Source organism: Oncorhynchus gorbuscha, unplaced genomic scaffold, assembly GCF_021184085.1.
Source record: "Oncorhynchus gorbuscha isolate QuinsamMale2020 ecotype Even-year unplaced genomic scaffold, OgorEven_v1.0 Un_scaffold_428, whole genome shotgun sequence".
Taxonomy (NCBI): Eukaryota; Metazoa; Chordata; class Actinopteri; order Salmoniformes; family Salmonidae; genus Oncorhynchus; species Oncorhynchus gorbuscha.
Window position 1 is genome coordinate 450,753 of NW_025745273.1, and position 72,089 is coordinate 522,841.

The 72,089-nt window shown below is 43.5% G+C and overlaps 2 protein-coding genes across 2 annotated transcripts; one reads left to right on the forward strand and one right to left on the reverse strand.

Moving 5' to 3' along the window:
- Nucleotides 1-15,460: 15,460 nt before the first annotated feature.
- LOC124018189 (zinc finger protein 664-like) lies at nt 15,461-19,604 on the reverse strand (the record flags this gene model as incomplete). Its single annotated transcript, XM_046333455.1, has 2 exons — nt 19,037-19,604; nt 15,461-16,461 (listed from the first exon to the last, which is right to left on the reverse strand). Coding segments are annotated over exons 1-2 (1,338 nt in total), but the record flags the coding sequence as incomplete, so codon positions are not given.
- A 21,665-nt stretch (nt 19,605-41,269) lies between these two features.
- Nucleotides 41,270-51,658, forward strand: LOC124018192 (zinc finger protein 2 homolog). The gene is made up of 2 exons (XM_046333462.1): nt 41,270-41,553; nt 47,980-51,658. The coding sequence occupies exons 1-2, from the start codon at nt 41,409-41,411 to the stop codon at nt 49,119-49,121; spliced, it is 1,287 nt and encodes a 428-aa protein (XP_046189418.1). The 5' UTR covers nt 41,270-41,408; the 3' UTR covers nt 49,122-51,658.
- The last annotated feature ends 20,431 nt before the right edge of the window (nt 51,659-72,089 follow it).

Sequence of the window (72,089 nt, forward strand, 5' to 3'; positions counted from 1 at the left end):
TGTTACTGTATGGCAGTACTGTATTGGCTAGTGCTTTCTCCAATATGTTCTTCTATTTTACATTGAATTGTATGTCGATGCCATTTATCTTTCAATATTTAGGGTCAACCTGCCCGCTTGACCCTATCCCCTCCTCTCTTCTCCAGACCATTTCCGGAGACCTTCCTTACCTCACCTCGCTCATCAACTCATCCCTGACCGCTGGCTACGTCCCTTCCATCTTCAAGAGAGCGAGAGTTGCACCCCTTCTGAAAAAACCTACACTCGATCCCTCCGATGTCAACAATTACAGACCAGTATCCCTTCTTTCTTTTCTCTCCAAAACTCTTGAACGTGCCGTCCTTGGCCAGCTCTCCCGCTATCTCTCTCTGAATGACCTTCTTGATCCAAATCAGTCAGGTTTCAAGACTAGTCATTCAACTGAGACTGCTCTCCTCTGTATCACGGAGGCGCTCCGCACTGCTAAAACTCTCTCTCCTCTGCTCTCATCCTTCTAGATCTATCGGCTGCCTTCGATACTGTGAACCATCAGATCCTCCTCTCCACCCTCTCCGAGTTGGGCATCTCCGGCGCGGCCCACGCTTGGATTGCGTCCTACCTGACAGGTCGCTCCTACCAGGTGGCGTGGCGAGAATCTGTCTCCTCACCACGCGCTCTCACCACTGGTGTCCCCCAGGGCTCTGTTCTAGGCCCTCTCCTATTCTCGCTATACACCAAGTCACTTGGCTCTGTCATAACCTCACATGGTCTCTCCTATCATTGCTATGCAGACGACACACAATTAATCTTCTCCTTTCCCCCTTCTGATGACCAGGTGGCGAATCGCATCTCTGCATGTCTGGCAGACATATCAGTGTGGATGACGGATCACCACCTCAAGCTGAACCTCGGCAAGACGGAGCTGCTCTTCCTCCCGGAGAAGGACTGCCCGTTCCATGATCTCGCCATCACGGTTGACAACTCCATTGTGTCCTCCTCCCAGAGCGCTAAGAACCTTGGCGTGATCCTGGACAACACCCTGTCGTTCTCAACCAACATCAAGGCGGTGGCCCGTTCCTGTAGGTTCATGCTCTACAACATCCGCAGAGTACGACCCTGCCTCACACAGGAAGCGGCGCAGGTCCTAATCCAGGCACTTGTCATCTCCCGTCTGGATTACTGCAACTCGCTGTTGGCTGGGCTCACTGCCTGTGCCATTAAACCCCTTCAACTCATCCAGAACGCCGCAGCCCGTCTGGTGTTCAACCTTCCCAAGTTCTCTCACGTCACCCCGCTCCTCCGTTCTCTCCACTGGCTTCCAGTTGAAGCTCGCATCCGCTACAAGACCATGGTGCTTGCCTACGGAGCTGTGAGGGGAACGGCACCTCAGTACCTCCAGGCTCTGATCAGGCCCTACACCCAAACAAGGGCACTGCGTTCATCCACCTCTGGCCTGCTCGCCTCCCTACCACTGAGGAAGTACAGCTCCCGCTCAGCCCAGTCAAAACTGATCGCTGCTCTGGCCCCCCAATGGTGGAACAAACTCCCTCACGACGCCAGGACAGCGGAGTCAATCACCACCTTCCGGAGACACCTGAAACCCCACCTCTTTAAGGAATACCTAGGATAGGATAAGTAATCCCTCTCACCCCCCTTTAAGATTTAGATGCACTATTGTAAAGTGACTGTTCCACTCGATGTCATAAGGTGAATGCACCAATTTGTAAGTCGCTCTGGATAAGAGCGTCTGCTAAATGACTTAAATGTAAATGTGATATATATATACATATATATATATATATATACACATATACATATACATATACATACATACATACATACATACATACATACATACATACATACATACATACATACATACATACATACATACATACATACATACATACATACATACATACATACATACATACATACATACATACATACATACATACATACATACAGTGGGGCAAAAAAATATTTCACACACTGTTGCTGGTATTTTGGCCTATTCCTCCATGCAGATCCCTCTAGAGCAGTACTGTTTTGGGACTGTTGCTGGGCAACACGGACTTTCAACTCCCTCCAAAGCCTTTTAAATATATATATATATATATTTCACCTTTATTTAACCAAGTAGGCAAGTTGAGAACAAGTTCTCATTTACTATTGCGACCTGGCCAAGATAAAGCAAAGCAGTTCGACACATACAACGACACAGAGTTACACATGGTTTAAAACAAACATACAGTCAATAATACAGTATAAACAAGTCTATATACGATGTGAGCAAATGAGGTGAGATAAGGGAGGTAAAGGCAAAAAAGGCCATGCTGGCAAAGTAAATACAATATAGCTAGTAAAACACTGGAATGGTAGATTTGCAGTGGAAGAATGTGCAAAGTAGAAATAAAAGATAATGGGGTGCAAAGGAGCTAAATAAATAAATATATAAAATAAATACAGTAGGGAAAGAGGTAGTTGTTTGGGCTAAATTATAGGTGGGCTATGTACAGTTGGTGCTTAAAGCTAGTGAGGGAGATAAGTGTTTCCAGTTTCAGAGATTTTTGTAGTTCGTTCCAGTCACTGGCAGCAGAGAACTGGAAGGAGAGGCGGCCAAAGAAATAATTGTTTTTGGGGGTGACCAGAGAGATATACCTGTTGGAGCACGTGCTACAGGTGGGTGATGCTATGGTGACTAGCGAGCTTAGATAAGGGGGGACTTTACCTTGCAGGGTCTTGTAGATGACATGGAGCCAGTGGGTTTGGCGGAGAGTATGAATAGAGGGCCAGCCAACGAGAGCGTACAGGTCGCAATGGTGGGTAGTATATGGGGCTTTGGTGACAAAATATTGAAGCTTGCCCGGAGGGTTGTTAACAGTGTCCAAAGGACGGGCCAGAAGTATACAGAATGGTGTCGTCTGCGTAGAGGTGGATCAGAGACTTACCAGCAGCAAGAGCGACATCATTGATGTATACAGAGAAGAGAGTCGGTCCAAGAATTGAACCCTGTGGCACCCCCATAGAGACTGCCAGAGGTCCGGAGAGCAGACCCTCCGATTTGACACACTGAACTCTATCAGAGAAGTAGTTGGTGAACCAGGCGAGGCAATCATTTGAGAAACCAAGGCTGTCGAGTCTGCCGATGAGGATGTGGTGATTGACAGAGTCAAAAGCCTTGGCCAGATCAATAAATACGGCTGCACAGTAATGTTTCTTATCGATGGTGGTTAAGATATCGCTTAGGACCTTGAGCGTGGCTGAGGTGCACCCATGACCAGCTCTGAAACCAGATTGCATAGCAGAGAAAGTATGGTGTGATTCGAAATGGTCGGTAATCTGTTTTGTTGACTTGGATTTCGAAGACCTTAGAAAGGCAAGGTAGGATAGATATAGGTTTGTAGCAGTTTGGGTCAAGAGTGTCCCCCCCTTTGAAGAGGGGGATGACCGCAGCTGCTTTCCAATCTTTGGGAATCTCAGACGACACGAAAGAGAGGTTGAACAGGCTAGTAATAGGGGTGGCAACAATTTCGGCAGATAATTTTAGAAAGGGTCCAGATTGTCAAGCCCGGCTGATTTGTAGGGGTCCAGATTTTTCAGCTCTTTCAGAACATCAGCTGACTGGATTTGGGAGAAGGAGAAATGGGGAAGTCTTGGGAGAGTTGCTGTGGGGGGTGCAGTGCTGTTGACCGGGGTAGGAGTAGCCAGGTGGAAAGCATGGCCAGCCGTAGAAAAATGCTTATTGAAATTCTCAATTATAGTGGATTTATCAGTGGTGACAGTATTTCCTATCTTCAGTGCAGTGGGCAGCTGGGAGGAGGTGTTCTTATTCTCCATGGACTTTACAGTGTCCCAGAACTTTTTTGAGTTAGTGTTGCAGGAAGCAAATTTCTGCTTGAAAAAGCTAGCCTTGGCTTTTCTAACTGCCTGTGTATAATGGTTTCTAGCTTCCCTGAACAGCTGCATATCACGGGGGCTGTTCGATGCTAATGCAGAACATAGGATGTTTTTGTGTTGGTTAAGGGCAGTCAGGTCTGGGGAGAACCAGACTGTTCCTGGTTCTAAATTTCTTGAATGGGGCATGCTTATTTAAGATGGTTGGGAAGGCATTAAAAAATAAAATAACCAGGCATCCTCTACTGACGGGATGAGATCAATATCCTTCCAGGATACCCCGGCCAGGTCAATTAGAAAGGCCTGCTCGCTGAAGTGTTTCAGGGAGCGTTTTGCAGTGATGAGTGGAGGTCGTTTGACCGCTGACCCATTACGGATATAGGCAATGAGGCAGTGATTGCTGAGATCTTGTTGAAGACAGCAGAGGTGTATTTAGAGGGCAAGTTGGTTAGGATGATATCTATGAGGGAGCCCGTGTTTAAGGCTTTGGGGAGGTACCTGGTAGGTTCATTGATAATTTGTGTGAGATTGAGGGCATCAAGCTTAGATTGTAGGATGGCTGGGGTGTTAAGCATGTTCCAGTTTAGGTCTCCTATCAGCACGAGCTCTGAAGATAGATGGTGGGCAATCAGTTCACATATGGTGTCCAGAGCACAGCTGGGGGCAGAGGGTGGTCTATAGCAGGCGGCAACGGTGAGAGACTTGTTTTTAGAGAGGTGGATTTTTAAAAGTAGAAGTTCAAATTGTTTGGGTACAGACCTAGATAGTAGGACAGAACTCTGCAGGCTATCTTTGCAATAGCTTGCAACACCGCCCCCTTTGGCAGTTCTATCTTGTCTGAAAATGTTGTCGTTTGGGATGAAAATTTCAGAATTTTTGGTGGTCTTCCTAAGCCAGGATTCAGACACAGCTAGAACATCCGGGTTGGCAGAGTGTGCTAAAGCAATGAATAAAACAAACATAGGGAGGAGGCTTCTAATGTTAACATGCATGAAACCAAGGCTATTACGGTTACAGAAGTCATCAAAAGAGAGCGCCTGGGGAATAGGAGTGGAGCTAGGCACTGCAGGGCCTGGATTCACCTCTACATCGCCAGAGGAACAGAGGAGGAGTAAGGATAAGGGTACGGCTAAAAGCAATAAGAATTGGTCGTCTAGCACTTTCTATGGGGTTGATATCTGGAGACTGGCTAGGCCACTCCAGGACCTTGAAATGCTTCTTACGAAGCAACTCCTTTGTTGCCTGGGCGGTGTGTTTGGGATCATTGTCATGCTGAAAGACCCAGCCACGTTTCACCTTCAATGCCTTTGCTGATGGAAGGAGGTTTTCACTCAAAATCTCACGATACATGGCCCCATTCATTCTTTCATTTACACGGATCAGTCGTCCGGTCCCTTTGCAGAAAAACAGCCCCAAATCATGATGTTTCCACCCCCATGCTTCACAGTAGGTATGGTGTTCATTGGATGCAACTCAGCATTCTTTGTCCTCCAAACACGACGAGTGGAGTTTTTACCAAAAAGTTATATTTTGGTTTCATCTGACCATATGACATTCTCCCAATCTTCTTCTGGATCATCCAAATGCTCTCTAGCAAACTTCAGACGGGCCTGGACATGTACTGGCTTAAGCAGGGGGATACGTCTGGCACTGTAGGATTTGAGTCCCTGGCAGCGTAGTGTTTTACTGATGGTAGGCTTTGAAACTTTGGTCCCAGCTTTCTGCAGGTCATTCACTTGGTCCCCCTGTGTGGTTCTGGGATTTTTGCTCACCGTTCTTGTGATCATCTTGCATGGAGCCCCAGATTGAGGGAGATTATCAGTGGTCTTGTATGTCTTCCATTTCCTAATAATTGCTCCCACAGTTGATTTCTTCAAACCAAGCTGCTTACCTATTGCAGATTCAGTTTTCCCAGCCTGGTGCAGGTCTACAATTCTGTTTCTGGTGTCCTTTGACAGCTCTTTGGTCTGTCAAAGGACACTTCAACTGTGAGAGACTACACTTCAACTGTGAGAGACGGAATCTAAAACAAAAATCCAGAAAATCACATTGTATGATTTTTAAGTAATTAATTTGCATTTTATTGCATGACATAATTATTTGATACACCAGAAAAGCAGAACTTAATATTTGGTACAGAACCCTTTGTTTGCAATTACAGAGATCATACGTTTCCTGTAGTTCTTGACCAGTTTTGCACACACTGCAGCAGGGATTTTAGCCCACTCCTCTATACAGACCTTCTCCAGATCCTTCAGGTTTCGGGGCTGTCGCTGGGCAATACAGACTTTCAGCTCCCTCCAAAGATTTTCTATTGGGTTCAGGTGGCTAGGCCACCCCAGGACCTTGAGATACGTCTTACAGAGCCACTCCTCAGTTGCCCTGGCTGTGTGTTTCGGGTCATTGTCATGCTGGAAGACCCAGCCATAACCCATCTTCAATGCTCTTACTGAGGGAAGGAGGTTGTTGGCCAAGATCTCACGATACATCGCCCCATCCATCCTCCCCTCAATACGGTGCAGTCGTCCTGTCAGAAAAGCATACCCAAAAAATGATGTTTCCACCTCCATGCTTCACGGTTGGGATGGTGTTCTTGGGGTTGTACACATCCTTCTTCTTCCTTCAAACACGGCGAGTGGAGTTTAGACCAAAAAGCTCTATTTTTGTCTCATCAGACCAGATGACCTTCTCCCATTCCTCCTCTGGATCATCCAGATGGTCATTGGCAAACTTCAGACGGGCCTGGACATTCGCTGGCTTGAGCAGGGGGACCTTGCGTGCACTGTAGGATTTTAATCCTTGACGGCGTAGTGTGCTAATAATGGTTTTCTTTGAGACTGTGGTCCCAGCTCTCTTCAGGTCATTGACCAGGTCCTGCCGTGTAGATCTGGGCTGATCCCTCACCTCCCTCATGATAATTGATGCCCCATGAGGTGAGATCTTGCATGGAGCCCCAGACCGAGGGTGATTGACCGTCATCTTGAACTTCTTCCATTTTCTAATAATTGCGCCAACAGTTGTTGCCTATTCACCAAACGGCTTGCCTATTTTGCTGTAGCCCATCCCAGCCTTGTGCAGGTCTGATGTCCTTACACAGCTCTCTGGTCTTGGCCATTGTGGAGAGGTTGGAGTCTGTTTGATTGAGTGTGTGGACAGGTGTCTTTTATACAGGTAATGAGTTCAAAAGGTGCAGTTAATACAGGTAATGAGTGGAGAACAGGAGGGCTTCTTAAAGAAAAACGAACAAGTCTGTGAGAGCCGGAATTCTTACTGGTTGGTAGGTGATCTAATACTTATGTCATGCAATAAAATGCTAATTAATTACTTAAATATCGTACAAAGTGATTTTCTGGATTTTTTTTTAGATTCCATCTCTCACAGTTGAAGTGTACAGTGCCTTGCGAAAGTAGTCGGCCCCCTTCAACTTTGCGACCTTTTGCCACATTTCAGGCTTCAAACATAAAGATATAAAACTGTATTTTTTGTGAAGAATCAACAACAAGTGGGACACAATCATGAAGTGGAACGACATTTATTGGATATTCCAAACTTTTTTAACAAATCAAAAACTGAAAAACTGCAAACTCTCTCCAGAAGTTCAGTGAGGATCTCTGAATGATCCAATGTTGACCTAAATGACTAATGATGATAAATACAATCCACCTGTGTGTAATCAAGTCTCCGTATAAATGCACCTGCACTGTGATAGTCTCAGAGGTCCGTTAAAAGCGCAGAGAGCATCATGAAGAACAAGGAACACACCAGGCAGGTCCGAGATACTGTTGTGAACAAGTTTAAAGCCGGATTTGGATACAAAAAGATTTCCCAAGCTTTAAACATCCCAAGGAGCACTGTGCAAGCAATAATATTGAAATGGAAGGAGTATCAGACCACTGCAAATCTACCAAGACCTGGCCGTCCCTCTAAACTTTCAGCTCATACAAGGAGAAGACTGATCAGAGATGCAGCCAAGAGGCCCATGATCACGCTGGATGAACTGCAGAGATCTACAGCTGAGGTGGGAGACTCTGTCCATAGGACAACAATCAGTCATATATTGCACACATCTGGCCTTTATGGAAGAGTGGCAAGAAGAAAGCCATTTCTTAAAGATATCCATAAAAAGTGTTGTTTAAAGTTTGCCACAAGCCACCTGGGAGACACACCAAACATGTGGAAGAAGGTGCTCTGGTCAGATGAAACCAAAATTGAACTTTTTGGCAACAATGCAAAACGTTGTGTTTGGCGTAAAAGCAACACAGCTCATCACCCTGAACACACCATCCCCACTGTCAAACATGGTGGTGGCAGCATCATGGTTTGGGCCTGCTTATCTTCAGCAGGGACAGGGAAGATGGTTAAAATTGATGGGAAGATGGATAGAGCCAAATACAGGACCATTCTGGAAGAAAACCTGATGGAGTCTGCAAAAGACCTGAGACTGGGACGGAGATTTGTCTTCCAACAAGACAATGTATCCAAAACATAAAGCAAAATCTACAATGGAATGGTTCAAAAATAAACATATCCAGGTGTTAGAATGGCCAAGTCAAAGTCCAGACCTGAATCCAATCGAGAATCTGTAGAAAGAACTGAAAACTGCTGTTCACAAATGCTCTCCATCCAACCTCACTGAGCTCGAGCTGTTTTGCAAGGAGGAATGGGAATACATTTCAGTCTCTCGATGTGCAAAACTGATAGAGACATACCCCAAGCGACTTACAGCTGTAATCGCAGCAAAAGGTGGCGCTACAAAGTATTAACTTAAGATTAACTTAAGGGGGCTGAATAATTTTGCACGCCCAATTTTTCAGTTTTTGATTTGTTAAAAAAGTTTGAAATATCCAATAAATGTCGTTCCACTTCATGATTGTGTCCCACTTGTTGATTCTTCACAAAAAAATACAGTTTTATATCTTTGTTTGAAGCCTGAAATGTGGCAAAAGGTCGCAAAGTTCAAGGGGGCCGAATACTTTCGCAAGGCACTGTACCTATGATAAAAATTACAGACCTCTACATGCTTTGTAAGTAGGAAAACATGCAAAATCGGCAGTGTATCAAATACTCGTTCTCCCCACTGTATGTATATATATATATATATATATATATATATATATATATATATATATATATATTTATGCTTATAAGACTATTCTTTGACACATTTTCTCTTCCTTTGAAATTCGTATAGGACAGAACATGGACAAAATGTAATTGGGATCAAGACGAAGGTACAGATATGTTGTAGGACAGCTGCATTTGAAGTGTACATTTAACCTACATAGCAGTCAATACAAACTGAAATCTATTAGCATACAAATGTGTACAAATTATTTTTTCAGATCTTCTCAGAAATGAATCAAGTCCATTGAATGGATAAAGACAAAAAGAGAATTCAATGACTAGCAGAGGTAGAGGCGCAAGGCAGGGGTGAGGACATCATCCTGCTATTTTGACAGTCCCCGAAGGACAATACAGAAGAGGTATTTGCTCTTATTCCTTTGCTTTCTCTAATGTATTTTGTAATAAAATTAGCAAGTGTAGTAAGATCATTGCTTTACTTTACTAGGACTGGAGACCACAGCAGTGATTCTGCTCTTGCCCAACCTCTTCAATGAGGACCCGAGTGGCCTTTATGTCTGTGACAAGGTATGCCTCTGCCCCAATCTGTTTCTTCATAAACATAGTGGTGCATGCTTATATAAAACTACAGCTGAACATTTGTTCTGTTCTTTGTTAATTGTATGTGTATTAATCTTTTCTTACTTTTGTTGACACTGATTTCACAGCTCTTCAATCCTTTACTGCACATCGGTGGAAATCCAATTCACCATGACAGTGAAATCCCGCTGATGGGGAAAAACATCCACACCCTCGAGGACGTCCCCATGGGACTTGGGGCTCTGCTTGGGCTGAATTATTTCCCCTTAAATTTCCCAAAAATGTCAGAAAAACACTTATGTTGTTAAGTTACTGTGTTCTGGGGAGAGGAGAAGTTGGCGTGAAGTTACCAGGGCCGGTCATAAATATGGCTAACTTCCTAACATAACTAAGTGGATACGATATACACACTAAAGCTGAAAAATCTGTATTTAGCATCAAGTCTACAATATTGCTAGTTTACCTATGATTCATTTTTAATGTATGTTGTTTTATTGTACATCATTATATATATATATATATATTATTTATTTATTTAAATGTCATGAAAAAAAAGCACTATACAAAGTAAATGTATTATTTATAGTCTGACATGTCTGCAGAAGTGTTGCAATTTGGTAATGTGTTTTGTTTGGTAAAATGTTTTGTAAATATTCATTTACATTTGTGGTGCCACTAAATAAACAATGAATTATTTAAATCAATATTGTCAATATTGGTATTATTATTAAAATATGTTTTTATAATGGTGGGAGGGTGGACAGCGAGCTAAAAAAATGAAACCCAAAAAGGTTATTTGAGGAACCATGATAAGGGGTTCTTCAAAGAACTTATAGGGGTTCCCACAAAAGGTTCTTCAAATAACTTTTAGGGGCTCCCCCACAGATTCAATTTGAAGAACCCCTAAAGGATACTCCAGGAACCTTTCCTTTTTAGAGTGTATATTCATAAAAGTCACCTTGTCCGAGAGACATTTACACAGTTATACACAACCCAATTTGGGATTACTATTTTGGGGTGAAGTAGCGGCCACAACAGACAGACCTGATATCACCCATAATTCGACGTCATTGGACGTCACATGCTGACTGGGTATGACCAAAGTTATTCTATTTAGGTACACTTTGTAGTACATTTTTACACGATAATAAATGTTTCTGATGCCACATCGCCTGTTTTCAAAGGGAGTCGTTGGTTTTTAGGGGCAGTCGCTTTGTAGCTTTTTGTCTGAAAGTAATTTTTACAACTGCGATACCAACTCCAGTCAGCAGATGGCGATGTGCGTTTTTCAGGTGATTTTGCCACTGTGACGTATAATCTAGTGGACGGGACGCTTCTTCAACAGCAACAGCTACTCAGCCACCTTGGTTCACTAACTTTATGGTAAAAGGTTTATACAATAAATATAGTGTAACCGATGAGAAATGGCTAGCTAGTCAGTGGGGTGCGCGCTAATAGCATTTCAATCGGTGATGTCACTTGTTCTGAGACCTTGAAGTATTTGCTCTGCAAGGGCCGCGGCTTTTGTGGAGCAATGGGTAACTATGCTTCGAGGGTGGCTGTTGTCAATGTGTGCAGAGGGTCCCTGGTTCGAGGAGAGGGACGGAAGCTATACTGTTACAATAGCAACTCCTCTCATACTGGGAAGACACCCCCCTGAATTTTCAGGCCTTAAGGGCAGTTTTATTTCAAATGTAGTACCCAGACGGAGAAAATCCAGTATGTGTTTTATAGTTTCTTTCTTAGGGTAACTTACCCTAAAGTGGACATTCCCATCAGTTTCTGAGACAACTGCCCAGACTTTGTAGACTGTTTAATAATGCTTAACCCTCATCTTTATCAAATTATCCAATGAAGATACCATCTCAAAACCTACGTTTGTCTTCATATGGGTTGTTTAAATTGTATCTAATTATATTCCCAGTATTACTTTAGCAAATCTCTAGAAAATCCTTATACACACATACAATTCATCATATTTTCATATATTCACAGAATCCATATTAAACGTAAGAAATTCTCAGGTACTCACGACAACCATTCCATTTGCTTTTTCAAGGACTCTCCATTGCTACGAAGCAGCTCTCCAAACATACTCCCAGCAGAACCAAAAATAAACTTTTGTTTCCCAGACAATGACCATGGGATCCTCAACGGTTTTCTAACCTCCCAGAGACCACGGCAAAAATCAAGCCTCCCAGGAACTATAGACCTTGCGCTGCTTTCTAAAATATCATCCTGTTTATTATCCAAATTTCAATAATCTGATTAAGCATATTTCTATATGTTACTATCCAAACATTAGTATATGCCATTTAGCAGACGCTTTTATCCAAAGCGACTTACAGTCATGTGTGCATACATTCTACGTATGGGTGGTCCCGGGGATCGAACCCACTACCCTGGCGTTACAAGCGCCATGCTCTACCAACTGAGCTACAGAAGGACCACAAACATCAGATTAAGACTAATTTCCAGTCACGCAATGCTATTCCCAAACATACATGTCACGCAATGCTATTCCCAAACATACCTAATCAATTAGTTGTTTTTCAACAATATTTTAACCTGCAGGAATATTTTCACATTTCTATCTCATGGTTAGTTCCTAGGATAATGCAACTCATACATTTATATATTTTAATACTTCTAAAATGGGGTACAGCTTTAAAACAAGTAAATGTTAAAAAATAATTACAGATAGTTGACTCGGCCTCAGAACACTGGGCCTACACCTCCACACAGGAATACACACTCAGAGCCTATGAGGCTTTTCTAAAAACTACACTTTGCGTGTTTCACTCACCTCTTTCTTTAAAAAATAAATAGGTTCGAGCTGTGGTATCCACTCAGATCAAAGGTGGGTTCATCTGCTCCGTTCCCGAAGTGTGGTCTCCCTGGGATCCCAAGTTAGAGGGATCTCTCGTGCACCATTTAGCCAGGTCCTCAGTCACCAAGTCAAGATTCACGCCTCCATCGCCAAATGTGGTTGTTGATTTCATTAATATCAAATGAGGTGACAAACGTATCACACAAATCAGAGTTATACTTGAACTACGTCTTTATTCTCTTAATAATAAGGGAGCAGGTCAATACAACACACACATATAAAGTGAATCAATTGAGTGCTCTACGATAATGATGGCTGGTCGACGAATCACCCCCATATGATTCGTTGAGAGCCCCGAAACAAAAGTACAAAGGTCTTTAATAGCCAAGATGCACCCCTTTCAACCTACATGACAAACAACAGATGTATAGAATGGGTCACAAGGTTAAGATTTGTATGAAAGACACTGTCTGCTGGGAATTATAAGTATCTGATGTAAAAACAGTACTCTTTGTGTAGAGACCAGGGTCTGGCCCTGGGGTCATCGCTCCCTGGTACCATATAGAACAGAAACATTAACTCATGCTCTGGAATGCGGCCTCTTTAGGTTTTATCACCCAAAAGACATTGTAAATCTCCTGTCAGTGTTATCTCCCAGAGGCCCATCCTCAGTAGAACACACAGACACTATAGTTCTAAGAACCCTCTATTCTGTTGCATAAAACAACCATTTAATGCAATAAAAGTATTATAACATAATGTTGCAGTTTTGCTCTCAGTGTCCACTGAATGTTGACGAGTAACAACAACTGGGACATAAAGGACACCCACCATGAGACCCACTAAATCTGCCCAAGAAGAGGCAAACAAAAGAAAAACCCACAACAAACGTAAAAAAGGGACGCAAACTAAAAAGGTAGCGCAACTAAAGGTGTTGACTCTCCACATCTATCAAGACAACTGGAGCACTGGGCCAAACACTCTTAAATAGAACCTGGACCAGCTCAGGTGAAACACCGTCCCACTAAGGAGATGGACAAGCCAGCACAGGTATAACACATACTGACTAACGAGGTGACACCAATCAGTGCTAACGAGCTATACGTGCTAAGTCCAACCTCAAAACATGAATGGAAGCCTGCAACACCTTACCCCTTAAGACAACAAATATATCCTATAATTTTGTTGGACAAGTTTTCATACCACCAACAGAAAACAACTTGCTGTCAACAATTAAAAACAAGAAAAAACAAGTTTTTCTAAATATTAAAAATCACCACACACACACACACACTTACCCACACAATACATGAGAAAAAATTGTCCACTGCTCTCCACCTTTGCAACACTGAGTCTGACAGCTTAGCATTTGGTCCTTCTACGATTAGATTCCAGCCATCTCAGGTTCACTACCCAGCAGTGAAAGGAGATGCTGAGAGTGAGGTAGATGGCAGACAGCACCAGCAAGCCTTTAAACCTCTCCAGTAGCAGAGAGACCAGACCGACCTGGAACACGTAGGTGTTGAACATCATCAGCAGAATGATGATCACGTTGAACAGGATGATTATTTTCTCCTATAGAATCCTAAAACTCACTAGCTTCAAGAACTCTCGTCCCCTTGGAATGAACAAAACTCCAATCAAATTGTATTGTATTAGTCACATGCGCCAAATACAACAGGTAGACCGAACAGTGAAATGCTGACTTAGGAGCCCCTAACCAACAGTGCAGTTTAAAAAAGAAAAGAATAAGAGATAAAAACTCATCTCCAACACGGAAAACATGTCAAAATAAATTGTGATCCAAGATAACACACTGGTTAAAATGCAAAACACAAATCTTTTTGACTGTCAACTCTTGAGACAATCAGCAACCAAGTTGTCCTTGACACGGACATGTCTGATTTCAAGAGGAAACTCCTGCGATATCTGTTGTAACTTTCCACCTCACTGTGGAGCTTCTCTCTCTTTTCAGGGTGCACCCGATAGGCATGTTGTTGGATCGGGGCCCAGTTCCCAATATCATGCTCTAGTACATTTAGGTTGGCACATCTGAGAATGAACCCTGATATTATACAAGCAGGGCAACAATGTCAATATAATTGTACCCAAAAATTGTCAGTTGGTTGCATAAATATTACTAAATGTTACATAATTGTAAATATGAAATATCAAAACCAAATGTACACCCATTTGTTAATATTAATGAACTTAATGGTGAGGCATGGAATAATAAAACATGTATCTTTTGCCATTCTGGATGTTTGAAATATGAGGTGATTTGAGTCATGCTTCTTCAGTAGAGGAATAAAGACAATTAGCACTTGAATGTTGTCAAGAAATTCTGGGGTGATGTAAGATTGTTAATAATTGTTAATAAAATTGATTATAGGTGTATAAGCTACAAGTACATTGAAATTGGTCCTTCTGTAGCTCAGTTGGTAGAGCATGGCGCTTGTAACGCCAGGGTAGTGGGTTCGATTCCCGGGACCACCCATACGTAGAATGTATGCACACATGACTGTAAGTCGCTTTGGATAAAAGTGTCTGCTAAATGGCATATATTATTATTATTATAAATTAAGCTGTTTTCAAGTCATTGAAAAAACGACATCTTTTCAACTTTCATTTTCAACTACAACCGAACATATATTGAACATTGGGCACAGTCTTATTTTCAATGACATTTTGCTAAATGGGAATAGTGCAATGTCAAAACACAGGTTTAACGTGTCCAAATCAATAACCAATATGCAGAAACAGTTTGGGATATATTAAAAACCTAAACATTTTGAAGTGTTGCATTTTGATTCAAGTGGGTCATGAACATGGCAAGTGTAACACAACTCAATTTTTGTTAGTCACTTTTTGATAAATCTCATAAATAATACTATTTCAATTCATAGCCTGGATTTTTTCCCCTGAGGCTAAAATCAATTTAACTGAACAGGGGGACAAATGTTTAAGGTTCTACATTGTGACATCATTACAATACTCCTACAATGTTAAAACATTCTACAATGTGACATCATTTCATTGATATCATGAAACAATTTCATGTATTTTCTGATGTTTAATCTGAGATCTTTTATCAGAGTATCTCTTCCCACATTGATCACAGCTATAAGGTTTCTCTCCTGTGTGTGTTCTCTGGTGTGATATCAAGCCGTTTTGCTGAGTAAAACTCTTCCCACATTGATTACAGCTATAAGGTTTCTCTCCAGTGTGTATTCTCTGGTGTGATTTCAGGGTTTGTAGCCGAATAAAACTCTTCCCACAGTGATCACAGCCATAAGATGTATCTCCTGTGTGTATTCTCTGGTGTATAGTTAGATAGCTCGATGTAGTAAAACTCTTCCCACATTGATCACAGCTATATTTCTCTCCTGTGTGTGTTCTCTGGTGTGATATCAGGCTGCTTAGTTGAGTAAAACTCTTCCCACATTTATCACAGCAATAAGGTTTTTCTCCAGTGTGTGTTCTCTGGTGTATAGTTAGATAGCTAGATGAGGTAAAACTGTTCACACATTGATCACAGCTATAAGGTTTCTCTCCTGTGTGTCCCCTCCGGTGTACTATCAGGCTGCTTAGCTGAGTAAAACTCTTCCCACATTGATCGCAGCCATAAGGTTTCTCTCCGGTGTGTGTTCTCTGATGTATAGTTAGATAGCTAGATGTAGTAAAACTCTTCCCACATTGATCACAGCTATAAGGTTTCTCTCCTGTATGTCCCCGCTGGTGTCCTATCAGGTTGCCTAGCTGAGTAAAACTCTTCCCACATTGATAACAGACAAAAGGTTTCTCTCCCGTGTGTGTTCTATGGTGTGATTTCAGGGAGCTTGACTGAGTAAAACTCTTCCCACATTGATCACAGCTATAAGGTTTCTCTCCTGTATGTACTCGCTGGTGTATTTTAAGTTCTGATGAAGATTTGCAACGTTTCCCACAGTCAGAGCAGCAATGAGATTTCTTCCCTGTGGGTCTCTGCTGGTGTTTCTTGAGGAGTTCTGATGTGGAGAGACTCTTCTCTGCCTCATCAGCATCATGATATTGTTGAGGATCCCCAGAGGATCCACGATAGTCACATCTCTCTCCTGTGTGAATGACAACATCAGACAGACGGTTATAGGCCCACAACAGCAGAAATCAACTGTTTATTTGAGGTAAAAGGTGATACCCATGATGTTGTACAGCAATTGACGCTGTTAAATTATATGACAATTGTCTTGTTTTCACAGTAGTAACATAGATGATTGTAGGCTAGAAATAAGTTATTAAAGTTGTTGAAATCCTAAGCAGTGTGCCAGACGACTTTTTGTCTCCAATATAGGCCCCTTTCTGTGTTTAATAAGATTGCGGCGCAAGGGCGATGCGCACACAATTTGATTGCAGAACTACCTCCGCTAGTTATGGATGAAGAATATCTGGTAATGAGGAAACCACTAGTTATGGATGTAGTATATCTGGTAATGAGGAAACCACTAGTTATGGATGTAGTATATCTGCATGGAGCAAAAATGGTGAGCGAAGATTTTCATAATGTATTCTGAATATTACAGCGCAAGATCAGGAGTGCTACTCAAGGAAACTCACATTAAGCTCTGTGTCTATTCACTAATTTACCACCGTGGGGGGGAAACTCAGGGGAGTTCTCATAGGCTGTCAGCAAAAATAGCCTCCATTTCAGGTTAGAGTGCATTTCACACTACTGTAAGGCTCTTTTGAATGTCCTGATTAATATAATGTTTGTGTTATTGTTTGTGTTATTGTCAAACATGTACTACTATTTAAGAACCACTTCAACCAGTAAAATGCTCTTTGGCTAGTTTGCCATCAGCCTGACAATGAGGGTTTGTACACTAAGTGTTTAACAAATTGGCCCATAACTTCACCTAACAACAACCTAGCCCTGCTGTAGGACCCATAACTTCACCTAACAACAACATAGACTTACTGTAGCACCCATAACTTCACCTAACAACAACATAGACTTACTGTAGGACCCATAACTAACAACATAGGTCTACTGTAGGACCCGTAACTAACAACAAAGACCTACTGTAGTACCCATAACTTCACCTAACAACAACTTAGACCTACTGTAGGACCCATAACTTCACCTAACAACAACATAGACCTACTGTAGAACCCATAACTTCACCTAACAACAACATAGACCTACTGTAGGACCCATAACTTCACCTAACAACAACTTAGGCCTACTGTAGGACCCATAACTTCACCTAACAACAACATAGACCTAGAACTATAAATAATTTAATATTTCAGGTGAAACATGGAAAATAAAATGTCTGTCATTACTTTTCATAACCTGATCACCAGATAATTTTGTGAATAATCCCACCAGGTTACTCTATAATGTGTTGTCATTCTAAATGTCCTGAATAAAGGAAAATAGCTCTGTGTGTTGTACAATAGCCTATCCATCAAGGAACAGTTCTCTACACATTATGAACAAAGTATCTCCGTGTCCAAACAGACTAACGGGACCCTACTGTAAATCAAGCAGACCCTACTGTAAATCAAGTAGACAATAACACATTATAAACATCAATATGTTAGGGATGTTGGAACCAACGTGGAGCACGACATAACTGTCTTTACCGGTGTAATGAATGAAGAAGCACTTTGCTTGTTGTTGCATGTCGTGATGTTTGTAATTTGACTGTCAAAATTGTCCGACAGCAAGATCCAGTATTTAAGTTGCAGTTCATCATATGATTTGTGCTTAACGTTCTGACTATAACTACTGGTCCCGGAGTTTTTATACCTAGCTGACCCAAACAGATACTAAATGAAACTGGCAGACCACCCAGACCTTATCGCGCAAGATAGTTTTGTCAATTTATTAAATTATCTTTCATTTGAAACACTCCTGTCAATGTTGAGTAAGGGCACACAACTGATTGCGCATATAGAACTAGGAAGTAGGATTAGTCTTCCTGGCCTGCATGCAAATGTAGGCCTATAAATGTGCCCAACTAATGAGTTGTGGAGCTGCTTCTCAAAATAATGTTTTCTTCACCTCAAACAGCAAGTAAACAAAGTCTGATCAAAATCAATTGCGAATGACAATAGTTCCTCAAAGTATTTTCGTAAAATATTTCCAGCTCTCGCCCTTTCACCATTCGGCACTTGAGTTTTCTCCAGCCCTCATCCCTCAGCTGTTTACCAAACGAAGTCTCTGGGTAGCCATCTAGTGGCTTTTTAAAACCTAGGTTGTCCCTTTAAAAAAGGCCACAATCAATCAACCAATCTGCAGTTCAAACAATAACAAAGCTGTAATTCCACCACTGTTTTGGTAATAAGATGATGGGAAATGTAACTTCTCTCAAATTCATAGACAGACCTATGGATGCAAGGACTGACCATCCATGATATCAACATGATAGTTTTAACCATGTTGAGTGTTGGATTACATTGTTTCTAAACATCGGGGTAAAAAAAAGCTTACTTGGGGTTCTGATGGGGTACAACAGTTGAACTAAGCTCATGAGGCATGCGTTATATTCTTCAAGAATCAATGGCTATAAATAAGTAATTTAAAAGCCAAAATAGTGACGTATTAATGTCATATTTCCGCTTTAACACCAAACATCAGTTCAACAACTGCAGAGTTTGTGCCTTTGCTTTTAAGACAGTACTTACTAGTGTTAATCAGGACCCGTTCATCGTTAGAACCATTGGATGCCTTAAGATGCATTTGGGAAACCAGGCGCAGATATCCAGTTCCCTCCTCTTCTTCCTTCTCGTTTTTCAATGTGACAGTCATCTCCCCCTCCCCCTCTTTCACTCCAAAAACAGCATCATCCTCTTTCTCTTCCTTCACTGTAACGTCTTTCACTTCTTCCTTCACGGTAACAGCCTCACCCTCTACTTGTTTTTGTATTGAAACAGTCTCCTCTTCCTCCTCCTTTTTCACGATAACTTCTTCCTCCGTCCAGCAGACCTCTTCTTTAGCAGGAGAGAAGCTTAGTAACCTCATGGTTGGAGATGTTACCTAGCTAGGCTAATGCTAACTTAACCAGCCCGCTAGCTGAATAATAACAACAACACCATTAATATAATATTCAATCTGATAACTAACTAGACCACAGAAGTAGGTTTTAAAACACAGTGGCTAATATCAACGAAAGCGTCTAAAGAGCTTTATTGGTTCGGCTATTTTGTCTAGCAAGCTACCAAGGTGACTGACGAACTGTTGTTGCTGTTGAAAGAAGCGTTCCGTCCACGAGATTATACGTTACACTAACAGCATTGCCTTAAATTCACACATCGCCATCTGCTGACTGGAGTGGGTAACGCAGTTGAGTAAAATGTACAGTCCTGGCCAAAAGTTTTGAGAATGACACAAATATTATTAGCAGTAGCAGTATGGACCAAGTCTGTTCATTATATACATCTACATAATGTATTGTTACACCATGTAAGAGCAGTATAGACCTAGTCTGTTCATTATATACATCTACATGATCTATTGTTACACCATGTAGGAGCAGTATAGACCGAGTCTGTTCATTATATACATCTACATGATCTATTGTTACACCATGTAGTAGCAGTATAGACCTAGTCTGTTCATTATATACATCTACATGATGTATGTATTGTTACATTTTACATTTACATTTACATTTTTACATTTACATTTTAAGTCATTTAGCAGACGCTCTTATCCAGAGCGACTTACAAATTGGTGCATTCACCTTATGACATCCAGTGGGACAGTCACTTAACAATAGTGCATCTAGAACTTAGGGGGGTGGGGTGAGAGGGATTACTTAACCTATCCTAGGTATTCCTTAAAGAGGTGGGGTTTCAGGTGTCTCCGGAAGGTGGTGATTGACTCCGCTGTCCTGGCGTCGTGAGGGAGTTTGTTCCACCATTGGGGGGCCAGGGCAGCGAACAGTTTTGACTGGGCTGAGCGGGAGCTGTACTTCCTCAGTGGTAGGGAGGCGAGCAGGCCAGAGGTGGATGAACGCAGTGCCCTTGTTTGGGTGTAGGGCCTGATCAGAGCCTGGAGGTACTGAGGTGCCGTTCCCCTCACAGCTCCGTAGGCAAGCACCATGGTCTTGTAGCGGATGCGAGCTTCAACTGGAAGCCAGTGGAGAGAACGGAGGAGCGGGGTGACGTGAGAGAACTTGGGAAGGTTGAACACCAGACGGGCTGCGGCGTTCTGGATGAGTTGAAGGGGTTTAATGGCACAGGCAGGGAGCCCAGCCAACAGCGAGTTGCAGTAATCCAGACGGGAGATGACAAGTGCCTGGATTAGGACCTGCGCCGCTTCCTGTGTGAGGCAGGGTCGTACTCTGCGGATGTTGTAGAGCATGAACCTACAGGAACGGGCCACCGCCTTGATGTTAGTTGAGAACGACAGGGTGTTGTCCAGGATCACACCAAGGTTCTTGGCGCTCTGGGAGGAGGACACAGTGGAGTTGTCAACCGTGATGGCGAGATCATGGAACGGGCAGTCCTTCCCCGGGAGGAAGAGCAGCTCCGTCTTGCCGAGGTTCAGCTTGAGGTGGTGATCCGTCATCCACACTGATATGTCTGCCAGACATGCAGAGATGCGATTCGCCACCTGGTCATCAGAAGGGGGAAAGGAGAAGATTAATTGTGTGTCGTCTGCATAGCAATGATAAGAGAGACCATGTGAGGTTATGACAGAGCCAAGTGACTTGGTGTATAGCGAGAATAGGAGAGGGCCAAGAACAGAGCCCTGGGGGACACCAGTGGTGAGAGCGCGTGGTGAGGAGACAGATTCTCGCCACGCCACCTGGTAGGAGCGACCTGTCAGGTAGGACGCAATCCAAGCGTGGGCCGCGCCGGAGATGCCCAACTCGGAGAGGGTGGAGAGGAGGATCTGATGGTTCACAGTATCGAAGGCAGCCGATAGATCTAGAAGGATGAGAGCAGAGGAGAGAGAGTTAGCTTTAGCAGTGCGGAGCGCCTCCGTGATACAGAGGAGAGCAGTCTCAGTTGAATGACTAGTCTTGAAACCTGACTGATTTGGATCAAGAAGGTCATTCAGAGAGAGATAGCGGGAGAGCTGGCCAAGGACGGCACGTTCAAGAGTTTTGGAGAGAAAAGAAAGAAGGGATACTGGTCTGTAATTGTTGACATCGGAGGGATCGAGTGTAGGTTTTTTCAGAAGGGGTGCAACTCTCGCTCTCTTGAAGACGGAAGGGACGTAGCCAACGGTCAGGGATGAGTTGATGAGCGAGGTGAGGTAAGGGAGAAGGTCTCCGGAAATGGTCTGGAGAAGAGAGGAGGGGATAGGGTCAAGCGGGCAGGTTGTTGGGCGGCCGGCCGTCACAAGACGCGAGATTTCATCTGGAGAGAGAGGGAGAAAGAGGTCAGAGCATAGGGTAGGGCAGTGTGAGCAGAACCAGCGGTGTCGTTTGACTTAGCAAACGAGGATCGGATGTCGTCGACCTTCTTTTCAAAATGGTTGACGAAGTCATCTGCAGAGAGGGAGGAGGGGGGAGGGGGCGGAGGATTCAGGAGGGAGGAGAAGGTGGCAAAGAGCTTCCTAGGGTTAGAGGCAGAAGCTTGGAATTTAGCGTGGTAGAAAGTGGCTTTAGCAGCAGAGACAGAGGAGGAAAATGTAGAGAGGAGGGAGTGAAAGGATGCCAGGTCCGCAGGGAGGCGAGTTTTCCTCCATTTCCGCTCGGCTGCCCGGAGCCCTGTTCTGTGAGCTCGCAATGAGTCATCGAGCCACGGAGCGGGAGGGGAGGACCGAGCCGGCCTGGAGGATAGGGGACATAGAGAGTCAAGGGATGCAGAGAGGGAGGAGAGGAGGGTTGAGGAGGCAGAATCGGGAGATAGGTGGGAGAAGGTTTGAGCGGAGGGAAGAGATGATAGGATGGAAGAGGAGAGAGTAGCGGGGGAGAGAGAGCGAAGGTTGGGACGGCGCGATACCATCCGAGTAGGGGCAGTGTGGGAGGTGTTGGATGAGAGCGAGAGGGAAAAGGATACAAGGCAGTGGTCGGAGACTTGGAGGGAGTTGCAATGAGGTTAGTGGAAGAACAGCATCTAGTAAAGATGAGGTCGAGCGTATTGCCTGCCTTGTGAGTAGGGGGAAGGTGAGAGGGTGAGGTCAAAAGAGGAGAGGAGTGGAAAGAAGGAGGCAGAGAGGAAAGAGTCAAAGGTAGACGTGGGGAGGTTAAAGTCGCCCAGAACTGTGAGAGGTGAGCCGTCCTCAGGAAAGGAGCTTATCAAGGCATCAAGCTCATTGATGAACTCTCCGAGGGAACCTGGAGGGCGATAAATGATAAGGATGTTAAGCTTGAAAGGGCTAGTGACTGTGACAGCATGGAATTCAAAGGAGGCGATAGACAGATGGGTAAGGGGAGAAAGAGAGAATGACCACTTGGGAGAGATGAGGATCCCGGTGCCACCACCCCGCTGACCAGACGCTCTCGGTTACACCATGTAGGAGCAGTCTAGACCTAGTCTGTTCATTATATACATCTACATGATGTATTGTTACACCATGTAGGAGCAGTATAGACCTAGTCTGGGGTGGCAGGGTAGCCTAGTGGTTAGAGCATTGGACTAGTAACTGAAAGGTTGCAAGTTCAAATCCCCGAGCTTACAAGGTACAAATCTGTCGTTCTGCCCCTGAACAGGCAATTAACCTACTGTTCCTAGGCTGTCATTGAACATAATAATTTGTTCTTAACTGACTTGCCTAGTAAAATAAAAAATTATATACATCTACATGATCTATTGTTACACCATGTAGGAGCAGTATAGACCTAGTCTGTTCATTACATACATCTACATGATGTATGTATTGTTACACCATGTAGGAGCAGTATAGACCTAATCTGTTCATTATATACATCTACATGATGTATTGTTACACCATGTAGGAGCAGTATAGACCTAGTCTGTTCATTACATACATCTACATGATGTATTGTTACACCGTGTAGGTGCAGAGGGCCCTAGGATGATGATTGATATGTCTAGAATCAGACGACGTAGAGAAAAAGCTACCCCTTGTTTTCTCCGTTCCGTTTCCAAAAAGTGACTAAACATATACAGTGGGGCAAAAAAGTATTTAGTCAGCCACCAATTGTGCAAGTTCTCCCACTTAAAAAGATGAGAGAGGCCTAATTTGCAAATAAATTAATTAAGAATCCTACAATGTGATTCTCTGGATGTTTTTTCTCATTTTGCCTGTCATAGTTGAAGTGTGCCTATGATGAAAAGTACAGGCCTCTCTCATCTTTTTAAGTGGGAGAACTTGCACAATTAGTGGCTGACTAAATACTTTTTTGCCCCACTGTATATTTGAGAAGGGTCTATCTGCTGACCGCAGACTGGGGAGCACTACATGTAGTGATTTTCATGTAGTGATGTTTTACTACACACCGTGCCCCCTAATAGTGCAATGTGAGAGTTGGGTTGGCTACACCAAAGATTATGGATATACTGACAAGATGTCATTGTCCACAAAGTGGCACAGTGGGTTGTCTAGCTCCCGCCTATCCTTTCTTTGGATTGGTGGATACCTCTTATTATTGTAATCTATTGTTTATATTCTATGAGGGTTGTTGACATCAACCGCCTGTATTCAATGGAGAGAGATGCTAAGCTACTAGCATGAATATGCATAGCGATCCGGAAAACAAAACCTGTAGTGTTTTTATCAAAGTTGTCGGTATATCACGTGTCCACATAACAACTTAAGCATTACGAAACTTCCGTTGGATCAAGTAAACCTCACATAGCAAATAGGCCATTCATTCTGTTGTTGACCATATGTGACACTTTCCACATTGGGTTGATAATTGTTTCCACTTGGATACAACCTACTGTAACCTACTGGCATGACCTAGAGAGATAAAACCACTTGGATACAATATACTGTAGTCTACTGGCTTGACCTAGAGAGCTAAAGTTGTAAAATTCCTGGATTTTAAATGAATATTTTCTAGTAATAATGATCATTTGTATCTTCCTATGTGGGATCCCACTCCTTTGTCGTCCTCTCTACACCAATAACAGACAACCACTGTGGGATCCCTCTCCTTTGTCGTCCGCTCTACACCAATAACACACAACTACTGTGGGATCCCTCTCCTTTGTCGTCTCTTCTATACCAATAACAGAAAACTACTGTGGGATCCCTCTCCTTTGTAGTCCGCTCTACACCAATAACAGACAACTACTTTGGGATCCCTCTCCTTTGTAGTCCTCTCTACACCAATAACAGACAGCTACTGTGGGACTCCCAATCACGGCCGGATGTGATACAGCCTGTATTCGAACCAGGGACTGTAGTGACGCCTCTTGCACTGAGATGCAGTGACTTAGACCGCTGCGTCCGTGTGTGTTTAACCATTTAACTGTACTAGAACGCTTAAAAGGACGCTAAAATCTTAAATATCGGTTATCGGTATTGTTTTTTGGAGCAAGGAAAATATTGGCCAAAAATGTAATATCGGTGCATCCCTTTATTTTAAAATTGATTATTATTTTTTAAATCCTCATCAATCTACACACAATACCCCATAATGCCATCACAATACCCCATGATGCCAAAGCAAAAACAGGTTTAGATTTTTTGCAATGGTATTGAAACTATTCCCCAGGATAACTAGTCTGCGTAATGTAAGATCCCAGGATAACTAGTCTCAGAGTAATGAAGGGCTTCCCCTGTATTCGATGCTAATGCAGAACGCCATAGGATGTTTTTGTGTTGGTTAAGGGCAGTCAGGTCTGGGGAGAACCAAGGGCTATATCTGTTCCTGGTTCTACATTTCTTGAATGGGGCATGCTTATTTAAGATGGTTAGGAAGGCTTTTTTTAAATAACCAGGCATCCTCTACTGACGGGATGAGATCAATATCCTTCCAGGATACACCGGTCAGGTCGATTAGAAAGGCCTGCTCGCTGAAGTGTTTCAGGGAGAGTTTGACAGTGATGAGCTGACCCATTACGGATGCAGGCAATGAGGCAGTGATCGTGTGAGATTGAGGGCATCAAGCTTAGATTGTAGGATGGCTGGGGTGTTAAGCATGTTCCAGTTTAGGTCGCCTAACAGCACGAGATCTGATGATAGACGGGGGGCAATCAGTTCACATATGGTGTCCAGAGCACAGCTGGGGATGCAGAGGATGGTGTATAGCAGGCGGCAACGGTGAGAGACTTGTTTTTCGAGAGGTGGATTTTTAAAAGTAGAAGTTCAAATTGTTTGGGTACAGACCTGGATAGTTGGACAAAACTCTGCAGGCTATCTTTGCAGTAGAAAAGCCAAGGCTTTTCAAGCAGAAATTTGCTTCCTGCAACACTAACTCAAAAAAGTTCTGGGACACTGTAAAGTACATGGAGAATAAGAACTCCTCCTCCCAGCTGTCCACTGCACTGAAGATAGGAAACACTGTCACCACTGATAAATCCACCATAATTGAGAATTTCAATAAGCATTTTTCTACGGTTGGCCATGCTTTCCACCTGGCTACTCCTACCCCGGTCAACAGCACTGCACCCCCAACAGCAACTCGCCCAAGCCTTCCCCATTTCTCCTTCTCCCAAATCCATTCAGCTGATTTTCTGAAAGAGCTGAAAAATCTGGACCCCTACAAATCAGCCGGGCTAGACAATCTGGACCCTTTCTTTCTAAAATGATCTGCCGAAATTGTTGCCACCCCTATTACTAGCCTGTTCAACCTCTCTTTCGTGTCGTCTGAGATTCCCAAAGATTGGAAAGCAGCTGCAGTCATCCCCCTCTTCAAAGGGGGGGGGACACTCTTGACCCAAACTGCTACAGACCTATATCTATCCTACCATGCCTTTCTAAGGTCTTCTGTGTGGACACTGTGTTAACAACCCTCCAGGCAAGCTTCAATGCCATACAACTCTCCTTCCGTGGCCTCCAATTGCTCTTAAATACAAGTAAAACTAAATGCATGCTCTTCAACCGATCGCTACCTGCACCTACCCGCCTGTCCAACATCACTACTCTGGACAGCTTTGACTTAGAATACGTGGACAACTACAAATACTTAGGTGTCTGGTTAGACTGTAAACTCTCCTTCCAGACCCATATCAAACATCTCCAATCCAAAGTTAAATCTAGAATTGGCTTCTTATTTCGCAACAAAGCATCCTTCACTCATGCTGCCAAACATACCCTTGTAAAACTGACCATCCTACCAATCCTCAACTTTGGCAATGGCATTTACAAAATAGCCTCCAATACCCTACTCAACAAATTGGATGCAGTCTATCACAGTGCAATCCGTTTTGTCACCAAAGCCCCATATACTACCCACCATTGCGACCTGTACGCTCTCGTTGGCTGGCCCTCGCTTCATACTCGTCGCCAAACCCACTGGCTCCATGTCATCTACAAGACCCTGCTAGGTAAAGTCCCCCCTTATCTCAGCTCGCTGGTCACCATAGCATCTCCCACCTGTAGCACACGCTCCAGCAGGTATATCTCTCTGGTCACCCCCAAAACCAATTCTTTCTTTGGCCGCCTCTCCTTCCAGTTCTCTGCTGCCAATGACTGGAACGAACTACAAAAATCTCTGAAACTGGAAACACTTATCTCCCTCACTAGCTTCAAGCACCAACTGTCAGAGCATCTTACAGATTACTGCACCTGTACATAGCCCACCTATAATTTAGCCCAAACAACTACCTCTTTCCCAACTGTATTTAATTAATTTATTTATTTTGCTCCTTTGCACCCCATTATTTTTATTTCTACTTTGCACATTCTTCCATTGCAAAACTACCATTCCAGTGTTTTACTTGCTATATTGTATTTACTTTGCCACCATGGCCTTTTTTGCCTTTACCTCCCTTCTCACCTCATTTGCTCACATTGTATATAGACTTGTTTATACTGTATTATTTAAACCATGTGTAACTCTGTGTCGTTGTATCTGTCGAACTGCTTTGCTTTATCTTGGCCAGGTCGCAATTGTAAATGAGAACTTGTTCTCAACTTGCCTACCTGGTTAAATAAAGGTGAAATAAAATAAATAAATAAAAAATCATGGGGTCAGTCCTAGTACAGTGTAGTCCACTAAATGGGGTCAGTCCTAGTACAGTCCACTAAATGGGGTCAGTACTAGTACAGTGTAGTCCACTAAATGGGGTCAGCCCTAAAACAGTACAGTCCACTAAATGGGTTCAGTCCTAGTACAGTGTAGTCCACTAAATGGGGTCAGTCCTAGTACAGTCCACTAAATGGGGTCAGTACTAGTACAGTGTAGTCCACTAAATGGGGTCAGCCCTAAAACAGTACAGTCCACTAAATGGGTTCAGTCCTAGTACAGTGTAGTCCACTAAATGGGGTCAGTCCTAGTACAGTCCACTTAATGGGGTCAGTCATAGTACAGTCCACTAACTGGGGTCAGTCCTAGTACAGTGTTGTCCACTAAATGGGGTCAGTCCTAGTACAGTCCACTAAATAGGGTCAGTCCTAGTACAGTACAGTCCACTAAATGGGGTCAGTCCTAGTACAGTGTAGTCCACTAAATGGGGTCAGTCCTAGTACAGTCAACGAAATGGGGTCAGTCCTAGTACAGTGTAGTGTACTAAATGGGGTCAGTCCTAGTACAGTCCACTAAATGGGGTCAGTCCTAGTACAGTGTAGTCCACTAAATGGGGTCAGTCCTAGTACAGTCAACGAAATGGGGTCAGTCCTAGTACAGTGTAGTCTACTAAATGGGGTCAGTCCTAGTACAGTCCACTAAATGGGGTCAGTCCTAGTACAGTGTAGTCCACTAAATGGGGTCAGTCATAGTACAGTACAGTCCACTAAATTGGGTCAGTCCTAGTACAGTGTAGTGTACTAAATGGGGTCAGTCCTAGTACAGTCCACTAAATGGGGTCAGTCCTAGTACAGTGTAGTCCACTAAATGGGGTCAGTCCTAGTACAGTCAACGAAATGGGGTCAGTCCTAGTACAGTGTAGTCTACTAAATGGGGTCAGTCCTAGTACAGTCCACTAAATGGGGTCAGTCCTAGTACAGTGTAGTCCACTAAATGGGGTCAGTCATAGTACAGTACAGTCCACTAAATTGGGTCAGTCCTAGTACAGTGTAGTCCACTAAATGGGGTCAGTCCTAGTACAGTACAGTCCACTAAATGGGGTCAGTCATAGTACAGTACAGTCCACTAAATGGGGTCATTCCTAGTACAGTGTAGTCCACTAAATGGGGTCAGTCCTAGTACAGTCAACGAAATGGGGTCAGTCCTAGTACAGTGTAGTCTACTAAATGGGGTCAGTCCTAGTACCGTCCACTAAATGGGGTCAATCCTAGTACAGTGTAGTCCACTAAATGGGGTCGGTCCTAGTACAGTACAGTCCACTAAATGGGGTCAGTACTAGTACAGTGTAGTCCACTAAATGGGGTCAGTCCTAGTACAGTGTAGTCTACTAAATGGGGTCAGTCCTAGTACAGTCCACGAAATGGGGTCAGTCATAGTACAGTCCACTAAATGGGGTCAGTCCTAGTACAGTGTAGTCCACTAAATGGGGTCAGTCCTAGTACAGTGTATTCCACTAAATGGGGTCGGTCCTAGTACAGTACAGTCCACTAAATTGGGTCAGTCCTAGTACAGTGTAGTCCACAAAATGGGGTCAGTACTAGTACAGTACAGTCCACTAAATGGGGTCAGTCCTAGTACAGTCCACTAAATGGGGTCAGTCATAGTACAGTGTAGTCTACTAAATGGGGTCAGACCTAGTACAGTCCACTAAATGGGGTCAGTCATAGTACAGTCCACTAAATGGGGTCAGTCCTAGTACAGTGTAGTCCACTAAATGGGGTCTGTCCTAGTACAGTCTACTAAATGGGGTCAGTCATAGTACAGTCTACTAAATAGGGTCAGTCCTAGTATAGTGTAGTCCACTATATGGGGTCAGTCCTAGTACAGTGTAGTCCACTAAATGGGGTCAGTCCTAGTACAGTGTAATCCACTAAATGGGGTCAGTCCTAGTACAGTACAGTCCACTAAATTGGGTCAGTCCTAGTACAGTGTAGTCCACAAAATGGGGTCAGTACTAGTACAGTACAGTCCACTAAATGGGGTCAGTCCTAGTACAGTCCACTAAATGGGGTCAGTCCTAGTACAGTGTAGTCTACAAAATGGGGTCAGACCTAGTACAGTCCACTAAATGGGGTCAGTCATAGTACAGTCCACTAAATGGGGTCAGTTGTAGTATTGTGTAGTCCACTAAATGGGGTCAGTCCTAGTACAGTGTAGTCCACTAAATAGGTTCAGTCCTAGTACAGTGTAGTCCACTAAATAGGTTCAGTCCTAGTACAGTCTACTAAATGGGGTCAGTCCTAGTATAGTGTAGTCCACTAAATAGCGTCAGTCCTAGTACAGTGTAGTCAACTAAATGGGGTCTGTCCTAGTACAGTCTACTAAATGGGGTCAGTCATAGTACAGTCTACTAAATAGGGTCAGTCCTAGTATAGTGTAGTCCACTATATGGGGTCAGTCCTAGTACAGTGTAGTCCACTAAATGGGGTCAGTCCTAGTACAGTGTAATCCACTAAATGGGGTCAGTCCTAGTATAGTGTAGTCCACTAAATGGGGTCAGTCCTAGTACAGTGTATTCCACTAAATGTGGTCAGTCCTAGTGCAGTCTACTAAATGGTGTCAGTCCTAGTACAGTGTAGTCCACTAAATGGGGTCAGTCCTAGTATAGTGTAGTCCACTAAATGGGGTCAGTCCTAGTACAGTCTACTAAATAGGGTCAGTCCCAGTACAGTCCACTAAATGGGGTCAGTTCTAGTATTGTGTAGTCCACTAAATGGGGTCAGTCCTAGTACAGTGTAGTCCACTAAATAGGTTCAGTCCTAGTACAGTGTAGTCCACTAAATAGGTTCAGTCCTAGTACAGTCTACTAAATGGGGTCAGTCCTAGTATAGTGTAGTCCACTAAATAGCGTCAGTCCTAGAACAGTGTAGTCCACTAAATAGCGTCAGTCCTAGTACAGTGTGGGAGGTTCCATCGGGCCCTAGGGCTTCCCAGGGGATTTACTGGCTGCAGTAACTAGTTCCATCAGGCTCCAGGACTTCCCAGGTGATTTACTGGCTGCAGTAACTAGTTCCATTCGGTAGTAAGTCAAGGGGTCTGAATACTTAACATGTCAAATGGCCATCCCTAAGCCAAGCTTGGTAACATGTCAAATGGCCATCCCTAAGCCAAGCTTGGTAACGTGTCAAATGGCCATCACTAAGCCAAACTGGGTAACATGTCAAATGGCCATCCCATTAATTAAAACCTCTTAAGGATCTCCACAGATCGGGGTCCCATCCATACTACGGGTGAGCTAATGTGCAATTAGGATTAACAAGAACATTTCCCAGGACATAGACATATATGATATTGGCAGAAAGCTTACATTATTGTTCATCTAACTGCACTGTCTAATTTACAGTAGCTATTACAGTGAAAGACTACCACCCTATTGTTTGAGGAACTTGAAAAGAATATATTATGACCTTTCTTCTGCATTTCAAAGATGATGCTATAAAAAAAAAAATATATATATATTTTTCTTTGTATTATCATTTACCAGATCGAATGTGTTATATTCTCCTACATTAATTTCACATTTCCACAAACTTCAAAGTGTTTCCTTTCAAAAGATATCAATAATATGTATATCCTTGCTTCAGGTCCTGAGCTACAGGCAGTTAGGCAAAAATTGAAAAATAAATGGGCGGCTCATTAAGAGTTAACTGTTGAAATGAAAGATCCCAGAATATTTCCAAACTTACAAAAAGCTTAATTTTCTCAAATGTTGGGAACACATTTGTTTATATCCCTGTTAGTGAGCATTTCTCCTTTGTCAAGACAATCCATCCACCTGACAGGTGTGGCATATCAAGAAGCTGATTAAACAGCATGATCACTATACAGGTGCACCTTGTGCTGGGGACAATAAAAGACCACTCTAAAATGTGCAGTTTTGTCACACAACACAATGCCACAGAAGTTTTGAGGGAGCGTGCAATTGGCATGCTGACTGCAAGAATGTCCACTAGAGCTGTTGCCAGAGAATTCAATGTTAATTTCTCAACCATAAGCCACCTCCAACGTAATTTCAGAGAATTTGGCAGTATGTCTAACCGGCCTCACAACAGCAGACCATGTGTAAACCACGCCAGCCCAGGACCTCCACATTCGGCTTCTTCATCTCCGGGATTGTCTGAGACCAGCCCCCCCCCGTACAGCTGTTGAAACGGAGGAGTATTTCTGTCTGTAATAAAGCCCTTTTGTGGGAGAACTAATTCTCATTGGTTTGACCTGGCTCCCCAGTGGGTGGGCATATGCTCTCCCAGGCCCACCTATTGCTGCGCCCCTGCCCAGCCATGTGAAATCCATAGATTAGGGCCTGAAGAATGTATTTGAATTGACTCATTTCCTTCTATGAACTGTAACTCAGTAAAATATTTGAAATTGTTGCATGTTGCGTTTATTATTGTTCAATGTATAATGTATAATATATATATATATTCCAAAGTCTGACATTGCCCAATCTGATATATATATATTAAACATTTATTTTGGTTGTGTGTGTTTTGTTTTGTTACGTTTTACTGCACTGACTGTTGGATCTATGACGTCGCATTTCGCTGCACCTGGGATAACACCCGCTAAATATGGGTACATGACAAAGACCATTTGATTTGATTGATGAGCTTGTTTTCATTACATAAATGCTTCAGAATTCACAAAAAGTGACGTTATAGAGTCTCATAGAACACAACGTATCCGATCTCCTAAACCTGTGTTTACCACAGACCTTATTTTCCGTGTTTATCCAAAAACCCAACATAGGTTTTGTCCAACGAACCATGGCAGAGTTAGTGCCAACAAAAAGACACCAGATTAATATTGGTCTCTGTTAGCGTCCTTCAGCGATGCATTCAGGTCGCCCGAACGTTTGCTACGTTGTGGAACGGTTTGTGCTGAACGACACGGTTTGCCAAAACGTTATTGTACGTTCTTGAACAGACTTTGAGATACGTTTGCCCCGTTCGGTGGGTGTGCCAGGGAGTGACTTTAATTAATGATTATGTATTTAAAAGGAGCGGTTCATTTTTAACACACAACCCAACTCTTCGTTCAGTACAGTACCGTTTTGTTCGATTGAACGTTGTATTGCGTTTGTTTGTACTGAATGCAGCCCAGTCGATGCTGCCAGTGTGACGTATAATCTAGTGGACGGGACGCTTCTTCGAGAACAGCAACAGTTAGTCAGGCACCTGGTTAGCGTGCTAGACAATATCGCAGAAACATTGAAGCCCTTCAGACTATTTCAGTGTCTATTTGCCACTGTGTTTTGAATACACTTCTGTCCTATCTGCTAGTTACCCCATTTAATGTAATATTTACGTTGTTGGTCATCTAAATTAGACTAGCCTTAAACTAATTAGCTAGCTTAACATCCCCGACCATGAGCTCACTAAACTACTCTCCTGCTGAAGAATAGGTCTGCTGGACGGAGAAAGAAGCTCTTTGGTTGAACGTTGTTGTGAAAGAAGAGAAGATACGTTCGGAGTGAAAGAGGAGGTGGATGTTACAGTAAAACACCAGTAAGTACATTCTTAAACAGAACGTTAACAATAGATCAATGCATCCAATCTAGAGGCGAAAAAACGCGGAGTAGAGAGGTGCTGGCTAGCAGAGTAGAACACCTGTTTAGGAGAGGTGCTGGCAGCAGAGTAGAACACCTGTTTAGGAGGGGTGCCGGCTAGCGGAGTAGAAGTCATACACAGTGTTTTGTTTTATTCTCTCCTAAACAGGTGTTCTACTCCGCTAGCCGGCACCTCTCCTAAACAGGTGTTCTACTCCGCTAGCCGGCACCTCTCCTAAACAGGTGTTCTACTCCGCTAGCCGGCACCTCTCCTAAACAGGTGTTCTACTCCGCTAGCCGGCACCTCTCCTAAACAGGTGTTCCACTCCGCTAGCCGGCACCTCTCCTAAACAGGTGTTCCACTCCGCTAGCCGGCACCTCTCCTAAACAGGTGTTCCACTCCGCTAGCCGGCACCTCTCCTAAACAGGTGTTCCACTCCGCTAGCCGGCACCTCTCCTAAACAGGTGTTCCACTCCGCTAGCCGGCACCTCTCCTAAACAGGTGTTCCACTCCGCTAGCCGGCACCTCTCCTAAACAGGTGTTCCACTCCGCTAGCCGGCACCTCTCCTAAACAGGTGTTCCACTCCGCTAGCCGGCACCTCTCCTAAACAGGTGTTCCACTCCGCTAGCCGGCACCTCTCCTAAACAGGTGTTCCACTCCGCTAGCCGGCACCTCTCCTAAACAGGTGTTCCACTCCGCTAGCCGGCACCTCTCCTAAACAGCTCGCTGCCTGTCCCAGATGAGGAGTCTGCTGCTCTGCAGGATGTTTCAAGGATGGGGTCCAACAACACAGCAAGAGAGACAATCCGTGTGCAGGAGATCTTGACCTCCTACTTCTTGAAAGAGGGTGCTGTTCCCTGGCAACACCAGACTACACTATGCACAACCAAAGGCTCTTTTAAGAGCCATCCACATTGCAATAAGATTATTCTTCCATTTACTTAGCTATGTCAACTGCAGTTATTCAATTCCCAGTTTCTCTCCCTTTGATTTCTACTTCTCAGGTGAGGGTGCTGTTTAGGTAAGGGTGTGATGTCTGTGCAAAAACAAAACAGGCTATTTTAAATCACCCATATTGACAAAATGTAGAACAATTAGACACCCTATAACCCACACACTCATGTATCAATCTGATTATTGGATTGTGTTGTGCAGTAAGCAGGATCAGGTGTATAACTGTGGCTCCTTCCACCTTCAAAGAATAGGCAAGAGGGCCAACCATGGAGAATAGTAAGACACTTTATTTCTATAACTACAATGTATTGTTTGTCCTTGTGTGTCCGTTCATGTTTTTCAGCATAAAGTACTCTGCAGCCACTTAGTGTGGTGTGGACACCGGGTGAGGTCACACACAGAATCCTGTTGAACACTGTGGCTTTAACTACCTTATTTTCTCAATAACAGTCTCTCTCCTTCACTTCATTCCTCTCTCCCCTTCTCTCTAAAATGTATAGGTTATATCAGCTGTGTCGGTGAACCCCTCCTGAATCTGAACTGGCTACATAGAGGGCACAGCATGATCAGAGGTGAGAGGTCAGGACAACAGGACGTTTTATTAAAGAGATGCTTTACATTGAAATACAGATAGAGATGCAGTAGTCCCAGAGTTAATGATCCAAGGTCAGTTTTGCATTTCACCTCCTCATTGATGACTAACAATGTTAGAATAAAAAATAAAAACACAAGGCTTAAACATGCTCTCTCTCTCCATCGGTCTCTCGTCTGCAGATATGTTTTGATGTGAGAGGATGCCAAACCCCAGTCCCATCATCGCCACCACACCCGCTTTTAAGATAACCTTTGTACCGACTAGAGACACTGTTGTGATGAACTGAGAGAATATTTAGGTAGCACTGTGATTCATTAATCATGTGCTGCCTTCCCTGCTCTTATGTGCTTACCTCTTTCCCTTTGTCTTTTACACCTCTCTCGCCACCTCCACTTTCTTCCTCTGTTTTGAAAATGCACAACAGATGTGCATTGAAGTACAGATTGAACTCGGATAATGAGCTTTTCAATAAAGCGTTTCACATTCTCTACTGGTTGAAATGAAGTGTAATGTGATGAAATACTCCACCTATCCTGTGTTTATCAGATCAATGCAGATGAAGGGAATTAGACATTGAGATGAACCGGTGTTAGAGTATTTACATGATGCATAGGAAGTGTAGTGTACTGTTTTTTAATATTCTATTTCTGTATATATGAATTAACTTGTTAAATCCTGTTTCTATTAGTTACAATGTGTAACCATTGATGCCCCAGGACCATGTTTGGCATCTGCACTTCGCTCCCGCGGGTAGTATAACTTTTTCATTATATTTCATTATATCACAACGGTTTGATTTGTCTAATCTTAGCAATTTCTTCTCAGCTAGCTACATAGCCGTCTTTGTATCAAAGATAATTGCGTAATTATCGTATTTCGCCGTCCTAACGTAGTCTTCACTAGCCAGCTAGCTAACGTCCACTGATTAGCTGCACTGGAGAAACTATTACACTCAACTGAACGACTTGATTAGTGTAGTGTTAGCTAGCTACATAGCTGCCTTTGCTGTCTTCGTATCATCGTATCCAAGATAATTGTGTTGTTTAGGTTTAGAGTGTGTAGTCTTAGAGTGATTATCTTAATTTACCGAGGTTAGCTAGCCAGCTATTTGTCGTCCTTAACGTAGGTGACTCTGCTAGCTAGCCAACGCTAGCCAACGTCTTCTGTATAGAACTCAACTACCCGGTCGCATTCACAGGTAGTATCACATTTTCATTTCATTACAGTACAACGGTTTGATTTGTTTGATCGTAGCTAGCTACATAGCCGTCTTTGTATCAAAGATAATTGTGTAGTCTAGAGCGATTTTCTAGGTTCGCTAGCCAGCTATTGTCGTTCTTTTAACGCAACGTAAACAACACTGCTAGCTAGCCAGCTAGCCCCCGAATAGCAACACTGCAGAAACTATTACACTCAACGGAACGACTTGATTAGTGTAGTGTCAACAACGCACCCACTGCCAGCTGGCCTACTTCAGCAGTACTGTATCATTTTAATCATTTTAGTCAATAAGATTCTTGCTACGTAGCTTAACTTTCTGAACATTCGAGACGTGTAGTCCACTTGTCATTCCAATCTCCTTTGCATTAGCGTAGCCTCTTCTGTAGCCTGTCAACTATGTGTCTGTTTATCCCTGTTCTCTCCTCTCTGCACAGACCATACAAACGCTCCTCACCGCGTGGCCGCGGCCACCCTACTCTGGTGGTCCCAGCGCGCACGACCCACGTGGAGTTCCAGGTCTCCGGTAGCCTCTGGAACTGCCAATCTGCGGTCAACAAGGCAGAGTTCATCTCAGCCTATGCCTCCCTCCAGTCCCTCGACTTCTTGGCACTGACGGAAACATGGATCACCACAGACAACACTGCTACTCCTACTGCTCTCTCTTCGTCCGCCCACGTGTTCTCGCACACCCCGAGAGCGTCTGGTCAGCGGGGTGGTGGCACCGGGATCCTCATCTCTCCCAAGTGGTCATTCTCTCTTTCTCCCCTTACCCATCTGTCTATCGCCTCCTTTGAATTCCATGCTGTCACAGTTACTAGCCCTTTCAAGCTTAACATCCTTATCATTTATCGCCCTCCAGGTTCCCTCGGAGAGTTCATCAATGAGCTTGATGCCTTGATAAGCTCCTTTCCTGAGGACGGCTCACCTCTCACAGTTCTGGGCGACTTTAACCTCCCCACGTCTACCTTTGACTCTTTCCTCTCTGCCTCCTTCTTTCCACTCCTCTCCTCTTTTGACCTCACCCTCTCACCTTCCCCCCCTACTCACAAGGCAGGCAATACGCTCAACCTCATCTTTACTAGATGCTGTTCCTCCACTAACCTCATTGCAACTCCCCTCCAAGTCTCCGACCACTGCCTTGTATCCTTTTCCCTCTCGCTCTCATCCAACACCTCCCACACTGCCCCTACTCGGATGGTATCGCGCCGTCCCAACCTTCGCTCTCTCTCCCCCGCTACCCTCTCCTCTTCCATCCTATCATCTCTTCCCTCCGCTCAAACCTTCTCCCACCTATCTCCTGATTCTGCCTCCTCAACCCTCCTCTCCTCCCTCTCTGCATCCCTTGACTCTCTATGTCCCCTATCCTCCAGGCCGGCTCGGTCCTCCCCTCCCGCTCCGTGGCTCGATGACTCATTGCGAGCTCACAGAACAGGGCTCCGGGCAGCCGAGCGGAAATGGAGGAAAACTCGCCTCCCTGCGGACCTGGCATCCTTTCACTCCCTCCTCTCTACATTTTCCTCCTCTGTCTCTGCTGCTAAAGCCACTTTCTACCACGCTAAATTCCAAGCATCTGCCTCTAACCCTAGGAAGCTCTTTGCCACCTTCTCCTCCCTCCTGAATCCTCCGCCCCCCCCCCCTCCTCCCTCTCTGCAGATGACTTCGTCAACCATTTTGAAAAGAAGGTCGACGACATCCGATCCTCGTTTGCTAAGTCAAACGACACCGCTGGTTCTGCTCACACTGCCCTACCCTGTGCTCTGACCTCTTTCTCCCCTCTCTCTCCAGATGAAATCTCGCGTCTTGTGACGGCCGGCCGCCCAACAACCTGCCCGCTTGACCCTATCCCCTCCTCTCTTCTCCAGACCATTTCCGGAGACCTTCTCCCTTACCTCACCTCGCTCATCAACTCATCCCTGACCGCTGGCTACGTCCCTTCCGTCTTCAAGAGAGCGAGAGTTGCACCCCTTCTGAAAAAACCTACACTCGATCCCTCCGATGTCAACAATTACAGACCAGTATCCCTTCTTTCTTTTCTCTCCAAAACTCTTGAATGTGCCGTCCTTGGCCAGCTCTCCCGCTATCTCTCTCTGAATGACCTTCTTGATCCAAATCAGTCAGGTTTCAAGACTAGTCATTCAACTGAGACTGCTCTCCTCTGTATCACGGAGGCGCTCCGCACTGCTAAAGCTAACTCTCTCTCCTCTGCTCTCATCCTTCTAGATCTGTCGGCTGCCTTCGATACTGTGAACCATCAGATCCTCCTCTCCACCCTCTCCGAGTTGGGCATCTCCGGCGCGGCCCACGCTTGGATTGCGTCCTACCTGACAGGTCGCTCCTACCAGGTGGCGTGGCGAGAATCTGTCTCCTCACCACGCGCTCTCACCACTGGTGTCCCCCAGGGCTCTGTTCTTGGCCCTCTCCTATTCTCGCTATACACCAAGTCACTTGGCTCTGTCATAACCTCACATGGTCTCTCTTATCATTGCTATGCAGACGACACACAATTAATCTTCTCCTTTCCCCCTTCTGATGACCAGGTGGCGAATCGCATCTCTGCATGTCTGGCAGACATATCAGTGTGGATGACGGATCACCACCTCAAGCTGAACCTCGGCAAGACGGAGCTGCTCTTCCTCCCGGGGAAGGACTGCCCGTTCCATGATCTCGCCATCACGGTTGACAACTCCATTGTGTCCTCCTCCCAGAGCGCCAAGAACCTTGGCGTGATCCTGGACAACACCCTGTCGTTCTCAACCAACATCAAGGCGGTGGCCCGTTCCTGTAGGTTCATGCTCTACAACATCCGCAGAGTACGACCCTGCCTCACACAGGAAGCGGCGCAGGTCCTAATCCAGGCACTTGTCATCTCCCGTCTGGATTACTGCAACTCGCTGTTGGCTGGGCTCCCTGCCTGTGCCATTAAACCCCTTCAACTCATCCAGAACGCCGCAGCCCGTCTGGTGTTCAACCTTCCCAAGTTCTCTCACGTCACCCCGCTCCTCCGTTCTCTCCACTGGCTTCCAGTTGAAGCTCGCATCCGCTACAAGACCATGGTGCTTGCCTACGGAGCTGTGAGGGGAACGGCACCTCAGTACCTCCAGGCTCTGATCAGGCCCTACACCCAAACAAGGGCACTGCGTTCATCCACCTCTGGCCTGCTCGCCTCCCTACCACTGAGGAAGTACAGCTCCCGCTCAGCCCAGTCAAAACTGTTCGCTGCCCTGGCCCCCAATGGTGGAACAAACTCCCTCACGACGCCAGGACAGCGGAGTCAATCACCACCTTCCGGAGACACCTGAAACCCCACCTCTTTAAGGAATACCTAGGATAGGATAAGTAATCCCTCTCACCCCCCCTAAGTTTTAGATGCACTATTGTTAAGTGACTGTCCCACTGGATGTCATAAGGTGAATGCACCAATTTGTAAGTCGCTCTGGATAAGAGCGTCTGCTAAATGACTTAAATGTAATGTAAATGTGTATAATTGTAATACATACATGCAGATACAGCGTCATTCAAAGACTGGAATTTGATATGACTGAAAAATAATCGCAAAGACATGCATACCTAAACTGCACCTTTATTTGCCAAGGTAGAGTACATGATCAGTGAATATGTTAAATGTACAGGCTACAATGTGGGGATCTCATGCATGGTAATAACTACATGTATATATGACTTGCATCCTTGGCACAACGTGATATTATATTCTTCTCAATCCATAGGCTTCATTAATGTCATTCAGGCTGTTTTGAAGTTGATACAACTGGCTATGATAGCTGAGGTTCCTAGCTAGGTTCTGAACTAATATGTATACCAAACATTTGGGTCCATACACAGATCGGCTAGATAGCTATGGTCCTTCTGTAGCTCAGTTGGTAGAGCATGGCGCTTGTAACGCCAGGTTAGTGGGTTCGATCCCCGGGACCACCCATACGTAGAATGTATGCACACATGACTGTAAGTCGCTTTGGATAAAAGCGTCTGCTAAATGGCATATATTATTATATTATATTATAGCTAGCACATCCATAGGCATACAGGTATTTCAATCATCCACTGCACTATAAGCAAGAACATAGCTAGCTACGTGATTTCATCTATCTGCATGGCAAATATCAGCAAGGCAAGCTTACACAATTGCACATTCAATTTGCAGTAAATTCTTCAGCTAGCTAGATTCTATACATCCACTGTTTCACAAAACGACAGCCTGGTTTGCTGGTTGTTTCAGGAGTCCCTAAAACAACCAGAATTACAATTTCATACTCATGTCACAACAGCCATAAATCTAGCCAGCTAGCTGGCTAATGTTAGCTAGTCAGCTAGCTGGCTAAATCACGATTTTCGTAAATGAACTATGATTTTTTTTAAAGCATAATCGTTTGTCTCTACATTAACTAATATTCCTGTCAACTGTACATGTTTTTTGCATGATTGGTTATGACGTTATAATCCCTTACATTTGCTTCCATCCTAGTATTTCTGTAATCTTTGATCCAGTTCAGTTCTGTGTAGCGGTACCCCTCTCTCCTAATATTTCTCTGCCATCTTTGATCCAGTTCAGTTCTGTGTAGGGGTACCCCTCTCTCCTAGTATTTCTGTCCGCCATATTTGATCCAGTTCAGTTCTGTGTAGGGGTACCCCTCTCTCCTAGTATTTCTGTCCGCCATATTTGATCCAGTTCAGTTCTGTGTAGGGGTACCCCTCTCTCCTAGTATTTCTGTCCGCCATATTTGATCCAGTTCAGTTATGTGTAGCGGTACCCCTCTCTCCTAGTATTTCTCTGCCATCTTTGATCCAGGTCAGTTCTGTGTAGGCGTACCCCTCTCTCCTCGTATTTCTGTCCGCCATCTTTGCTGAAGAAAGTCTAACAGTCACTTGTGCAGCAGCAGCCTCCCCGGGTCCTAAGTGCAGAACGTTTACGATGCGATGGAGAGGTTGACGAAAACAATCAATCGCAGACAAAATATATTGACTGATTTATTTAGGGGGGGGGGTAATGAATATTTGAGTTCTAGCGACGTCCCTGATTCCTACCCTTTAACCTTTTGTCTGAAAATAAAATATACGTTTTACCCAACTGCGTTACCCACTCCCGTCAGCAGATGGCGGTATAAGACTTTAAAGGCAATGCTTGCTGTGTGACGTGTTTCTAGTGGACGGAACGCTTCTTTCAACAGCAGCAACAGTTAGTCAGCCACCTCGGTAGCTTGCTAGACAACATAGCTGAACCAATAAAGCTCTTTCGACGCTTTAGTGTATATTAGTCACTGTGTTTTAAAACCACTTCTGTCGTCTAGTTAGTTATCCGATTTAAGTTCATATTTACGGTGTTATTATTCAGCTAGTAGACTGGTTAAGTTAGCATTAGCATAGCTAGCTAACATCTCCGACCATGAGTTCACTAAGCTACTCTCCTGCTGAAGAAGATGAGATCTGCTGTAAGGAGAAAGAAGCTCTGGTGAAAGAGGAGGAGGCTGTTACATTACAAAAACAAGTAGAGGGTGAGGCTGTTACAGTGAAAGAAGAAGATAAAGACGTTTCAGTGAAAGAAGAGGAAGATGCGTTCAGAGTGAAAGAGGAGGAGAGGGAGGAAGGAAAAGAGGCGGATGGGGAGATGACTGTCACATCGAAAAAGGAGGAGGAGGAGGAAACTGGATATCTGGGCCCGGTTTCCCAAACGCATCTTAAGGCATCCAATGGTTCTAACGGTGAACTTGGCAATAAGATGGTTTTGAGAAACCGTTCCCTGATTAACACTAGTAAGTACTGTCTTAAATACAGAGGCACAAACTCTGCAGTTGTTGAACTGATGTGTGGTGTTAAAGGGGAAATCTGTAATTATAACATCCATATTTTGACTTTTATTTACTTTATTTATAGCCATTGATTCTTGAAGAATATAACACATGCCTCATGAGCTTAGTTCAACTGTTGTACCCCATCAAAACCCCAAATAAGCTTTTTTTAATCCAATGTTTAGAAACAATGTAAACCAGCACTGTATAGCCTCAACATGGTTAAAACTATAATGTTGTAATCATGGATGGTCAATCCTTGCATCCATAGGTCTCTGTCTATGAATTTGAGAGTAGTTACATTTCTCCAGCCCCATCATCATCTTATTACCAAAACAGTGGTGGAAATACAGCTTTGTTATTGTTTAAACTGCATATTGGTTGATGGTGCTTTTTTAAAGGGACAACCTAGGATTTAAACAGAACAAAATGGCTGCCCAGAGACTTGGTTTGGTAAACAGCTGAAGGATGGGGGCTGGAGATGGGGGCTCAAATTCATAGAGAAAGCTTTCTGGTTTCTGGGATATATAGTATATTTTAGAATTGCCAGTGTAGAGTTCCTGTGGGGTTCAAATTGTTAGAGCTGTTTATAAGTCATTGTATAATATTCAGCCAATTTTATTCATACCATTACAATTTAATCAGGGTCTGTAGTGACACCTCAAGCACTATATCCTATCCAAGCCACATGGGAGGCCAACATTGGCTACCGTTGGCTGGCATGCATAACTTCCAGTGAATTAAGCTTACTGGTGTTCCCCCCCGCATTAGGGCAACCCCATTCCTATTTTAAATTCCTGGAGTTTATTGGACATTTTCCAGTACCTTTAGAATTGTCCAGTATCTGTACTGTTTTCTTAGAAGTAGGTAGCAGAATCAATATAGTTAACCATTAGACATATGTGATTGTGCAAAGCTGGATCAACACACCTGGTCATTCTGGGTCTTGTGAAAGCCTTTGGACAGGAACATTGGTTAATCATTTGTAAGCACCATAGGTCTGGACTTGTGAAGGCCTTTAGACAGGAACATTGGTTAATCAGTTATAGGCACCTGCAATAGGAGTGTGCATGTCTGTTTATTTTTGTGTCATTGCAATGGTCACGCCACTAATAGTATCTATGCCCTAATGTCTGAGCCAATCAGAGAATGGAAACTAAGCAGAAAGATAATGGTGGCCAAGGCTAAAGGGTATTAATAATTTACATAAAGGGGAGTGACAATGTTATGCTGTGGGGCAGTTTTTTGTATTCTGAAATGCTCTCTAACTACGTCACATTTAGTGTCTCCGTATGTTGCGCTGGGAAAACAGTTTACATGGGCACAGACATCCTAAATAATTTCAGAGTTTGCTAAATCCAATGGTTCTAACCGGGAGTCACCTTAACTTTAACACCCAAATCGATACTGTCATTATCGCGGTTCTTCAATAATTACACATTATACTGTAGCTGTTTAGTTACAGTTACATGTTCAACTATCATCAGCTGATCCAGGAAATCATTTTCTGAATGACAGTCAAATGACAAACATCGCGACATGCAACAACAACCAAAGTGCTTCTTCATTCATTACTCTGGTAAAGACAGTTATGCCGTGCTCCACGTTGGATCCAACATCCCTAACAAATTGATGTTTATAATGTGTTATTGTGTGCTTGATTTACAGTAGGGTCTTGTTAGTCTGTTTGGACACAGAGATACTTTGTTCCTAATGTGTAGAGAACTGTTCCTTGATGGATAGGCTATTGTAGAACACACAGAGCTATGTTCCTTTATTCAGGGCATTTAGAATGACAACACATTACAGAGTAGCCTAGTCTGGTGATCAGGTTATGAAATGTCATGACAAAGACATTTTAGTTTCCATGTTTCACCTGAAATATTAAATGATAGGTCTGTTGTTGTAAGGTGAAATTATGGCTCCTACTGTTGGTCTATGTTATTGTTAGGTGAAGTGGGTCGGCAGGTAGTGGTTAGAGCGTTGGGCCAGGAACCAAAAGTTTATTAATTCCCCGAGCTGACAAGGTAAAAATCTGTCATTCTGCCCCTGTGCAAGGCAGTTAACCCACTGTTCCTAGGCCGTCATTGTAAATAAGAATTTGTTCTTAACTGACTTAGCCGGTTAAATAAAGGTCAAATGAAAAGCTATGGGTCCTACAGTAGGTCTATGTTATTGTTAGGTGACGTTATGGGTCCTATAGTAGGTCTATGTTGTTTTTAGGTGAAGTTATGGGTACTACAGTAGGGCTATGTTGTTGTTAGCTGAAGTTATGGGCAAATTTGTTAAACACTTATTGTACAAACCCTCATTGTCAGGCTGATGGCAAAGCTAGCCAAAGAGCATTTTACTGGTTGAAGTGTTTAAAAAAAAGTTTAAAGCAGTCGATTTGCGACAATAATACAAACATACTCAGCAGGAGATTCAAACGAACCTTACAATTATAATCCAAAAGTAATGTGAAATGGTCTCTTGAGCAACCTGGAAATGGAAGCTATTTTTGCTGTCAGCCTATGAGAACTCCCCTGAGTTTTCCCCCACGGTGGTGAATTAGTGAATAGACACAGAGCTTAATGTGAGTTTCCTTGAGTAGCACTCCTGATCTTGCACTGTAATATTCATAATACATTGTGAAAAACTAAAATCTTTGCTCACCATTTTTGGTCCATGCAGATATACTACATCCATAACTAGTGGTTTCCTCATTACCAGATATACTACATCCATAACTAGTGGTTTCCTCATTACCAGATATACTACATCCATAACTAGTGGTTTCCTCATTACCAGATATACTACATCCGTAACTAGTGGTTACCTCATTAGCAGATATACTCCATCCGTAACTAGTGGTTTCCTCATTAGCAGATATACTACATCCATAACTAGTGGTTTCCTCATTACCACATATACTACATCCATAACTAGCGGTTTCCTCATTACCAGATATACTACATCCATAACTAGTGGTTTCCTCATTAGCAGGGAGGAGTTTCTGCAACCAGATACAACGTCACAACATTATGGATGTAGTGTATCAGTTAATGTGACGACTGCTGCTCATCGAATGATTAACGGTTTATAATTGAGTGATTAAATTAGTCGGGCAAATATTAACTCATTAACCTGGGGCACCATCGGAAAATTAGTTTTATTTAGTTTCTATTCCCAAAATTAACTCAAAGAATTTCAGAATGTCGATTTTACTGTCGCTAATTAATCAATTTCCTCTACGGTCTCATTCTAAACATTGCATAATCCGTCAATCTGCACAAACCCGAGTCCCACCAATTTTATTTGATTATTTATTTTCTAGCAAGCCAAAATGATAATATAAGATACACATACACAAAACACAGTCTAGGCTATTGATTAGAACTTAGTACAACGGGCCAACACACGATGAAGCGTGTTACCCAAAATGGGGATTTAAAAGAGAGAGTAAAAGAGAAAGTACATGAGAGAAATATACATTTGGGTGCATTTGTCAGCTATGCTTATTTGAACCCTAACTTTGCCCTGAACTGCCGCTCTTATGGGTCGGAATATAATGTTGTAATCACGTGCTGAAGGTCTCCGATGGGAGGTCTCCGCGTGGACCTGGTTCCTCGGATGTTTCACTTCTCTGGTGTAACTCTCTGGTTGTCCTCATGATGTCAGTGTCCTTGTCGTCGTGGTCTGAAAGCAGTGTAGATACACGATTCAATGGAGAGTGGTGACCGGGTGGTCCTGCTTGAATTCACCCTCTTAGACGCAGCTACTCATCCGTAGCATGGATTTGGTAGAAGGTTCCTTTGTCTTCAACCTCGTGTTGCGTTTTGGGTTCGTTGACTACTCAGACCTTGGCTGCAGCTCGGGTCACTTAGTTTAGCATGTTAATTCTTAACTCACATGTCTTATACCCTCGGGTCAGAAGTGGGCGTTTACGCCTTTTACAGTGCCTTGCGAAAGTATTCGGCCCCCTTGAACTTTGCATCCTTTTGCCACATTTCAGGCTTCAAACAGAAAGATATAACTATTTTTTGTGAAGAATCAACAACAAGTGGGACAAAATCATGAAGTGGAACGACATTTATTGGATATTTCAAACTTTTTTAACAAATCAAAAACTGAAATTGGGCATGCAAAATTATTCAGCCCCCTTAAGTTAATACTTTGTAGCGCCACCTTTTGCTGCGATTACAGCTGTAAGTCGCTTGGGGTATGTCTCTATCAGTTTTGCACATCGAGAGACTGACATTTTTTCCCATTCCTCCTTGCAAAACAGCTCGAGCTCAGTGAGGTTGGATGGAGAGCATTTGTGAACAGCAGTTTTCAGTTCATTCCACAGATTCTCGATTGGATTCAGGTCTGGACTTTGACTTGGCCATTCTAACACCTGGATATGTTTATTTTTGAACCATTCCATTGTAGATTTTGCTTTATGTTTTGGATACATTGTCTTGTTGGAAGACAAATCTCCGTCCCAGTCTCATGTCTTTTGCAGACTCCATCAGGTTTTCTTCCAGAATGGTCCTGTATTTGGCTCCATCCATCTTCCCATCAATTTTAACCATCTTCCCTGTCCCTGCTGAAGATAAGCAGGCCCAAACCATGATGCTGCCACCACCATGTTTGACAGTGGGGATGGTGTGTTCAGGGTGATGAGCTGTGTTGCTTTTACGCCAAACATAACATTTTGTATTGTTGCCAAAAAGTTCAATTTTGGTTTTATCTGACCAGAGCACCTTCTTCCACATGTTTGGTGTGTCTCCCAGGTGGCTTGTGGCAAACTTTAAACGACACTTTTTATGGATATCTTTAATAAATGGCTTTCTTCTTGCCACTCTTCCATAAAGGCCAGATTTGTGCAATATACGACTGATTGTTGTCCTATGGACAGAGTCTCCCACCTCAGCTGTAGATCTCTGCAGTTCATCCAGAGTGATCATGGGCCTCTTGGCTGCATCTCTGATCAGTCTTCTCCTTGTATGAGCTGAAAGTTTAGAGGGACGGCCAGGTCTTGGTAGATTTGCAGTGGTCTGATACTCCTTCCATTTCAATATTATCGCTTGCACAGTGCTCCTTGGCATGTTTAAAGCTTGGGAAATCTTTTTGTATCCACATCCGGCTTTAAACTTCTTCACAACAGTATCTCGGACCTGCCTGGTGTGTTCCTTGTTCTTCATGATGCTCTCTGCGCTTTTAACGGACCTCTGAGACTATCACAGTGCAGGTGCATTTATACGGAGACTTGATTACACACAGGTGGATTGTAATTTATCATCATTAGTCATTTAGGTCAACATTGGATCATTCAGAGATCCTCACTGAACTTCTGGAGAGAGTTTGCTGCACTGAAAGTAAAGGGGCTGAATAATTTTGCACGCCCAATTTTTCAGTTTTTGATTTGTTAAAAAAGTTTGAAATATCCAATAAATGTCGTTCCACTTCATGATTGTGTCCCACTTGTTGATTCTTCACAAAGAAAATACAGTTTTATATCTTTGTGTTTGAAGCCTGAAATGTGGCAAAAGGTCGCAAAGTTCACGGGGGCCGAATACTTTCGCAAGGCACTGTACCTAGTTACGAATCCAATTTTACATTTCATCTTTACCAAAACATTCACTTTGACTTGGACATTTTCCACCCAATGTACAATGTATAAACATCAAGCATATACCAGGACAACTCTTAAAGTGACACTGTTTTCGTTACATTGTCCTTTAACTTGTAATAACAAAACAAAAATGACGTTAATTTTCATATTCCATCTTTCGTCATTACGTGTTCGTCATTGTGGCTGACGAAACTCATTGTCCCAAAGTCCATTTATTGCATGTTTAATGTTGAGGCCGGTTCTTCATAGTGAGAGGACAAAGTAATTTTGTCTGCTGTCTTAGATTTACAATGGGCATGAGGTGTCATAACCCCTCCCCATCTTCATACCCCTTATTCTCTTCTCCTCTGGTGGGGAGATCTCTCTGTCGGATTGTAGTCTCCGGTAACCTGACCCGACCAGGACAGTCATGACTATAACTAGTGGTTTCCTCATTAGCAGGGTGGGGTTTCTGCAACCAAATTGTGTGTGCTTTGCCCTCGTGCCGCAATTTTAGCAAACACAGAAAGTGGCCTATATTGGAGACCAAAAGTCGTCTGGCACATTGCTTAGGGTTTCAACAACTTTAAGAACTTATTTCTAGCCACCAATCATTGATGTTACTACTGATGTGAAAACAAAACAAAATGTGACTATTGTTGCTCATTTTAAGACAATTGTCAAATAATTTTAACATTCATTAGATATCAATTGTTGTACAACATCATGGCTACGCTGTTGGCATCACCTTTTACAGTGGATTCCGCTGTTGTGGGCCTTTAACCATCTGTCTGACTTTGTTGTTCACACAGGAGAGAGACGTGACTATTGTGGATCCTCTGGGGAGCCTCAACAACATCATGATGCTGACAAGGCAGAGAAGAGTCTCTCCAGATCAGAACACCAGCAGAGATCTACAGGGAAGAGAACTCACTGCTGCTCTGACTGTGGGAAGAGATTCACCTCCTCATCAGGCATTCAAATTCATCAGAGAATCCACACAGGAGAGAAACTGTTTAGCTGTGATCAATGTGGGAAGAGTTTTGCTCAGCTAAGCAGCCTGATATCACACCAGAAAACACACACAGGAGAGAAACCGTACAGCTGTGATGAATGTAGGAAGAGTTTTACTAGTTCTAGCAATCTGACTCTACACCAGAAAATACACACAGGAGAGAAACCATATAGCTGTGATCAATGTGGGAAGAGTTTTACTAGGCTTAGCAGCCTGATATCACACCAGAGAACACACACAGGAGAGAAACCTTATAGCTGTATTGAATGTGGGAAGAGTTTTACTCAGCTAAGCAGCCTGATATCACACCAGAGAACACATACAGGAGAGAAACCTTATAGCTGTGATGAATGTGGGAAGATCTTTACTAGGTCTAGCTATCTGATTCTACACAAGAGAATACATACAGGAGAGAAACCTTTCATCTGTACTCAATGTGAGAAGAGTTTTACTCAGCTAAGCAACCTGATATCACACCAGAGAACACACACAGGAGATAAACCCTATATATGTGATCAATGTGGGAAGAGTTTTGTTCAATTAAGCCACCTGAAGATACACCAGAGAACACACACAGGAGAGAAGCCTTTTAGCTGTACCCAATGTAGGAAGAGTTTTGTTCAATCTGGTGATCTGACAGTACACCAGAGAACACACACAGGAGAGAAACCTTATGGCTGTAATCAATGTGTGAAGAGTTTTGTTACATCTAGCCTTCTGACAGTACACCAGAGAACACACACAGGAGAGAAACCATACAGCTGTAATCAATGTGGAAAGAGTTTTGTTTCATCTACGGGTCTGACAGTACACCAGAGAACACACACAGGAGAGAAACCTTATGGCTGTAATCAATGTGTGAAGAGTTTTGCTACATCTGGGCAGCTGACTATACACCAGAGAACACACACAGAATATAAATCTTATAGCTCTAACTGATGTGGGAAGAGTTTTCCTCAGTTAAACAGCCTGGCACAGAACACACACAGGAGAGAAATATCTTAGCTGTAATCAATGTGGGAAGAGATACTCTGATAAAAGTTCGATCAAACATCAGAAAATGATCAAACATCAGAAAATACATGGAGTTCATGTCACAATGTAGAATTTTTTAACATTGTAGTAGGAGTATTTTAATGATGTCACAATGTAGAACCCTAAACGTTTGCCCCCTGTTCTATTGATTTAAACTTGTAGCTGACTGTATTCTACAGGTTGTCCTCTAACCAGTGTGGTAAGAGATCTTTTTTTATTTGTGTTAGTTTCAACAGCACATACAACCCCCCCCCCAATCAATATCAGTGATTTATTGCTACTTGTCAAAACAACAGCGTTTTTGGTGCAGTTTATAAGCTGCTTGTTTAAAAAATACAAGTAATATGATTATTGTGGCAGATGTTTGTGTATATAGCACATTTTATGTTTAGGTTTTCAATTTATCCTAAACTGTTTCTGCATATTGGTTATTGATTTAGACACGTTAAAACTGTGTTTTGACATCGGGCTATCCCACCTAGCAAAATGTAATTGAAAATATGTTGAAAAGAAGACTATGCCCGATGTCCAATATACGTTCGGTTGAAAGTGAAAGTTTAAAATATGTATTTTCGGGTAGTTTTTTCAGTGACTTGAAAATAACTTAGTCATTGTACGGAACAATGGGTTAACTGCCTTGTTCAGGTGCAGAACGACAGATTTTTACCTTGTCAGCTCGCTTGTTAAAATAAATAAATACACATGGACGCAGTATAATAAATTGGTCTATAATCAATTTTATTAACAATCTTACATCACTCCAGTATTTCTTGACAACATTCAAGTGCTAATTGTCTTTATTCCACTACTGAAGAAGCATGACTCAAATGACCTCATATTTCAAACATTCAGCCTGACAAAAGATACATGTTTTATTATTCCATGCCTCACCATTAAGTTCATTATTGCCAATACATATTAACAAAGGGGTGTACATTTGGTTTTGATATTTACAATTATGTAACATTTAGTAATCCTAGTTATTCATGCAACAAACGATATTTTGAGGTACAATTATATTGACATTGTTACCCTGCTTTTATATCCAACGACATGCCTATCGAGTGAACCCTGAGAAGAGAGAGAAGCTCCACAGTACCACTGTGGTAAGGACAACTTGGTTGCTGTTTATCTCAAGGGTTGGCAGTCAAAAATATTTGTGTTTTGCGTTTAGCCAGTGCGTTACCATGGATCACAATTTAGTTTGACTGCATGCTTTTCCGTATTGGAGATGACTTTTGTTTGGGCTCGTTCAAGGGGACGCGAGTTCTAAAAGCTAGTGAGTTTTAGGAAGACGAGAGTTCTAGAAGCTAGTGAATTTTTGGAACACGAGAGTTTTAGAAAGAAAAATGAGAAAAAAATAATACGATTGTATATTATTATTTAGAAATGTGTTTTTAATTGTTGACGCTCAGTAGACACCATGTTTATATTGTAGAAGGTGAAACATTGTAGATGATTATGTGAAATGGATTATTATTATTTGACCCTGCTGGTCGTCTATGAACATTTGAACATCTTGGCCATGTTCTGTTATAATCTCAACCCTGCACGGCCAGAAGAGGACTGGCCACCCCTCAGAGCCTGGTTCCTCTCTTGGTTTCTTCCTAGGTTCTGGTCTTTCTAGGATGTTTTTCCTAGCCTCTGCGCTTCTACACCTGCATTGCTTGCTGTTTGGGGTTTTAGATTGGGTTTCTTTACAGCACTCTGTGACATCAGCTGATGTAAGAAGGGCTATATAAATACGATTGATTGATTGTACAACAATGCATTCACCTGAAATGTGTCTTGGGTGCACATATTGGTGTCACCTCATTAGTCAGTATCTGTTTCACCTGTGCTGGCTTGTCCATCTCGTTAGTGGGAAGGTGTTTCACCTGAGCTTGTCCATGTTCTATTTAAGAGTGTCTGGCCCAGTGCTCCAGTTGTTTTGATAGATGTGGAGTCTCCACCTTTTTGGTTTGCTTCCTGGCTGTAAGTTTAGTGTGTTTTTCTTTTTGTTTTCCTCTTCTTGGGAAGATTTAGTGGGTCTCATGGTGGGTGTCTTTTAGGTCCCAGTTGTTACAAGTCAACTTCCAGTGGACACCCCCATAGTGTCTTTCAGAACCCCTCCTAAAACCTGTTTAGTTGTTGTTAGTTCCCTCTTCTATTTAATTGACTTTTCAGGTTTTCTTGTTGGGGAACGTAACAACAAACAATGTATTAAAACAATCTTAGATTTTGGGTTGGATGTTGCGTCCAATTGTTAATATTTTAATCAATTGCATTTCCTTAGAATACTCATTCGTCTTTCAGTTGTTAATCTTCTGTTTTTTATCCTTTTATGTTGTGTACTGAATATTTCAGTTTTATTTTTATTAGTTTTTCTCCTGTGAAGCCATTGTGTTGCATCCATGTCTGAAATGTGCTTTATAAATAAAGCTTGATTTGAACAAAACTTATGAACCCAATAACTGACCAATCAACAGATTCTTGCAAAAGCAACACATATCTTGGTATGAAAAACAGTATACATTCAGTATATCTGTCAAAATAGTGCATGGTATGGAAGTTTAGTATCACTTTGAGGTGGTCTCCCACAGCTCTGCTTATGTCATGTTCTGTGGCTTTGCAGGGGCAGTCAAGAAATGGAACAGCAACACATTTAGTCATATTATATAAAACACTCAAAGTAATGGATATGGAGCATCTATGGCCTCCGTTACACCTAAATGTGACTTCTGTCATCCGGTCACTCAACTGCATTCTGTTCAGATCTACCAGGATGGACATTTGACATTGTCTGGATGCAGTCAGGCCTCCAAATATGCATCAGCAATGTAAAGATGTGGGGGAAAGTACATTTGACACAAATTACCTTCATAATAACAAAGAACAAATGTTTGTGTCTGAGGGGAATTAACTTTCATACAGCCAAAACTGGTGAGAAATTACACCAATTATCAATCAATGGACAATTTGCACTAATGTAAATAAAAATGGATGGAACATACTCCCTTATGCTGACATGATGAACCACTCAGGGGACAAATATTTACCATCTAAACCATGTGTGACCTCTCACCTCTCTGGCTGTAGAAGTGTTCTTTCTAACCAGTCCCTCAACGGGTCTTCAGAGGAGAGGAAGGCTGAGGAGGGATGGATCAGTCAGTCAATAAAGTGTAGAGATGCTGTCTATGCTGTCTGACAAATCACTATTTTAGTAGTTCATTAAAGTAAATAAGGATGGATTTATGACTGCTGAATACCAACTATCAATCACTTAGATCATGCATTTTTTGATAGAGATTCATCCTTGGGATGTCCCTAGCCCATTGAAGTTGACATTTAAAATGGTTAAGCTAGGGTTTAGGGTAGAGATGTCCCAAAGAGGCCAGATAGCATTGACCATTGTGCATTCTTCTGTCTCCTTTTCATAGCAGGTGTAAAAGAAACACAGACCAGACAAGTAGGTACGTAATGGATTGTGGTCATTGTAGTTAATTATGTTTTATGAGCTAAACTATGAATAATATTGGCCTGTTGGAAACTACAACTCTACTACATCACACAGTTCAGTCTGGGTCTGAATTATCTCTAGAGAAACATCTCCCTACTACATCATACAGTTCAGTCTGCGTCTGATTTGTCTCTAGACTAGCTATAGACACACCTTCTGGGTAGACATGCCAAAGGCGCTTTCAGGGAACCGTTGATCTGCTTCAGAGGAACTGTGTCTAGAGTGATTTCCTGTTGTTTTGACACATCACTAGAAGACTAGAATAACTAGCTGTTGATACAGAACAAGACAACCAATTCACAGTTAGTCTGTGTCTCGTTCTCCACACACGTACACATACCAGACACATGATAGACCAGATTCAGTACAGAATGAATGACTGACTGCCCAGTTCAACGTCAGTTCACCGTCTCACCTCATACTGTATTGGAGCAGCAGCAGCTGACTGCCCAGATCAACATCAGTGCACTGTCTCACCTCATACTGTATTGGAGCAGCAGCAGCTGACTGCCCAGATCAACGCCAGTTCACCGTCTCACCTCATACTGTATTGGAGCAGCAGCAGCTGACTGGCCGGTTCAACGTCAGTTCACTGTCTCACCTCAAATCTGTCATTCTGCCCCTGAACAGGCAGTTAACCCACTGTTCCTAGGTTGTCATTGAAAATAAGAATTTGTTCTTAACTGACTTGCCTAGTCAAATAAATAATAAATAAAAATATATATACTGTATTGGAGCAGCAGCAGCTGACTTCCCAGTTCAACGTCAGTTTACCGTCTCACCTCATACTGTATTGGACCAGCAGCAGCTGACTGCCCAGTTCAACATCAGTTCACCCTCCCACCTCATACTGTATTGGAGCAGCATCAGCTGACTGCCCAGTTCAACATCAGTTCACCCTCCCACCTCATACTGTATTGGAGCTGCAGCAGCTGACTGCCCAGTTCAACCTCAGTTCACCGTCTCAACTCATACTGTATTGCAGCAGCTGACTGCCCAGTTCAATGGATGATGGAACATATTCTCTTTTTAAAAAATTAAAAAATGTTTTACCTTTATTTAAATTGTCAGTTAAGAACAAATTTTTATTTACGATGACGGCTTACGAACAGTACCTGCCTAGACAATGTGCTGGACCGTAATTATTTATGTGGCCCATGTACCTAGTGTAACTTTACGGGGGGAAATGAACTTTTCTCTGAGGACGACAGGCTCAAGACATGGTTGAATGGCTATCAGACAAGATTCATTACGCTGCTAACTGGTAGGACTCTTTTGCTGGATTATACTATAGCTGAGATCCCAATACCCATGTAGACATAGCTTACTGGCAGATCAATGAGGTCAGATCCCAATACCCATGTAAACAAACGTTCTCGTTATTACCAGAGTGACATTTTAAGTTGTTATTTTTAAGTTGTTATGTGGGACAGGCATGGTCCTCAGATGCGTCAAAATGATTTGTTAGATCTTTTTATATGGCTAAGCCAAGACATCTTATATTTTGTATTTTGCTCCCTGACATGGTAGGTGTGTTGGCATCAGGACACCCGTTATTGGTTTTGTTTTTGTCTTGCATCATATCAGGATGGGTTGGTAGAATGTAGAAGTAGGTTTTAAATTCATACTTGTCAGGACCCGGTTACGAACCCGGGTCTCCGGAGTGAGAAACAGTCACTTAACCAACTGAGCCACGAATAGTCGTCAGAACCCAGAAGATGAGGCAGACACAGCAGTACTTGAGACGGTGTATTTAATGAAGTAAAAAGTGAAGTCCTTCAGGAAAACATGTAACTCCACAACCTCAAAAGGAATTCCACAAGAACAAAGGTAATCCTCCAAGACAAAAAGGAAAATCCACAAGGTGGTAGGTATAGCATAAAAAGCCTCAAAAGATACTCAAAAATAAATAAACAAGAACAAAAAACAGAATTCCACAAGAGAGTCCACCGGGATCAACAAGAGTTCACAGAATACTAGGGCTGGGTGCTAACATACAAACACAGAGCAAAGAACTGAGGAAAACTAAGGGTTTAAATACAATCAGGGGAAATGAGGCACAGGTGCAAATAATAATGGGGATCAAGGGAAAACAAAAGGTCAAAAAGCACAATGGGGGCATCTAGTGACCAAAAACCGGAACAACCCTGGCCAAATCCTGACAATACTTATTACAAATCTGCAGTTGTCTGACTATTATATTATTATTTAATGAAAGATATGTCAAAATGCACTTTTTGTCTGGAAATAAAATAAACATGTTTCTGATTTACCCACTTCAGTCAACAGATGGCGATGTGCGTCTTTCAGGCGATGCTATCAGCATCATGCTATCAGGGTGACGTATGATCTTGGAAAGTCTACACATTCTAGTAATCAGACTCACATGGAATTCTTGTGCAATTTAAATGTTTAAATATGAAATGTAATTTTAGCTTCTAAATGAGATAATTATTTTCAATAAGTAAACTGGGCTCAATTAGTGGCCACGTCCAAGTGAACAGACATTGGATGAGAACTATGAAACACGCCCTTCTCTCCCCCACTACAAAAGTCTGTTGACGGAAGTCAACCTCATGTTCCAGATGAGGTGTCCATACATTTAAAAGGGCTAATTTCAACCCTGGAGGTGACGATCACCACGCTGGAAGGATGAATTTCGACTACACCAGCTAGAATATAGTACGAGCGGAGTTGAGGCAACTTGGTAAGAACTTTGAACTCTTATTCACTGAAGAAGAAGTGATACATCCTAGACGTCGAGTTATCAGCTGCAGCTGTAAACATACGTGGCCTAGGAAAGGACAGACAATCTCCTGAGAACGACAGGGTACAACATATCCGTTCTATGACACTTCAACCAGGCAGATTCTACAAGGGACGAGGGCGATCTCTGCTGGGCAAACCAGTCTTCCATCTTCGACCCGTCATGACACAGGTACAAGAATGTCAATATACTTTTATAATATTCTACAGGAAGGCCGTCCAGACCAGGTTATTTCCCTGCTTTCATAGATAAAATGGTGTCTCTAAACTCCTCTTCTGTTATAGTCCAGTCCAGGTCCTCTACCTGGCTATCTGATCATCTAGGTAATTCTATACCAGACAAAGAAGTGTCCATATCTATGGGGCTGAACTGGAGGATGTATATAAATCTTCATAATAACATTAAAACACACTGTCAATCTCTTTGGAGGAGGTCACCATCTTAGTGCCCTTCTCAATGGCTGGAATTACGTTCCAAGTGTTCTGCATTTTTAGTTGTCTTGCTTGGAGCCTGCCTGTCTTCTGCCTCCCTCATTAAACTGGTTCTAAGTCTAAACAGAGCATATTCTTCCTTTTTTTACAATCTGAATTTTGAATTTGCAGGCAGTTTTTGAAATGTGCGAAATTTGAAATGTCCAAATCCCTTTCCAGACCACATCTCTGTTTCTAGTCGTTTCAACACTTCAGACCTTCTCTCTTCTTTCTGGACGCATGTCATTTCCCCTCTAATACACCAGAGCCTACCATAATACATGTTATAGGGGTTCCCCGCACTGTGTTATTTCCCCTCTAATACACCAGAGCCATAAGACATGTTATAGAGGTTCCCACACTGTGTTATTTCCCCTCTAAAACACCATAGCCATAAGATATGTTATAGAGGTTCCCACACTGTGTTATTTCCCCTCAAATACACCAGAGCCTACCATAAGACATGTTATAGAGGTTCCCCACACTGTGTTATTTCCCATCTAATACACAAGAGCCTACCATAAGACATGTTATAGAGGTTCCCCACACTGTGTTATTTCCCCTCAAATACACCAGAGCCATAATACATGGTGTAGAGGTTCCCACACTGTGTTATTACCCTCTAAAACACCATAGCCATAAGACATGTTATAGAGGTTCCCACACTGTGTTATTTCCCCTCAAATACATTTACATTTACATTTACATTTAAGTCATTTAGCAGACGCTCTTATCCAGAGCGACTTACAAATTGGTGCATTCACCTTATGACATCCAGTAGAACAGTCACTTTACAATAGTGCATCTAAATCTTAAAGGGGGGGGGGGTGAGAAGGATTACTTATCCTATCCTAGGTATTCAATGTCATAGTAAAATGTGTCCAGACACACTGACATAAAAAAGTGTCAAATGTTTTGGATGTTTTTCATAAATCTCCCAATCACTCAAAAGCAGAAAGTGACACACAAATATAAAATCATGAACAATAAATTACTTTGACTATAGACAAAAAAATAAAAAAATACCAAACTACCATCAAAGCTGAGAGAATATAATAATAAAAAAAATCACTTTTATTTTCTTCCATCAACCTCGACTTCACTGTTGAGTGAAGCCCAATGTGGCGCCAGACCAACTGTCAACCACCCAGGGAACAAAGCCTGTGCTGCTATGATGCTTATGATCCACAACTCCCAAATCCAAAAAGGTGACTATGTGTCCCTCTCCTCTGTGACTGGTGGCCTGTCATGTCTATTTGACATTCCAGCGGTGGTGTGGGCATGGGAGCACTGGACAGTAACAGACAATGACACTAGTCACCCCTGTCTGTCTAGGCAGGGGAAGGACTGACATCACAATGATTGATGGATGCTACTCATTTATAGATCCCTACACTGAACATTTGGGCTATTTAGCACATTTTAAAAAAAAGAATTGACCACCAGCACCACCTCCCTGCTCATTCCTCTCTCCCCAGAACATCCACAGCCCAGCCCTCTCTGACGGCAGAGTGAGGGGTACATGATGATAGCTGGGTCTGATTTAGGGGTGTCATGGAGCTAAAGACATGAGCTGACACTGTGGTTCTCACTTTCTCGATCAGTCTCTCCACCCTAAACGTTTGAATTCATTGAACAGCAATTGTGGAAGATCTTATTATGCTCATTTAGATTTTGTATACAGGTTCATGCTTTTAACACATTTGTAAGTTGACAATACTTTATATGCCCATGCACTGTATGATTCATAGAGCACTGAGAGCATACCAATATTAGTGTGTTAAAGGAGAGGATAAATGAATTCCTGAGGCAAATCTCTATATACCCAACAATACCAGGATCTGTCTCAGTCTTTCAACAAGAGAGAACAGAAAACAGACTCAGTTTTAAGCAAAAAATGTGAGAACATCACCCTGGTAAATGTTCTTGTCAGGCATCTAAAGAAAGAAAAGGTAAACGGATATGTACATTTCAAAAGTGGTAGAAGTGTTCATTTCAGGTCCGTCTCTAAGGAGTGGAGAAGACTGCAGCAGCATATGGTAAAAGGAATGGCATGACATTATCGCTTGCTACATGTTAGCATTCAGAATACTCCAGGTACATATTTGCCAGCTCTCATTTAGCAGCAAGAAGAATAAAGAGTTAAAGGCAGGAATTGAGCAATCTTCAGTTAAACATGGATATTCCACTGGAAATAACAATTGATTCAAATATATAATAAATACACCAGAGCCTACCACAATACATGGTGTAGAGGTTCCCCACACTGTGTTATTTCCCCTCTAATACACCAGAGCCATAATACATGGTGTAGAGGTTCCCACACGGTGTTATTTCCCCTCTAATACACCAGAGCCATAATACATTGTGTAGAGGTTCCCACACTGTGTTATTTCCCCTCTAATACACCAGAGCCATAATACATGTTATTGAGGTTCCTCACACTGTGTTATTTCCCCTCTAATACACCAGAGCCATAATACATTGTGTAGGGGTTCCCACACTGTTATTTCCCCTCTAATACACCAGAGCCATAATACATTGTGTAGAGGTTCCCACACTGTGTTATTTCCCCTCTAATACACCAGAGCCATAATACATGTTATAGAGGTTCCCACACTGTTATTTCCCCTCTAATACACCAGAGCCTACCATAATACATGGTGTAGAGATTCCCACACTGTGTTATTACCCTCTAAAACACCAAAGCCATAATACATGGTGTAGAGGTTCCCGCACTGTGTTATTTCCCCTCTCATACACCATAGCCATAATACATGGTGTAGAGGTTCCCACACTGTGTTATTTCCCCTCTAATACACCAGAGCCTAACATAAGACATGTTATAGAGGTTCCCCACGCTGTTATTTCCCCTCTAATACACCAGAGCATAACATAAGACATGTTATAGAGGTTCCCCACACTGTGTTATTACCCCTCTAATACACCAGAGCCATAAGATATGTTATAGAGATTCCCACACTGAGTTATATCCCCTCTAATACACCAGAGCCATAATACATGTTATTGAGGTTCCTCACACTGTGTTATTTCCCCTCTAATACATCAGAGCCATATTACATTGTGTAGGGGTTCCCACACTGTTATTTCCCCTCTAATACACCAGAGCCTACCACAATACATGGTGTAGAGGTTCCCCACACTGTGTTATTTCCCCTCTAATACACCAGAGCCATAATACATGGTGTAGAGGTTCCCACACTGTGTTATTTCCCCTCTAATACACCAGAGCCATAATACATGTTATTGAGGTTCCTCACACTGTGTTATTTCCCCTCTAATACACCAGAGCCATAATACATTGTGTAGGGGTTCCCACACTGTTATTTCCCCTCTAATACACCAGAGCCTACCACAATACATAGTGTAGAGGTTCCCCACACTGTGTTACTACCCCTCTAATACACCAGAGCCATTATACATGTTATGGAGATTCCCACAGTGTTATTTCCTCTCTAATACACCAGAGCCATAAGACATGTTATAGAGGTTCCCACACTGTGTTATATCCCCTCTAAAACACCATAGCCATAAGACATGTTATAGAGGTTCCCCACACTGTTATTTCCCCTCTAATACACCAGAGCCTACCATAAGACATGTTATAGAGGTTCCCCACACTGTGTTATTTCCCATCTAATACAACAGAGCCTACCATAAGACATGTTATAGAGGTTCCCCACACTGTGTTATTTCCCCTCAAATACACCAGAGCCATAATACATGGTGTAGAGGTTCCCACACTGTGTTATTTCCCCTCAAATACACCAGAGCCATAATACATGGTGTAGAGGTTCCCACACTGTGTTATTTCCCCTCTAATACACCAGAGCCATAATACATGTTATTGAGGTTCCTCACACTGTGTTATTACCCTCTAAAACACCAGAGCCATAATACATGGTGTAGAGGTTCCCACACTGTTATTTCCCCTCAAATACACCAGAGCCTACCATAAGACACGTTATTGAGGTTCCCCACACTGTGTTATTACCCCTCTAATACACCAGAGCCATAATACACTGTGTAGAGGTTCCCACACTGTGTTATTTCCCCTCTAATACACCAGAGCCATAATACATGTTATAGAGGTTCCCACACTGTTATTTCCCCTCTAATACACCAGAGCCATAATACATGGTGTAGAGGTTCCCACACTGTGTTATTTCCCCTCTAATACACCAGAGCCATAATACATGTTATTGAGGTTCCTCACACTGTGTTATTTCCCCTCTTATACACCAGAGCCATAATACATTGTGTAGGGATTCCCACACTGTTATTTCCCCTCTAATACACCAGAGCCTACCATAATACATGGTGTAGAGATTCCCACACTGTGTTATTACCCTCTAAAACACCAAAGCCATAATACATGGTGTAGAGGTTCCCGCACTGTGTTATTTCCCCTCTCATACACCATAGCCATAATACATGGTGTAGAGGTTCCCACACTGTGTTATTTCCCCTCTAATACACCAGAGCCTAACATAAGACATGTTATACAGGTTCCCCACACTGTTATTTCCCCTCTAATACACCAGAGCATAACATAAGACATGTTATAGAGGTTCCCCACACTGTGTTATTACCCCTCTAATACACCAGAGCCATAAGATATGTTATAGAGATTCCCACACTGAGTTATATCCCCTCTAATACACCAGAGCCATAATACATGTTATTGAGGTTCCTCACACTGTGTTATTTCCCCTCTAATACATCAGAGCCATATTACATTGTGTAGGGGTTCCCACACTGTTATTTCCCCTCTAATACACCAGAGCCTACCACAATACATGGTGTAGAGGTTCCCCACACTGTGTTATTTCCCCTCTAATACACCAGAGCCATAATACATGGTGTAGAGGTTCCCACACTGTGTTATTTCCCCTCTAATACACCAGAGCCATAATACATGTTATTGAGGTTCCTCACACTGTGTTATTTCCCCTCTAATACACCAGAGCCATAATACATTGTGTAGAGGTTCCCACACTGTGTTATTTCCCCTCTAATACACCAGAGCCATAATACATGTTATTGAGGTTCCCACACTGTGTTATTTTCCTCAGAGCCATAATACATGTTATTGAGGTTCCTCACACTGTGTTATTTCCCCTCTAATACACCAGATGTCATGTTTTGTCTTATATTGTCTTGTCATTTTGCTTTTCCCTCTGTTCGTTTTCCCCCTGCTGGTCTTTCTAGGTTCGTTCCCCTTTTTATCTCTCCCTTCCTCTCTCTCTTCTCTCTATCGTTCCGTTCCTGCTCCCAGCTGTTCCTATTCCCCTAATCAATCATTTAGTCTTCCCACACCTGTTCCCTATCTTTTTCCCTGATTAGAGTCCCTATTTCTCCCCTTGTTTTCCGTTTCTGCCCTGTCGGATCCTTGTCTATTGTTCACCGTGCTGTGTCTGTGTATCGCCCTGTCGTGTCGTGTTTCCCTCAGATGCTGTGTGGTGAGCAGGTGTCTGAGTCTGCTACGTTCAAGTGCCTTCCCGAGGCAACCTGCAGTTCATGATCGAGTCTCCAGTCTGTTCTCGTCATTACGAGTGGAATTATGCTTTATGATTGTAGATTTACTTTACTGGATTAAAGCACATATGTCAGAGTCAAGGCCCGCGGGCCACATCCGGCCCGCGAAAAGGTTTTTTACGGCCCCTGGGATGATCTTGATTTATTATTAGAACCGGCCCGCAGACTGCAGCAAGCCGGCAGCCCGCAGATCTTTTACACGCACCAATACTACATTTCCCACAATGCAACGGTGACGCACCGAGCAGTAGGCTGCTTCATTTCAATATTTATTGGCACAGCAGTTGTCAGCATCACAGTAAAATTAACTTTCAGATACCCATCAAAAATGGCAAAACGGAAGGTGGACACTGAGAACCGGGGGTTTCAAACAAGGTGGGAGTCGGAGTATTTGTTCACGGAGGTAGCTGGAAAACCTGTGTGTCTTCTGTGTGGAGAAAGTGTGGCGGTACTGAAAGAGTATAATCTGAGACGACATTATGAAACGAAACACGCGGACAAAAACAAGAATATGGACATGGAACAAAGGCTACAAAAGGCAGAGGAATTAAAACGAGGCCTCAAATCTCGACAGGCTCTGTTCAAAAAAGCCAAATCACAAGGCCAGGCTGCTGTCAAGGCCAGTTTTATTTTGGCAGAAGAGATCGCTAAATCAGCCCGGCCATTTACGGAGGGGATTTCATCAAAAACTGCATGATTAAAGTTTGTGACGAAGTTTGCCCAGAAAAAAGGCAACTCTTTTTAAATGTGAGTCTGAGCAGAAACACCATTGCCGAGAGAGTAGACCAGTTGTCCATCAATCTAAAAGAGCAGCTTGTGAAAAAGGGAAAAGATTTCATTGCATATTCCTTGGCTGTGGATGAGAGCACCGACATTTCTGACATTGCCCAGTTGTCAATTTTCATCCGCGGAGTGGACTCCAGCCTAAGCGTGACAGAGGAGTTTTTGGCTTTACGTCCTATGCATGGCACAACTACGGGGCATGATTTGTATGAAGAGGTGTCAAGATGTGTAAATGAGATGGAGCTGCCTTGGGAAAAACTCGTGGGTTTGACAACCGACGGAGCACCTGCGATGTGTGGACACAGGAGCGGACTGGTAGCGAAGATACGGGAAAAGATGCAAGAGGAAAACGCGACAGGTGAGCTGACAGCTTATCATTGTATCATACACCAGGAAGCGTTGTGCGGTAAAGCCTTGAAAATGGAGCATGTAATGAGCATCATCACGCGCACAGTTAACTTTATCAGAGCCAAAGGTTTGAATCACTGCCAGTTCAAGGCATTTCTGACGGAGTTAGAAACGGAGCATGGTGATTTGCCTTATCACACAGAGGTGCGATGGCTAAGCCAGGGAAAGGTGCTTCAAAGATGTTTCGAGCTTCGTGAGGAGATTTGTCTGTTCTTGGACAGCAAAGGGAAAGACACAACACAACTCCGAGACGAAATGTTTCTGTGTGAAATGGCTTTTCTGTGTGACATTACGAGTCATCTGAATGCAATGAACTTGCAGCTGCAGGGTCGGGATCGTGTCATCTCTGATATGTACAGTACAGTGAAGGCATTTAAAACCAAACTGACTCTGTGGGAGACGCAGATGCGGAAAGAAAATTTGAGCCACTTTCCCAGCTGCCAGACCATGAAAGAGAAGCTCTCTACCAGTGCGTTCCCGAGCGCACAGTTGGCTGATAAAATAGGTATGCTTGCCGCTGACTTTCGACGCCGATTTGCTGACTTTGAAGCACAAAAAAGCAGGTTGGAACTGCTCGGTAACCCATTTGCTGTTGACGTGGAAAGCTCACCACCAAACCTCCAAATGGAGTTGATTGACCTCCAATGCAATGATGCACTGAGGGCAAAATATGCTGCAGTGGGTGCTGCGGAGTTCGCCCGTTTCCTCCCCGACACAATGCCCCAGCTGCGCATCCAGGCTGCTCAAACGTTGTCTATGTTTGGCAGCACATACCTGTGTGAACAACTGTTTTCTTTGATGAACTTGAACAAAACATCACACAGAAGTCGACTTACTGCTGAACACCTCCACTCAATTCTGAGGATTTCCTCAGCTCAGAGCCTTACCCCGAACATTGATGAACTTGTGGAAAAGATGGGACACCACCAAGTATCACCCTCAACCTCAAACAAGTGAACATTACTGTGCAATCACATATTTAGAGTTTTTACTCAGTTCAAGTTTAAAAGTTAAAGTTTAATATTTGTTTTCACTGCATGTTACTTCTCCTTAAACAAAGTGTTGTTTTTGATTAATAGATTTTTGCACTTTATTTTATTGTATTTCAATCCAATTATATTTTAAAAATATTTCAGTTGAGTGGATGATAGAAAATTGCTATTATTGTTTTTTTCTTTGAAGTAAATTTAGCCCACTTTTGCTAAAATAGAAAATATAGGCTACTGATGGTGCCTTGAATACCGGTTTCTTTCATTTAATGTTCATGTTATGGGGATTTTTATATAAAGGAAATTTGTCTTTTGTGTCTGTTGAAAATTAAAGATTACTGACAGAGCCATAAGAAAATATTGCTTTATTTATCTGATCATATTGGAATATATTTTTTAGGTTTTCAGTAGGTTCAATTAGGTTCACTAGACTATATGCGTCATTTAAAAATATTTCAATGAACATTCGAACAGTCCGGCCCTCGGCTTGTAGCTAAATTTTTTATTTGGCCCTCCGTCCATTTGACTTTGACACCCCTGCATTAAAGACTCTGTTTTCGCCAAGTCGCTTTTGGGTCCTCATTCACCTGCATAACAGAAGGATCCGACCAAAGAATGGACCCAGCGACTACAGACGCTCGTAACACTGCCGTCGAGATCCAAGGAGCCATGCTCGGCAGACACGAGCAGGAATTGTCTGCTGCTCGCCATGCCGTGGAGAACCTGGCCGCTCAGGTTTCCGACCTCTCTGGACAGTTCCAGAGTCTTCGTCTCGTGCCACCTGTTACTTCCTGGCCTGCCGAGCCTCCGGAACCTAGGGTTAATAACCCACCTTGCTACTCCGGGCAGCCCACGGAGTGCCGCTCCTTTCTCACCCAGTGTGATATTGTGTTCTCTCTCCAACCCAACACATACTCTAGAGAGAGAGCTCGGGTTGCTTACGTCATTTCACTCCTTACTGGCCGGGCTCGAGAGTGGGGCACAGCTATCTGGGAGGCAAGGGCTGATTGTTCAAACAATTACCAGAACTTTAAAGAGGAGATGATTCGGGTTTTTGACCGTTCAGTTTTTGGTAGGGAGGCTTCTAGGGCCCTGGCTTCCCTATGCCAAGGTGATCGATCCATAACGGATTACTCTATAGAGTTTCGCACTCTTGCTGCCTCTAGTGACTGGAACGAGCCGGCGCTGCTCGCTCGTTTTCTGGAGGGACTCCACGCAGTGGTCAAAGATGAGATTCTCTCTCGGGAGGTTCCTTCCAGTGTGGACTCTTTGATTGCTCTCGCCATCCGCATAGAACGACGGGTAGATCTTCGTCACCAAGCTCGTGGAAGAGAGCTCGCGTCAACGGTGTTTCCCTGCTCCGCATCGCAACCATCTCCCTCCTCTGGCTCAGAGACTGAGCCCATGCAGCTGGGAGGTATTCGCATCTCGACTAAGGAGAGGGAACGGAGGATCACCAACCGCCTGTGCCTCTATTGCGGATTTGATGGACATTTTGTCAATTCATGTCCAGTAAAGGCCAGAGCTCATCAGTAAGCGGAGGGCTACTGGTGAGCGCTACTACTCAGGTCTCTCCATCTAGATCCTGTACTACTATGTCGGTCCATCTACGCTGGACCGGTTCGGGTGCTACATGCAGTGCCTTGATTGACTCTGGGGCTGAGGGTTGTTTCATGGACGAAGCATGGGCTCGGAAACATGACATTCCTTTCAGACAGTTAGACAAGCCTACGCCCATGTTCGCCTTAGATGGTAGTCATCTTCCCAGTATCAGATTTGAGACACTACCTTTAACCCTCACAGTATCTGGTAACCACAGTGAGACTATTTCTTTTTTGATTTTTCGTTCACCTTTTACACCTGTTGTTTTGGGTCATCCCTGGCTAGTATGTCATAATCCTTCTATTAATTGGTCTAGTAATTCTATCCTATCCTGGAACGTTTCTTGTCATGTGAAGTGTTTAATGTCTGCCATCCCTCCCATTTCTTCTGTCCCCACTTCTCAGGAGGAACCTGGCGATTTGACAGGAGTGCCGGAGGAATATCATGATCTGCGCACGGTCTTCAGTCGGTCCCGAGCCAACTCCCTTCCTCCTCACCGGTCGTATGATTGTAGTATTGATCTCCTTCCGGGGACCACTCCTCCTCGGGGTAGACTATACTCTCTGTCGGCTCCCGAACGTAAGGCTCTCGAGGATTATTTATCTGTGTCTCTTGACGCCGGTACCATAGTGCCTTCTTCCTCTCCGGCCGGGGCGGGGTTCTTTTTGTTAAGAAAAGGACGGTACTCTGCGCCCCTGCGTGGATTATCGAGGGCTGAATGACATAACGGTTAAGAATCGTTATCCGCTTCCCCTTATGTCATCAGCCTTCGAGATTCTGCAGGGAGCCAGGTGCTTTACTAAGTTGGACCTTCGTAACGCTTACCATCTCGTGCGCATCAGAGAGGAGGACGAGTGGAAAACGGCGTTTAACACTCCGTTAGGGCATTTTGAGTACCGGGTTCTGCCGTTTGGTCTCGCCAATGCGCCAGCTGTTTTTCAGGCATTAGTTAATGATGTTCTGAGAGACATGCTGAACATCTTTGTTTTTGTCTATCTTGACGATATCCTGATTTTTTCACCGTCACTCGAGATTCATGTTCAGCACGTTCGACGTGTTCTACAGCGCCTTTTAGAGAATTGTCTCTACGTGAAGGCTGAGAAGTGCTCTTTTCATGTCTCCTCCGTTACTTTTCTCGGTTCCGTTATTTCCGCTGAAGGCATTCAGATGGATTCCGCTAAGGTCCAAGCTGTCAGTGATTGGCCCGTTCCAAGGTCACGTGTCGAGTTGCAGCGCTTTCTAGGTTTCGCTAATTTCTATCGGCGTTTCATTCGTAATTTCGGTCAAGTTGCTGCCCCTCTCACAGCTCTTACTTCTGTCAAGACGTGTTTTAAGTGGTCCGGTTCCGCCCAGGGAGCTTTTGATCTTCTAAAAGAACGTTTTACGTCCGCTCCTATCCTCGTTACTCCTGACGTCACTAGACAATTCATTGTCGAGGTTGACGCTTCAGAGGTAGGCGTGGGAGCCATTCTATCCCAGCGCTTCCAGTCTGACGATAAGGTTCATCCTTGCGCTTATTTTTCTCATCGCCTGTCGCCATCTGAACGCAACTATGATGTGGGTAACCGCGAACTGCTCGCCATCCGCTTAGCCCTAGGCGAATGGCGACAGTGGTTGGAGGGGGCGACCGTTCCTTTTGTCGTTTGGACAGACCATAAGAACCTTGAGTACATCCGTTCTGCCAAACGACTTAATGCCCGTCAAGCTTGTTGGGCGTTGTTTTTCGCTCGTTTCGAGTTTGTGATTTCTTACCGTCCGGGTAGCAAAAACACCAAGCCTGATGCCTTATCCCGTCTGTTTAGTTCTTCTGTGGCTTCTACTGATCCCGAGGGGATTCTTCCTTATGGGCGTGTTGTCGGGTTGACAGTCTGGGGAATTGAAAGACAGGTTAAGCAAGCACTCACGCACACTGCGTCGCCGCGCGCTTGTCCTAGTAACCTCCTTTTCATTCCTGTTTCCACTCGTCTGGCTGTTCTTCAGTGGGCTCACTCTGCCAAGTTAGCTGGTCATCCCGGTGTTCGAGGCACTCTTGCGTCTATTCGCCAGCGCTTTTGGTGGCCGACTCAGGAGCGTGACACGCGCCGTTTCGTGGCTGCTTGTTCGGACTGCGCGCAGACTAAGTCAGGTAACTCTCCTCCTGCCGGTCGTCTCAGACCGCTCCCCATTCCTTCTCGACCATGGTCTCACATCGCCCTAGACTTCATTACCGGTCTGCCTTTGTCTGCGGGGAAGACTGTGATTCTTACGGTTGTCGATAGGTTCTCTAAGGCGGCACATTTCATTCCCCTCGCTAAACTTCCTTCTGCTAAGGAGACGGCACAAATCATCATCGAGAATGTGTTCAGAATTCATGGCCTCCCGTTAGACGCCGTTTCAGACAGAGGCCCGCAATTCACGTCACAGTTTTGGAGGGAGTTCTGTCGTTTGATTGGTGCGTCCGTCAGTCTCTCTTCCGGGTTTCATCCCCAGTCTAACGGTCAAGCAGAGAGGGCCAATCAGACGATTGGTCGCATACTACGCAGCCTTTCTTTCAGAAACCCTGCGTCTTGGGCAGAACAGCTCCCCTGGGCAGAATACGCTCACAACTCGCTTCCTTCGTCTGCTACCGGGTTATCTCCGTTTCAGAGTAGTCTGGGTTACCAGCCTCCTCTGTTCTCATCCCAGCTTGCCGAGTCCAGCGTTCCCTCCGCTCAAGCGTTTGTCCAACGTTGTGAGCGCACCTGGAGGAGGGTGAGGTCTACACTTTGCCGTTACAGGGCACAGACTGTGAGAGCCGCCAATAAACGTAGGATTAAGAGTCCAAGGTATTGTTGCGGCCAGAGAGTGTGGCTTTCCACTCGCAACCTTCCTCTTACGACAGCTTCTCGTAAGTTGACTCCGCGGTTCATTGGTCCGTTCCGTGTCTCCCAGGTCGTCAATCCTGTCGCTGTGCGACTGCTTCTTCCGCGACATCTTCGTCGCGTCCATCCTGTCTTCCATGTCTCCTGTGTCAAGCCCTTTCTTCGCACCCCCGTTCGTCTTCCCTCCCCCTCCCGTCCTTGTCGAGCGCACCTATTTACAAGGTACGTAGGATCATGGACATGCGTTCTCGGGGACGGGGTCACCAATACTTAGTGGATTGGGAGGGTTACGGTCCTGAGGAGAGGAGTTGGGTTCCGTCTCGGGACGTGCTGGACCGTTCACTTATTGATGATTTCCTCCGTTGCCGCCAGGATTCCTCCTCGAGTGCGCCAGGAGGCGCTCGGTGAGTGGGGGGTACTGTCATGTTTTGTCTTATATTGTCTTGTCATTTTGCTTTTCCCTCTGTTCGTTTTCCCCCTGCTGGTCTTTTTAGGTTCGTTCCCCTTTTTCTCTCTCCCTTCCTCTCTCTCTTCTCTCTATCGTTCCGTTCCTGCTCCCAGCTGTTCCTATTCCCCTAATCAATCATTTAGTCTTCCCACACCTGTTCCCTATCTTTTTCCCTGATTAGAGTCCCTATTTCTCCCCTTGTTTTCCGTTTCTGCCCTGTCGGATCCTTGTCTATTGTTCACCGTGCTGTGTCTGTGTATCGCCCTGTCGTGTCGTGTTTCCCTCAGATGCTGCGTGGTGAGCAGGTGTCTGAGTCTGCTACGTTCAAGTGCCTTCCCGAGGCAACCTGCAGTTCATGATCGAGTCTCCAGTCTGTTCTCGTCATTACGAGTGGAATTATGCTTTATGATTGTAGATTTACTTTACTGGATTAAAGACTCTGTTTTCGCCAAGTCGCTTTTGGGTCCTCATTCACCTGCATAACACCAGAGCCATAAGACATGTTATAGAGGTTCCCACACTGTTATTTCCCCTCTAATACACCAGAGCCTACCATAATACATGGTGTAGAGGTTCCCACACTGTGTTATTACCCTCTAAAACACCAAAGCCATAATACATGGTGTAGAGGTTCCCACACTGTGTTATTTCCCCTCTCATACACCATAGCCATAATACATGGTGTAGAGGTTCCCACACTGTGTTATTTCCCCTCTAATACACCAGAGCCTAACATAAGACATGTTATAGAGGTTCCCCACACTGTTATTTCCCCTCTAATACACCAGAGCATAACATAAGATATGTTATAGAGGTTCCCACACTGAGTTATATCCCCTCTAATACACCTGAGCCATAATACATGTTATTGAGGTTCCTCACACTGTGTTATTTCCCCTCTAATACATCAGAGCCATATTACATTGTGTAGGGGTTCCCACACTGTTATTTCCCCTCTAATACACCAGAGCCTACCACAATACATGGTGTAGAGGTTCCCCACACTGTGTTATTTCCCCTCTAATACACCAGAGCCATAATACATGTTATTGAGGTTCCTCACACTGTGTTATTTCCCCTCTAATACACCAGAGCCATAATACATTGTGTAGGGGTTCCCACACTGTTATTTCCCCTCTAATACACCAGAGCCTACCACAATACATAGTGTAGAGGTTCCCCACACTGTGTTACTACCCCTCTAATACACCAGAGCCATTATACATGTTATGGAGATTCCCACAGTGTTATTTCCTCTCTAATACACCAGAGCCATAAGACATGTTATAGAGGTTCCCACACTGTGTTATATCCCCTCTAAAACACCATAGCCATAAGACATGTTATAGAGGTTCCCCACACTGTGTTATTTCCCCTCAAATACACCAGAGCCATAATACATGGTGTAGAGGTTCCCACACTGTGTTATTACCCTCTAAAACACCATAGCCATAAGACATGTTATAGAGGTTCCCACACTGTGTTATTCCCCCTCAAATACACCAGAGCCTACCATAAGACATGTTATAGAGGTTCCCCACACTGTGTTATTTCCCATCTAATACAACAGAGCCTACCATAAGACATGTTATAGAGGTTCCCCACACTGTGTTATTTCCCCTCAAATACACCAGAGCCATAATACATGGTGTAGAGCAGGGGTGTCAAAGTCAAATGGACGGAGGGCCAAATAAAAAATTTAGCTACAAGCCGAGGGCCGGACTGTTCGAATGTTCATTGAAATATTTTTAAATGACGCATATAGTCTAGTGAACCTAATTGAACCTACTGAAAACCTAAAAAATATATTCCAATATGATCAGATAAATAAAGCAATATTTTCTTATGGCTCTGTCAGTAATCTTTAATTTTCAACAGACACAAAAGACAAATTTCCTTTATATAAAAATCCCCATAACATGAACATTAAATGAAAGAAACCGGTATTCAAGGCACCATCAGTAGCCTATATTTTCTATTTTAGCAAAAGTGGGCTAAATTTACTTCAAAGAAAAAAACAATAATAGCAATTTTCTATCATCCACTCAACTGAAATATTTTTAAAATATAATTGGATTGAAATACAATAAAATAAAGTGCAAAAATCTATTAATCAAAAACAACACTTTGTTTAAGGAGAAGTAACATGCAGTGAAAACAAATATTAAACTTTAACTTTTAAACTTGAACTGAGTAAAAACTCTAAATATGTGATTGCACAGTAATGTTCACTTGTTTGAGGTTGAGGGTGATACTTGGTGGTGTCCCATCTTTTCCACAAGTTCATCAATGTTCGGGGTAAGGCTCTGAGCTGAGGAAATCCTCAGAATTGAGTGGAGGTGTTCAGCAGTAAGTCGACTTCTGTGTGATGTTTTGTTCAAGTTCATCAAAGAAAACAGTTGTTCACACAGGTATGTGCTGCCAAACATAGACAACGTTTGAGCAGCCTGGATGCGCAGCTGGGGCATTGTGTCGGGGAGGAAACGGGCGAACTCCGCAGCACCCACTGCCGCATATTTTGCCCTCAGTGCATCATTGCATTGGAGGTCAATCAACTCCATTTGGAGGTTTGGTGGTGAGCTTTCCACGTCAACAGCAAATGGGTTACCGAGCAGTTCCAACCTGCTTTTTGTGCTTCAAAGTCAGCAAATCGGCGTCGAAAGTCAGCGGCAAGCATACCTATTTTATCAGCCAACTGTGCGCTCGGGAACGCACTGGTAGAGAGCTTCTCTTTCATGGTCTGGCAGCTGGGAAAGTGGCTCAAATTTTCTTTCCGCATCTGCGTCTCCCACAGAGTCAGTTTGGTTTTAAATGCCTTCACTGTACTGTACATATCAGAGATGACACGATCCCGACCCTGCAGCTGCAAGTTCATTGCATTCAGATGACTCGTAATGTCACACAGAAAAGCCATTTCACACAGAAACATTTCGTCTCGGAGTTGTGTTGTGTCTTTCCCTTTGCTGTCCAAGAACAGACAAATCTCCTCACGAAGCTCGAAACATCTTTGAAGCACCTTTCCCTGGCTTAGCCATCGCACCTCTGTGTGATAAGGCAAATCACCATGCTCCGTTTCTAACTCCGTCAGAAATGCCTTGAACTGGCAGTGATTCAAACCTTTGGCTCTGATAAAGTTAACTGTGCGCGTGATGATGCTCATTACATGCTCCATTTTCAAGGCTTTACCGCACAACGCTTCCTGGTGTATGATACAATGATAAGCTGTCAGCTCACCTGTCGCGTTTTCCTCTTGCATCTTTTCCCGTATCTTCGCTACCAGTCCGCTCCTGTGTCCACACATCGCAGGTGCTCCGTCGGTTGTCAAACCCACAAGTTTTTCCCAAGGCAGCTCCATCTCATTTACACATCTTGACACCTCTTCATACAAATCATGCCCCGTAGTTGTGCCATGCATAGGACGTAAAGCCAAAAACTCCTCTGTCACGCTTAGGCTGGAGTCCACTCCGCGGATGAAAATTGACAACTGGGCAATGTCAGAAATGTCGG

Coding starts and splice junctions, on each gene's coding strand:
- LOC124018192 (XM_046333462.1), top strand. CDS start 41,409: ATGACTGTCACATCGAAAAAGGAGGAGGAGGAGGAAACTGGATATCTG. Junction 41,554..47,979: donor CCGTTCCCTGATTAACACTA/GTAAGTACTGTC, acceptor TTGTTCACACAG/GAGAGAGACGTGACTATTGT.